Source organism: Ornithodoros turicata, chromosome 7 (assembly GCF_037126465.1).
Source record: "Ornithodoros turicata isolate Travis chromosome 7, ASM3712646v1, whole genome shotgun sequence".
Taxonomy (NCBI): Eukaryota; Metazoa; Arthropoda; class Arachnida; order Ixodida; family Argasidae; genus Ornithodoros; species Ornithodoros turicata.
In genome coordinates this window covers 17,469,025-17,534,375 of record NC_088207.1, presented here as the reverse complement: position 1 = coordinate 17,534,375, position 65,351 = coordinate 17,469,025, and the positions used below count along the sequence as shown (strand labels likewise).

Genomic DNA, 65,351 nt, shown 5'->3' with positions numbered 1-65,351 from the left:
GAGAGGATTCTTTTGAGGGGGCGCATCCTTCAGAGATCGGATTGTCCGCCAGATCTTCGTGGCCGGATCAAACGGTGAAAGGTGGTGGCAAAACTTACGCCAACGCTTCCTGTCCTCGTTCTTAAGTTCTCGTGTTACTTTAGCTTTCATCCGGCGGTATTCCACAATGTCCGTAAGTTGCCCTGTCCGACGAGCCGTTCTTTCTGCTCGGCGACGTAATGCTCTAAGGTGATTAATTGCTGGGGAATGGCCGACATGGCCTGTTACCCGTTTAGACATGACCACCGCGTCCTGAATACCGCGGGTAATTGCTTGAGAGAGAGCCTCTGGGGACATACCGGTGTGCACAGATGTTCTGAGGCCCGCACGAAAACGTCTCCAGTTTGTGAAAGAAATCAGTCCAGCAGTGGCTGAGAGGGGCAGTCTGTCGTGCGAAATATATAGAGGAAAATGATCGCTACCTCTAGTGTCGACGTCCGTAGCGCACGACAAGTGGCGAATTATGCCGGTTGAGCACCACGAGAGGTCCAATACATCAAGTGACGTTGGGGATCGCATGTAAGTGGGCTCGCGGTTGTTCAGCAGGCACATGTTATTATTCTCCATTGCCTCCAACAACCTCCTTCCCCTACTGTCCGTCCTTCGGCTTCCCCAGGCCGAGTGATGTGCATTGAAGTCCCCCAGCACAAGCGCCGGGGCTTCCAGAGAACCAAGTAAGCGTTCGAGGTCACTCCACGGGACCTGTACCGCGGGACGGATATAGATACTGACGACCGTTAACACCATGGGGCCAAGGCGGATCCTGCAGGTGACGTAATCATAAGAGCGATGACAAACTGACCCGATGGGTGCAGCAACGAGGTTATTGCGAACGTATAGCGCTGTTCTGCTCTCAGGGGAATGATGAGAGCGATAGATTGTGTATCCATTAACACGATGTGTACAATCCATGCCGTGTTCGCATATAGCTATGAAAGGGAACTTGTACTGTTGTAGATTTAAAACGTACGTTGCTTTCCTTTCCGATCGCTCTTTCCCTCTGACAAAAGAAACGTCCACCCAGTTTCGAACAATCCTTCCCTTGCAGCCTTCCTTTCGCAGACAGGAAAGGGCCACCATTGGAAAGGTTGCTGATAGGCTACATTTCATTGCAGCTCTCGCCTTTCGTGGACACGCTATCGGCTGTCTTGTTTTCTAGCTCTAGCTCTTGTTTTCTTATTGGCTCAAGCAGGAGCCCTGCTCTGACGTATGATGTTCATGTTGCAATATTTGGCAACATATACCGCGTGGGTATCGTTACTACGTCAACGTTAGCACGTGTGGTCATTGGAAACGAAATACAATAGGCGATTCTCTGATTCCCATTCAAATAAGCGCTCATGGTGCAACGCGTGCCCCATGCAGCACTGGGATTTCTTGAAATCGTCTGTTGTGAAAACTACGTGGTACAACTTTGAAACATTTTTGGCTGAAACTAAGGGACGATAGCTTGTCTTTAAGACGCGGTTTGCAGAGTGATGCTCTGTATTCTCTCCGTCAGACGAGCTGCTAGAAGCAATAAAGGTTCATTTCGTTAGGAGAGCATAAGTCAAATTCAAAACTATCACTAGATAAAGAAGGCGAACTTCTGACGAAGGTATCTTTTTTGCTTCATAAGGAAAGGAACAAAAGCAACAGAGGGAAAGTCTCATTGAAAAATTTGGGCCTTAGGCCCGTAGAGCGCGCTGTGATTACCTTTGGGCTTCATCAGTGCCTCGAGCAGACCATGTGGACATCAAGCTCTAATATCGCAATTGCAATGTGCCCCCTAAAGTCAATAATTAAAAAGTTGGTTAAAATATCTCTGTTAATTTGTCTCTAACAAGGAAAAATACGGTTTCGTAGTAACAGCCCGATCGAGAAATCCCATGACAACAGTAAAATGCAAATTTGTTGCAGATAATGAAGAACTTCACCACGTATATCGAGCATGTAGTCAGCGTGAACTCTGATCTGTACCATGATCTGACAGAGCGGCTAGAGGCCATGTGAAAACACTATTGGGGTATTGTTCGCGTTGACACCCGCACTACCTCCCTGACCTAACATCACGGCGCAACGGCAAGCATTGTTTTCATTCCTGGGCTTTGCAAGGAGCACTGGTCTCCTCTGCACGCTTTAGCTGAACTCATAAGTGTGACTTTAACGCCTTGTGCAGAGACATTACCTGGTCGTGACGGGGTCATGGGTTGACTGCTGGGCTCGTGCTGCAGATGATACGCGGCATATGAAACTTCGCGTTACAATGAACTTGGATGATTAGGACACTTATCCCTGTGTTTATCGTACTGACGAATGACACATGGGGCAGTGAGCCACAAGTTCACTGTTGAAGTTCCTCTCGCCGTCACGCTCTCCTGTCCGCCGTCCTCTCCGTAAAAAAGCTATCCTAATCAATACCATTAGCCTGCGGTTTTCTATGTATGCATAGGTCAACCGTCTAAGGCAAAGACCAGGACAACACGGAACGAACACGAACTCTAATTTCGTCCTGAATTCATTTATTGAGCAACCTCCGTCGGTGGACCCGAGAAAGTGTGAAGCAGAAGACGAAGAAGAAGATGTACATCTTGCTTCTTGCATGCCTGCCGTCGAACAGTACCCTTACGTGCGTGCAATACGTTGGAGCACTATAGCACTAATTTCGGCAATTTACGTCTTCCTCTGTGCGGAATACCACTTGAGTACGGAGTCATAGAAGTGGATCTTGCCCGCGCCGCTACCATCATTCCTCTTGGTGTTGCAGTAGGCCTAGGTCATGGAAGATGCCGAAGGCAAACGTAAGCGGCAGCAGGATCCGCCCAAGTCATCTGCTAAGAAAACGTCAGGAAAGAAAGGCAAAGCTGCGACACTCTCTAAGAAGTCCGAGTCGCACGCGAAACACGCCGGCTTCTCACCATCTACGCCAGACGAGCCCCCAAAACATGACCAACAGCAACAGGGTATGTTTGCTCCCGACCTTGCGCACCGACGTAGTACCAGGGTTGACCTCGGTGACTTGAATTGGAATGCTGCCCCTAAAGACAGACGGCCAACAATGCACGCTGTGAACAAAGAACACCTGCTTCCGAAGGGAAATAATATTGAACCCCCGTTAATGGAACTTATGTCAGATGTCGAAGATGTTACGTCTCAGCCAGCGGGTGCTACTTCTGATCAAGATGAAAAGCGTGAAAGCGAGGGTGAAAAATGCCAAGATCCACCTCGGAGGAAAAGCATCTTCAGAATGTTCAGCTGGAAACGCAAGCCTGATTCTGCGAATAAAGCCATTTTTAATCTGGATCCCCATCCCGCGCCGGACGTCGACGACCCATCGAAAGAGAAACGTGCGGAAGTCGAAAAACTTATAACGGAAACACCACTTGAAGTCTCGCCTCATGCCTCTGGAGCTGTTTCTCCACATGAACCATCAACGGCAGTGGGTTCCAAAGTGACACAGCAGAAAGCTGATGCTCAGGCTCCGAGCAAGCAGAAACGACATCCGCATAAAAAGCATCCTGCATTCATTGCCGGTTTTGCGAAGATATGGGCCATCATTACAGGAAAGAGCAAAGGTGAGTTGTTGCCAGTTATTGTTCCTTGCCGCTTATTGGCTTTGCCCTGAAGAATCTGATGTAAGGGAGTCTCGATATCACAACTTGTACCCATTGCCTATTCTGGCGGTACGTGCTCGATCTGAGAGGTCTGTGCTTTTCAGATGACGTCAACGCCCCAGAGCGAGAACCACTTACCACAACAGAACTCATCTGCGTTGCAGTCACGATTCTTCTTCTTCTTGTCCTTGTGCCGGCGATAGCATACCTCCTCGTCATCTTTTTCTTGGGGCATTCAGGAACAGGCATCATATTCGACTGTACCTCGTCCGAATGCAGGGAAGTAAAGAACAGCCTGACTTCAATGCTCAACGATGCCTTCGATCCGTGCACTGACTACTTTGGCTATGTATGCGACAAATGGCTAAAAACCCAAAGCGTCCACAGTTTCATCGAGTACACAATTGGGGAATTCCATCGTCACTTCAACACCAATCTATTTCGTTCCGAGCAAATCCCTGTAGACAAGTATGGCATGCACGTCTTGACCAGACTTTACAGGACATGCTATAGGTTTATGGAATCCAGCAACTATACTCTTCACACCATTGCTGCCTACACTAGTGACGAGCTTAACATACCACAGCTACTCAACGTGGGAAGTTTGGGCGAACAGTTAACTTATTTAGTTAACGCGTCACTAAGCAGAGGTTTTTCTACGATCTTCAGCCTGCATTTTGAGAACAAGGAAAAGAAAGCTTACCTCTACCTGAAATCTACAGCCTCGGTACAAGAACGCATGGAAAGCGCTGTACACGAAGCTTCCTTTAGATATCGGGACTACGACTTCAGTCCCCACATGGAAGGTTACGTGAGAGACGTTGTCAAGGTAATATACCAGAAGGACGATGCTGAGTCATATGTGCTTCAAGTGTTGAAGTGGGATCGGCAATTCGACAGCCTTCTGAAAAAGCCTTGTAACGAAGAATACAAGAGAATTAAGAAGACGGCACCACTATTCTATCCCGTTAGCGTCAGTGAAGTCATCGACTTGATAAACAGCTTAGCACCACCAAGACTAGCGTTGACTCCAACCCATGACACTATGGTGGTGTGCGGATTCGACACCATTGACGACGTACTGCTAACCATGAGCAATAGCACGCTTATCGCCAGAGGTATCTACTTCGCCGTGCATTTGATGACGAACGTTCTGCGCCTCTTCAACCTACGGCAACACCTTATTGGAGCTTCGTCGGACATCATAATCACGACCTGCTTTAGAATCACCCAACAGGCTCTGTTTCACACGTGGCCCTACTTGGTGACACGGAAGATGGATTACAGCCGCAGGGCAGAAGAAGCGAAGGGTCTCGCAAATTCGCTTAGCCGTATTACAAGGAAAGGCGAGGGAATTGAGTGGATGACAGAAATCAGCCGCCATGAAGTCGACACTGCCTTAAATCATCTGGATATTATTGCATATGAGGATACCGCGCTCGATAACATGCAGAGCACCTACGATCAGCTTCTACTTGAGGACGAGGACTTTCTGTTTACTTTTTTTGACATCAAGAGGTTCGAAACGAAATTGCTCCTGGATTGGCTTCCGACAACCGTAGGGAGCGCGTTAGCCACGCACCAGGTTGCATCGAACCTGTCACTCCAGAGTTTCCGCCGCGAGATGAAGAGTTGGATCTTCATCCCAACGGCGTATCAGAGTTCTCCATTGTTCCGGTACAACGAGAAAGCAGGTGTCCTTCCATTTTTCATGAATCACCCAACTTTGGGTGTCCTTGTGGCCAGAGAGATGGTACGAGCCATTGGACCTTCGAAACGGTGGGACATGGAAACGAGGAAATCGGTTAAAAGCTACATGGACTGCCTGGCGTCGATACGGGATTGGCTGGGCATCAGAGCTTTCGAAGGAAATGTGTCCTCTTGGCGTGCGGAAGCGTTCTCCTGGTCTCTGGGGTCGTATGTCTCTTACAACGCAATGCGTGCAATATTTGAACAGCATTCGAAAAAAAATTCGGCACACTTTGTAGCTGCGCAAGAACTGTACTTTATTCTGTCATGTCTCATGACCTGCTCCTCCGTTAACTCCGGACCTCTCTTTCTTCCAAGAGAACAGTGCCAGATTTCTCTTTTGAGCAACGTAGACTTTTGGAGGTACTACAATTGTACAGAGGTTGCTCAGTTGACATGCATATCGTCACTGTATCAGCCTGGGTAGTTCATACATGACGGCTGCTATCACGTTCTCCGCTGTAGTACATGCGATATGGTTTTTATTTTGTTGTACAGATTATCAATAGACAGTTACATTCGTCGCTTATCGCAACGCTATTCATACGCTACCTGTGATTGTGGCGACTCGAATGGAATAAATGGTACAGTATCATGCGACATGTCTTTGGTCTGATCACTAGGCTGTGGTGAGGAGTCATATTTCCGGACGCTCCAGCACCCTGATTGACAAGATAGTGTCCATCAACGTGTCCATCCAGTCAGGTAATAACGGTAAATAGGTTGACCAAAACTCTCATTTTAATCGGTATACCATGACATTTAATCCGTTTGCCATCCGAATTAATCCTCATTTCATTATTTTAATCCTCATTTCACATAATTTAATCAATTTTTCATGCAATTTAATCCAAGTGACTGTGTGGGCTACGCGACTTTCTTTTTGTATTTTGGGACAATTCCCATGTGTATGGGTATTGCACATGCTTTCCATTAATAATGTGGGTTTCTGCACAATAATGGGATACTGTGGGACTGTCAACCTGGATTATGCTATTGTGGGACTATTCCCATGTCTACGGGTTTTACCCATGGTTTTCATAAAAACCTGGGTTTCTGCACTGTAATGGGATACTGTGGGACTGCCAATGTGGATTGCGATATTGTGGGACTATTTCCATGTCTACACTCTTAGAAATGAACTTCACCACATAGCACGCTGCTAGCCAACCATCATCCCGAATGACAACGTTCTCGCCCCTGATTTGCTGAAAACGGGAGGAGCAGCCTATTTGTGCCTATTATGCACGGCACAAAATAGGCTCCTCCACCCATCACGAAGCCCGAGAACGCATGGCGTCTCCGAAGCGGTAGCAGACGCTCCGGCCTGGGCGACGTTGCTCACCTCGATCATGTGATCCGAAGTCCAATGAGGAGCGTTCTCACCACTTGCGTCACATAGTGACGTGTGTGGTGGCGCTCATCACGTGCCTATCGTGAAGGCGAAGGAGGGTGTTTCGCGCGCGGGAGGTTCGGGGAGCTATTGCAGGCGTCCCCGTTTAGCTACGGTTGCACTAATTGTGGGAAAACTGCTTTCGGCCGCCTAACATTCCATACTGACCAGAAATAGAAACAAAGTTGTGGGCCTCTAGACTGCTCCTTTAAAGTGAACAAATTACAGTGAAATGGGGGTTCATCTCACGGAGACAGGAATTTCTACCCGCAGCGTTAAGCCCCCCAGATACCTGCATTTCTGCTCGAATAACAAAACAGCTATGACTTCAAAAATTAACACATGCTAACAAACTACCATCAACTGAGAAAAACACCAATTTCCGCTGACATAAAATGACTGACCCGCACAAAGTAATGAGCTCCTGGAAACGACAAAATAAGTACAAAACTGCCTAGCCTTTGTTGTTGTTGCTGTCGTTAGTGTTTAACACGTCGAGAGTCAGACTTTTTAGCGTTTCTTATAAAAAAATAGGACGCGCAGCAGTTGCTTATCCCTGCGTGAAGTCAGTGATGTTTGTGAAGTCAGTGAAGTTTGCAGTCAATGATGATGGAATGATATTTTATTTTATTTGAGCCATTAGTGGCTCACCTGTTTAGTGAATGGTAGTATGCTTATGAACATATGCAAACTGGTTTGATTTAAAAATGAAAGGAGCTATAGTGTGTAGCGAATGCTGTTCTTCTTTTACCCGTTCCACTCCTTAGTATTTCGTGCAAAATATGTGGATGCAAGAAAATAAAAGTACAAAGGAATGAATCCCCTTCTGTATTTTAATTGCTGCACAAAAGCATGACACCGTTTTTTTTCTTGGATGTATAGACAACATTCATTCCTCAGTTGCTCTATTTCTTCTTTTTTTGTCATGGTCGACTGGCGATATTGTATTACATGCGGAGAGAAGAGCTATTGTTTCGCATTCGCATATGTGTGTTCCGAGTTTTGACGACGGTTGGATAACTATTGACCTGAGGAATAATATGGATTTATATGGTTGTGAATATACTTTGGTTTTTTGCTCGTTGTGGCCACAAAAAATGTGAGAGTGTGCGTGCGCGTTTGTGAAGCTGTGACCCCACTTGACAATTAAGTTCTTTGTGTTTGGCTTTTAGTGATATTGTCAATATTTCCGTATATTATGTCGACTGCGTGAAATTTTTGTTTTGAAAAATAAGGTTTATCGCGTTTTCAATAGAGTAGGGTGAGCTGCACATGATATATATGCTTTCTCCAAGCAGCGTGCTTTATTCTTATCGAATGGCTCACGCCTGTAGCGCGAATTCAGAAAGCAGAAGTGAATGGGTGTGTTCCTCAGTGTTTATGTTTGCCACGCAAGCTTAATTTCAGACAATATCGTATTGTTCTGCTCAATCATTTTCTGATAGTAGAAAATGTGTTTTGTCATGCTGGACACTTTGCTATTCGAGCAGAAGTGCACGTGTAATTTCTTATTTTTCACTGCTGCCCGTTGTCTCTGTGTTGTGTATGTGTGTTTGTGCAGCTGTGACCCCACTTAACCAGTAAGTTCATTGTGTATGCCTTTTCGTGTGACTCGAGTGATAAATTTATGTAGCACTGCGTGAAATGTTGACCGAAAAAATAAGGGTTGTTGCACTTGTTTAGCAGTGCCTTTCTTATTGCAATTTTTACCCGTAAAAATTCAGCATACATTGCATTACTCTGCCCAGGTAGAAGTGATTTTCCCTGTTCGCTTAAGAGAATTTTTGTGCCGTTGTTCTGTGCTTTTTTTTACACAGGGACAACGCAATTGTTGTGCTTGCGCGTGTCACGCAAGCTTAGTTTTCCTGGAGAAATTTCAGGGAATATCATTACGCTGTTCAATACTTTTGCGATGAGTAGAGAATGTGTTTTGTCATGCTTGACACTTTGCTATTCGAGCAAAAGTCCCTGTAATTTTTCACTGCTCTTTATTTCTTTCACTGCTTTTACACAGGAGAAATCCGCTTGATACAGCTGACTTGGACAGCTTGTGGACTTTCTTATCGCTTCAGACTTGCTGGACACTCTGTGAAAACTTCGGTGACACTGTGTTCGCACTATATCTGACATTGTGCAGTGAGTGATTCTCGGCGTCGAACGTCTCCCCCTTTCCTTTCCCCCGTCTTCCTTTATGCTTTATCCTGCTTGGTTGTTTGTTTGTTTGTCCTATTTTTCGTAGCTGACCTTTTTCTTTCTTTTTGTTTACCAACAAACGCGTTTTGGAGTAGCCAGTTCTGACTGGGTCGGGACTAACCTCTCCATATTTTTCTTTCCTTTCCAATCCAATCCAATCCAATACGCTAAGGAAATAACCAAGCGTTCTGCGCATATACCTCTCTCCCTGTTACTCCACTCGGAAAGCCCCATTGGCTACGGCGGCGCCCTCCCTCTTCCTTCTAGCTGCCTCCTCTCATGCGTAGAGACGCACTTGTACAGCCTATAGTCACTATAGTGTTCTATCAGAAGAAGTGTGTTTGTTTGTTTGGTTGATGTCGTTGCTTGACAGTATTCACTTTGCTCGATGTTGATGAAGTAAGCTGTTCATGATTATAGGTATTTGAGCGGAAATGCTGGTGTCTGGACGCGGAGTAGAAATTCCTATTACCTGGGTGGTAAATTAATTTTCTGCGCTTGAGTCTGCTTCACTGCAAGACTAGACGCTGTGGGTAGAAATGGGAATTGAGAAGAACTTGGAGCGCTTGACTGCTAGTAAGCCACGTTTTAATAGCAAAATCAGAAAAGAAAACACTTTTTTTTGTTTTAGTCGTGGGACCTTCCATTCGGTTATTGCGGCGATGGGTGCATTGAGCTACACATTTCTTCAAGCAGAGTTCATATTGAACAACTCGCGAATTCCGCGAATTCGCATGTTTGTTAGTTGACCTCAAGCTATTGTTGTTGTTGTTTGTGCATTTGTCGTGCTTGTAGCTGTGTTCAAGCTCCGTTTCCCATGTAAAAATTCAGAGTATGTATTATTTATGCTGTTCAATAATTTTGTGCCAGCGGAAATGGGTGTTTTTCTCAGTTGATGGTAGTTTGTTAGCATGTGTTACTTTTTGAAGTCATAGCTATTTTGCTATTCGAGCAGAAATGCGGGTATCGGGGGGCTTAACGCTGGGGGTAGAAATTCCTGTCTCCGTGAGATTAATCTGCATTTCGCTGCAATTTGTTCACTTTAAGTAATATTACTGAAAAATCCACAGCCACTGTGAATAAAAAAAGGGACGGTTTGTGTGCCTGCTCATGGAAGCAACTTGCAAATTGGAATGACATGTGATGGGAGCGAACTTTGAGCCCCGGTGCAACACTGGCATAGGCGGAGGGAGCATTACATAAAGCCAAAGGGTGAGCAGCGACCTTGAACATGCAGAGCAAGTTATTTTTAGGCTATGACGACTGCCAGGCCCGTGCATGTTGGGGCATGCATTGGGGTCGCCGCTATATAAGCACAAGGGGGCCACTGCGAGAGTTTCGCGGCCGCGCCAAGTGTGTCGCCACGGTAGTATCGATTGGGGCGCCATCACTTCGCAAGACTTCTTCATCATGAAAACAAAACCCGACTTAATAGGTGTACTTCTTCTACAACAACTGGACAAAGTGCGAGCCTAAGTTTCTTTGAGTTAACTTCTTCTCTTCCATTTAGAATGTGTGTGTCACGTGGTCACATTCCTTCAACCGCCAGCAAGCAATCCGAAACTTTGGGCGCGAGCTTTGAACGGTTGATCGTTGGAGTGGCAGCAACGGAAGGTGGAAGCTGGTGCGTTAGTGTGCGCTTTGTATCAACCTGTATTTTTCAAAGTAAGCAACCGTAGAAATATGAGTTATGGTGAATGTGCGTGGGTGGGTGCGTGAACTGTTGTGCGATTTTGTATTGCACAGATGTGATAGACACCAGTTCCGGATACACGGATATACGCCAAGCAAAAGCGTACTGGTAAGAATAAGAATACTCGTATCTCTGTGAAGGTAGTTAGTACGTGCAGAACCCGGAATTGCAGGATTCACATTTGATCGATTATTTTCAGGTCCTTCGAGGTATAGAGCACCGAAACTGCTTTCCCGGAAGCGTTGTGTACGTACGGAAATCCACATTGACATATCAAAGAACCCGGCAAACTTTTTGCAACGCCTGCGCAGCGATTTCGAGAAAACTAGTGACATCATATTTGCATATCTATGAATAAGCTTGATGAATACAGTGTTTCCGTTCCAATATCTGTGTTTGTCAATTTCTGACGTCCGCCTCGTAAACCAGTAGAATAATTAATGAAAGGCACAGAACCGCAGCACAGGAGAGGCCGCAGAGCTCTCCGCCATGTTGGATAAGCATGAAAAACAGTGTCCTCGGACGAATGCGGTACCCGCCGCCTTCTTCAAAAACATAGCGAATGCGCATGCGTAGAATTGGTCTTGCAACCACTGGGGTCGTATTTGGCGCTGCTGCTACCCGAAAAACGTCCCCATTGCGATCAATGGGAGTGTCCCAGCCCTGATATAAGTGGTGAGGATGTATAGAGAGGCAGCAGTCTTCGCGTCGCTTCGAGAGTGTGCAGGGCTCGCTTCAAAAGTATTTTTCTTCCAGGCTCCATGGCGCACGTTTTCTTAGTGTTTCTTCTTTTTTCAGTGCCTAGATGCGTGTTCTGCTTGTTTGATCCTCATGATATCGAGGATGATGAGCCATTGGAAGAGAATTCACCGTCTCCTCGAGACATTGCACCTGGTACATTGTGTGCTCAAGTCGAGCGATCACGTCCCTACGTGGACATTTCCTTCCTACCATTCTTTCAAACTGATATCGCATTTCGAGGTACTGTCAAAGTGTTCCTGCTATTGGCATCCGTTCACGAACAGGGAGTACAGGATCTGCGACAATATTTAATGAATCACTTCCACAATATGATTGCTATTTTGCTAGCGCAAAGGATGATGTAGGTTTTGCATTTGTTCTGATGTTCTAATGATGAAAGAAACTCGAGGGGATATAACGGCACACATGGCTCGTTTTATGGCTTTTGCTCGTGAAGTCCACAGCGACGGAGCTGTCGCAAATACTTTGATGGACAAGAGGCGCGTTGAAAAGTACCAGCGCGAGGGTAGTGGGTTTGTATCCACAGACGTCCAAAAAGTTAAAATGTGTATTTCCGCTGTGAAAACTAAAAAAATCGGGTACAATGGGGTACTTCCCACTAATTTGGCTAAATGCAGGAACGTGTTAACGAATTTCCATTTACGCAAAGAGGGTGAATGTTTTAAATACAATATGCTCGTTCTTCTGCATCCACAGGAAAGGAATTCATGGAAACAATGTGAAAATTATGCAGCAGATTACTGGTGGCCAAGCCGCTTCCCTGTCTCATTTTCTGATCTGGACGAATTCGAGGACAAAAACAAGATATTCGTTTACGTGTACGAGTACGTCGATCAGGGAGTGCACGTGTCGGTACCCACAAAACTCGAATGTGAAAAGAAAACTTACTGATTGGCTATAGATGAAAATGTTTTAGGAATCAAGTCCCTCGAACGATTACTGATGAGAGACAATAGGTGTTTCTATGCGAACGTTGCATGCGCTCTTTTAACGAATAAAAGAGCATGGCGAAACTTTGTAGCCTGTGCGCGTACGTGAATGAAACGTTATTGGAATTTTGCGAACTGGGCAAAAATTTGGTAGAATTTAATAAAATACAGTACAAGCAGCAGTACAACTATGTCGTCGCGTTGGACACGGAGAGCGTACTCGCGCCTAGTGGTGTTGGCAAGCAGTGTCACGTCACCTTAAGCTTCTGTGCCGTGCTCGTGCGCACCCACCCCACGACTCGAAGGTGATGCGCATCAGGACGCACCAAGGTGAAGATTGCGCGAGGCAGTCCGTGAAAGGTTTGATGGAAATGCGGGACGAGATGGTTGTTCTGAACGCCTGCCCCGCCACAATGGTGCTGAATGATGAGCAACGGGCCAAGCACTGAGCTGCCACCCATTGCGCTACTGTAAACGGGAGTTCGCGCAAGATCTACCCCGTGTCCAGCATCACGACCATTCCAAGCGTTGTACTGCCGGCGAGACAAATTACATCGTGACGCTGTGCAGCCCCTGTAATGTGGTGTGCACGACGAGAGAAAAATTACCGATCATGGTGCACAATCTGGCCTACGATTTCGCTGGACTGCTGCGGGAATTTCACGTTCTCGGGTGGAAGCGAGCTCCCTTGATCGTGGCCAGTTCCATCGAAAAATTCGATCGTTCGAAATTGGCATCTTCCTATTCAGAGATACCATGCAGTACCTAAATTCGTCGATGGGAGAGCTCGTGGAAACCGTCCAATACATGGGCGGCGCAGAGGCGTTCCAATGCCTGAAGCAGGTATTTGGAGACGACTACAAAATTTTACTTCGTAAAGGTGTACTTCGGTACAGCGACGGTAATTCTTTCGCGGTGACCGATTAATTGGCTCTGCCGACAAAATCGGCCTTCCAAAACGATCTCACAGGGAAGGACATAAGCAACAAAGACTACCATTATGCGCTACAAGTATCAGAACGTTTTGGATGCCCGAATCTGAGGGATTATAATGCATTGTGCCTGAAGACGGATGCCCTATTACATCTTGATATAATGCAGCACTTCCGACGCCTGTGCTACGACGCGCACAGATTGGAATTGCTTCATTGTGTTTCTTTGGTATCCCATTCGTGGCAATGCACTCTAAAATACACGCAGGCAAAATTGGAGTTAATAATCGACGAGGACATGTACAGAACCATCGTATCGGGTGTTAGAGGCGGGTCCTGTCAGTCGACCAGGCATCATTTGCGGGCTAACAACCCTCTGTGTAGTGGCTATGATCCCAGTAAAGAGGAGGTGCACATAACATACATAGATTGCAACAATCTTTATGGATCCAGTATGATAAAGCATCTTCCCGTCGGCGATTTCGAATGGGTCGACAGTTTTATCTCAGTGGATTTTATGCGTCACCCCACGGATTCGGACGTGCGGTACGTGTATGTATGCGACTTGGAGTATCCAAAATCTCTCCACGCGCAGACGCGGTACTTCCCCCTGGCTCTTAAGAAGGCGGTCGTCCGGAAGGAATCGCTCTCGCCATTCCAGCGAGAGCTCCTCGAAGAGTTAAACCATCATCTGGCGAACAGCAAAAAGCTGGTACTAATGTGCATGGACAAGGTTGAGTGCGTCGTTCATTACGCGCTGCTCGCACTCTATTGTAGATTGGGCATCAGGGTGATGAAAATTCACCGAATTCTAAAATTTCGTCAGGCACCATTCCTGCGTCTCTACATCGAAGACAATGTTGCCAGACGCGTTGCCTCCGGCACGACGTTCGAGAAAAATTTCTATAAAATCTCAAATAATGCGGTCTTCGGAAGAATGTTTTTAAATAAATTTAACTTGAGGGATATTCGAGTAGCCTTCAATGAGGAGACGGCGAGTCGCCTCGACAGGCGGGCGGAATGCGTAAGAATGGAAATTTTGTTTCCTGATTGTGTCATGTACGAAATGCGCAAGAGAAAAATGCGATGCGATTTCCCATTATAAATTGGATTTACGATTTTAGAACTGAGTAAATCACCCATGTGCTTGTTTTACTATGAAACACTGCTGAGTAAGCTCACTTGTCCGGTGATTACCTGCTACTTTGACACGGATTTCCTCGGCCTATTCTGCAAGGACTATGAAGATCAGTTACGTGCGATGGCCGACGACCATTTAGAGTTGTCTTCATTCGATCGGATCATCTGCTGTACAGTAAGAGGAATCGTGGTAGGCTTGGCACGTTCAAAGGTGAAACCGGTAGCACACCCATAGAGGAAGTAACATGCTTGAAAGCCAAAATGTACTCCATCAAATTAGCCGGAGGAAAACAAACTGCAAGAGCTAAGGGGTCAAAAAGAACATTGTACGCGGACACCTCCTCCATGATACGTACCACGATATCCTATTCAAGCACACTAGTGTATCGCAAGAACAGGTGTCAATAGTGGGAAAGAAACTGTGCATGTACACCATCAGAAATGTGAAAAGAAGTCTGATGGCGTACGATGACAAACGATACCTCTACAACGACATCCACTCTTACCCGTACGGAAGCTGTGAATATGGTAAGCTTTAGTGGATGATGTAGATAGCGAGATGTCATCGGGCATTCTTTCTCCCCTCAGATAATGGAGAGGATAAGAAGGAGTAAGCGCCATTTGGACTGCGTCACTTGAAGGACGTGGTACCTCGTTCCCTTCTCATGTACTCTTGTGCTGGACACCTGCAACTGTACTGCAAGCATGAAGCTGAAGAAGGATAAGCACATCTACGTGCACGAATGCCCTGGCGATATCGTGGCTATCAGAGAGTGACATATGTACACTGCGGTCCTGCATTAAGCGCGGACCCCATAACAAGCTACAAGCGACAGCGACACGCTACAAGCGACAAAATCGACGGCGCCGCCGCCATGCGAGCGACAAAAAAGCTCTGTCGCGGCTACAAAATTTTGCATCTACTCCCCGCAGATATCTGTCGCTTGTCGCCAGAGACCGTTGCCCGGCGCGTGCCCAAATCCGCTAGATTTGGCGGTATGTAACTGAAGTGAATGATAAAGGACAGAAATGTGGGGGCCACGGCGTTGTGTGGGTGGCAGGTCAACTTTCTTAAAACGAAATTTCGAGCTTGTAGGTGGGAAGCAATCGAACTTTGAAAGCAAAAGTGCCAGAATGAGGGAAAAGAAACAAACAAACGAACAAGAAGACGAAAACGCGGGAACCGCAGCGCCAATAGCCGGCCCCGTGAAGTACATGTACACATAATTTGACGCTATTAATTGGTGACTCTACATTTGGTTGTGTGGTGTATATAAACTAAAATGACTTCACGTCGTGAGGCGTTATGTTGGGAAACGCCGATTTCTTTCCTGAAGTGTTGTTTCGCAGCTCGCTTTTGTCGCCGCTCAAATGAGTCGGAAAACAGCAGCACGTACACCCGCGACAGCGACAAAATCTGTAGCATGTCGCTTGTCGCTTGTTATGGGGTCCGTGCTTTAATTAAGCTCGACGAGAACGCTACTGGATTGCTGCGCACGTGCCTTCAATCGCTGGACGTGAGCGACAGCTACGAAGATATTCAGTGCACGTAGAAGTGTCAAATCACGGAGGATGAAATTTTTCTTAGCTGCTGTCCCGGAGACATCTACATGATCTGCCACTTCCGAGGAACCACGCCCAGCATCAAAGGAATCAATGTCTCCAAGACTGCCATAATTTTTCTCAAACATATGTACTCAATAAACGTTGAAACGTATTCCTCTTCTCTGTCTAAGATAGAGCCACAGCGGGGCCGCTGGGGTGGCTAATCAGCTGGCTCAGAAGGAGCCAATTAGCGCGAAGTGGATGGCCATATCAGCGATCTGTAGGTTTGGAACAGAACAATCAGCGTGAAGCGGGCAGAGCCAAAAAGGGGGCCTGTGAATCAAAGTGGGGCAAGCGATGAAAGGGCTTAGAAGTGGCTTGACCTGAATTAGAATTGGCTGGTGGTGGATTAGAAATTCCTAGAACTGGGTTAGAAAAAGGATGCTCTTATAGGTGTCCCCGTTATACTACTGGCATATTCATGATCTGGACTCACTCTGAAGATGATCTATTGCCCAAGCAACAAACAAAGGTTGGGCCAAGCTAGGCTACGGTTAGGCTGGCCTACCTGGCCTTGCTTGGTACATCATCGGCCAACAAGCTTGTTTCTTGATACGGATCTGTACCTTGGCCAACGATTTGCCAAGCATTGGCCAGCCTACGTTGTGCCAAGCTTGTGCCAAGATACAGACCAAAGCATTCCTGCAGCGTCCCTCACTTTCAGACTCAATTGTCTCGCGGCGTAAGGTAACGATATACCATTATTTGCTTGTTGCTCGTATTTCCCACAACGTTTCCTGAGGAAAAACAGATACTATACATAACTCGCGAGCTTCCGCAAATTCGAGAGACCTGTTCGCGTGTGTGTCAGTCTGAAGGGTGAGGCGTGTCTAAGTTTAATTTGGCGCGTACACAAACGACACTGAAATGATGAATTTCTTGTCGTATTAACTCGCCATGAAGGTAATGCTTCTGTTTCTTACTGATTTAGTTTTGAGAAATTCCCTTGGTCCATCGAAAGTCGAACTTATGCAGCGCTAGACCATTCTACGTTTCCCTCTCGCCCATGCGAGATCAATCAAAGCTTTGGTAAGTGCTTGGCCAACGAGCTCGTTTCTTGATACGGATCTGTACCCTGGCCGACGGCTTTCCAATCTTCGCTCTGCCTATCACTATGCAACGCTGCGCCAACGTTGGATGGCCGAAAGAGTCGCTGGCCAACTGTCATCGGACCTTTTGCCAACCGTCGGCCATCGGCCATTGCTTGCTTGGGTGGCGTTCATTGCAACTCTGTACACGAAACCATAACGCTCACATCCACTTAGTCGAAGATTCGAAGAAATCAAACATTTCTAGACGTACAAATCATAACTGAGGGGTACATGAGGACGGTACACAGGCGAAAAAATGAGCTGAGAAGTCAACTGGTACCGGTTTGCTTCCAGTTTGCACCAAGTCGTGGTGGGACCACTGGAACTGGGACCAACTGGTACCAAACTGATGGCAACTGGAAAGTAAACTGATAACACTTAAAGCTGGGCTGGCGGGAACTGGAAAGTGAACTGGTACCACTTTAAGCTGGACTGGTGGCAAGTGGGCACTGTATGGAACCAGTTCGAACTGGTATGATGCCATGTGGAAACTAAACTGGTACTTGTTCAAACAGGATTAGTGGGAACTGAAAGTGTAGTGGTGCCAGTTTGAACTGGACCAGTTTACATGTTTGGGGGATGTTTCGGTTTCTGTACCGGGACAGGTTTCTATGAAGATTGCAAGATGAAGTTATAGCAATGGTCAGAAAGTAACTTTATAGTATATTCCAATTTGAGTAAGGCTCGTTAGTTTTAACGAAAGCTATTTTGGAATTGTTACATATTTGTATTTTGCGCGTTCTTGCTCGATGAACGATGCGTTTACTATGGTGAGCTAGAATGAATGGTGTGCTGAACGGCGACTGAAACCGTGTCATGACGACGGGCCTCCCGATAGGTGGCTACCAAGGGCAAGGAAAAATACGGTTTCGTAGAAACAACCCTATCCAGAAATCCCATGGCAAAGGAAAAAGCGTCCTAAAACAATTCCCCTTTTCATGAAAATTTGTTGCAGATAAAGAAGAAACACCACGTATATCGAGTATGTAATCAGCGTGAACTGTGATCTGTACCATGATGGGCTGCTGGAGAACTGCTGGAGAATGCTGCATGAGAACTGGGCTGCTACGAGGCCAGGTGAAAACACTGCTGGGGCATTGTTCGCGTTGACAGCCGCACTTGCTCCCTGACGTAATATCAATGAGCAACGGCAAGCACCGTTTTCATTCCTTGGCTTTATAAGAGACAATGGTCTCCTCTGCACGCTTTAGCTGAACTCATAGTGTAACTACCACACACTCTCTCTCCCATCATCTTTCCCATAATCATCCCCGACACACTCACCATGGTTTTGGCGCTCTTTCGCCTTTGTGCTATTAAACACATAATCAATCAATCAATCATAGTGTAACTTTAATGCCTTGTGCAGAGACATTACCTGGCCGCAAGGGGGCAATGCGTTGACTGCTGGGTTAGTGCTACGGGTGATACACACGTCGTATGAGACTTAGCGATACCAAGGACTTGGATGATTATGCACTTATCTCTGTGCTTATCGCACTCAAGAATGAGACATGCGGCAGTGAGCCGCAAGATAGCTGTTGAAGTTCCTCTTTCGCCGTCACCCTCTCCTCTCTGCCGTCCTCTCTGTAAAAAAAAGGTAGTGTAATAAATGCCACCAGCCTGCGGTTTTCTATGTATGCATAGGTCAACCATCTAAAGCAAAGATGAGGCCAACACGGAACGAACACGAACTCTAATTTCGTCCTGAATTCATTTATTGAGCAATCTCCGTCGGTGGACCCGAGAAAGTGTGAAGCAGAAGACGACGAAGAAAATGTACATCGTGCTTCTTGCATGCCTGCCGTCGAACAGTACTCTTACGTGCGTGAAATACGTTGGAGCACTATAGCACAAATTTCTGCAATTTACCTCTTCCTCTGTGCGGAATACCACTACGGGGTCATAGAAGTGGGTCTTGCCCGCGGCACTACCATCATTCCTCTAGGCGTTCCAGTGGGCCAAGGTCATGGAACATGCGGAAGGCAAACGTAAGCGGCAGCGTGATCCGTCCAAGTCATATGCTAAGAAAACATCAGGAAGAAAAGGCAAAGCTGCGACACTCTCTAAGAAGTCCGAATCGCACACGAGACACGCTGCCTTCTCACCATCTACGCCAGACGAGCCTCATAGACATGACCAACGGGGTATATTTACTAGCGAACTTGCGCACCGACGTGGTACCGCGGTTGACCTTGGTGACTTGAACTGGAATGCTGTCCCTAAAGACAGACGGCCAACAATGCAGGCCGTGGACAAAGAACATCTGCTTCCGAAGGGAAAGAATATTGACCCCGCATTTATTGAACTTATGTCAGATGTCGAAGATGTTACGTCTCAGCCAGCGGGTGCTACTTCTGATCCGGATGAAAAGCTTGAAAGCGAGGGTGAAAAATGCCAAGATCCACCTAGGAGAAAAAGCATCTTCAGAATGTTCAGCTGGAAACGCAAGCCTGATTCTGCGAATAAAGCCATTTTGAATGTGGGTCGACACCCCGGGGAGAACATCGACGACCTATCGAAAGAGAAACGTGCGGAAGTCGAAAAACTTATAACGGAAACACCACTTGAAGTCTCGCATCATGCCTCTGGAGCTGTTTCTCCACATGAACCATCTACGGCAGTGGGTAACAAAGTGACGCAGCAGAAAGCTGATGCTCAGACTACGAGTAAGCAGAAACGACATCCGCATAAAAAGCATCCTGCATTCATTGGCGGTTTTGCGAAGATATGGGCCATCATTACAGGAAAGACCAAAGGTGAGTTGTTGCGAGTTATTGTTCCTTGCCGCTTATTGGCTTTGCCCCGAAGAATTTCGATGTAAGGGAGTCTCGATATCACAACTTGTACCCATTGTCTATTCTGGCGGTACATGCTCGATGTGAGAGGTCTGTGCTTTTCAGATGACGTCAACGCCCCAGAGCGAGAACCACTTACCACAACAGAACTCATCTGCGTTGCAGTCACGATTCTTCTTCTTCTTGTCCTTGTGTCGGCGATAGCATACCTCCTCGTCATCTCTTTCTTGGGGCATTCAAGAACAGACATCATATTCGACTGTACCTCGTCCGAATGCAGTGAAGTAAAGAACAGCCTGACTTCAATGCTCAACGATGCCTTCGATCCGTGCACTGACTACTTTGGCTATGTATGCGACAAATGGCTAAGAAGCCACAGCTTCCACAGTTTCATCGAGTACACAATTGGGGAGTTCCATCGTCACTTCAACACCACTCTATTTCGTTCCGAGCAAATCCCTGTAGACAAGTATGGCATGCACGTCTTGACCAGACTTTACAGGACATGCTATAGGTTTATGGAATCCAGCAACTTTACTCTTCGCACCATTGCCGCCTACACTAGTGACGAGCTTAACATACCACAGCTACTCAACGTGGGAAGTTTGGGCGAACAGTTAACTTATTTAGTTAACGCGTCACTAAGCAGAGGTTTTTCGACTGTCTTCAGCCTGCATTTTGAGAACAAGGAAAAGAAAGCCTACCTCTACCTGAAATCTACAGCCTCGGTACAAGAACGCATGGAGAGCACTGTACACGAGGCTTCTTCTAGATATCACGACTACGATTTCGGTCCCCACATGGAAGGTTACGTGAGAGACGTTGTCAAGGTAATATACAAGAAGGACGATGCTGAGTCATATGTGCTTCAAGTGATGAAGTGGGATCGGCAGTTCGACAGCCTTCTGAAAAAGCCTTGTAACGAAGAATACAAGAGAATTCAGAAGACTGCACCACTATTCTATCCCGTCAGCGTCACTCAGGTCATTGACTTGATAAACAGCCTAGCACCACCAAGACTAGCGTTGACTCCAAGCGATGACACTATGGTGGTGTGCGGATTCGACACCATTGACGACGTACTGCTAACCATGAGCAATGGCACGCTTATCGCCAGAGGTATCTACTTCGCCGTGCATTTGATGACGAACGTTCTGCGCCTCTTCAACCTACGACAACACCTTATTGGAGCTTCGTCGGACATCATAATCACCACCTGCTTTAGAATCACCCAACAGGCTCTGTTTCACACGTGGCCCTACTTGGTGACACGGAAGATGGATTATAGCCGCAGGGCAGAAGAAGCGAAGGGTCTCGCAAATTCGCTTAGCCGTATTACAAGGAAAGGCGAGGGAATTGAGTGGATGACAGAAATCAGCCACCATGAAGTCGACACTGCCTTAGATCATCTGGACATTATAGCATATGAGGATACCGCGCTCCATAACATGCAGAGCACCTACGATCACCTACTACTTGAGGACGAGGACTTTCTGTTTACTTTGTTTGAAATCAAGAGGTTCGAAACTAAATTACTCCTGGATTGGCTTCCGACAAGCGTAGGAAGCGCTTTAGCCAGGCACCAGGTAGCATCAAACCTCTCACTCCAGAGTTTGCACCGCGAGATGAAGAGTTGGATCTTCATCCCAACGGCGTATCAGAGTCCTCCATTGTTCAGGTACAACGAGAAGCCAGGTATCCTTCCATTTTACATGAATCACCCAACTCTGGGTACCCTTGTGGCCAGGGAGATGGTACGAGCGATTGGACCTTCACAACGGTGGGACATGGAAACGAGGAAACTGGTTAAAAGCTACATGGATTGCCTGGCGTCTATACGGGATTGGCTGGGCATCAAAGCTCTCGAAGGAAATGTGTCTTCTTGGCGTGCGGAAGCCTTCTCCTGGTCTCTAGGATCCCATATGTCTTATAACGCAATGCGTGCAATATTTGAGCAGCATGCGAAAAAAAATTCGGCACACTTTGTAGCCGCGCAAGAACTGTACTTCATTCTGTCATGTCTCATGACCTGTTCCTCCGTCAAATCCGGGCCTCTCTTTCTTCCAAGAGAACGGTGCGAGATTTCTCTTTTGAGCAACGTAGACTTTTGGAGGTACTACAATTGTACAGAGGTTGCTCAGTTGACATGCATATCGTCACTGTATCAGCCTGGGTAGTTCATACATGACGGCTGCTATCACGTTCTCCGCTGTAGTACATGCGATATGGTTTTCATTTTGTTGTACAGATTATCAATAGACAGTTACATTCGTCGCTTATCGCAACGCTATTCATACGCTACCTGTGATTGTGGCGACTCGAGTGGAATAAATGGTATAGTATCATGCGACATGCCTTTCGTCTGATCACTGGGCTGTGGTGAGCAGTCATATTTCCGGACGCTCCAGCACCCCGATTGATAAGGTACCGTGTTCATCAACGTGTCCATCCAGTCAGGTAATAACGGCAAACAGGTTGACCAGAACTCTCCTGCATCCCCCTCCAGGGCGTTGTTGTATCCCTTATATAATTTTACAAGCTATGAGAGCTACCTATACACGCCGTCGGGCATCCCGTGGGAACTACAGGGCTGCAAATTACCTAAAATGTAGTTAATTAAACGAACTAAATAAAAACTTATCAATGCGGAAATGCGAGATAGCGGAAATGGTAGCCATTCCATTGTTTAAACCCGTCCTCTTTTTCGAATATCCTGTCTGAATCGAGTAGAGCCAAATTTTGCTATGCAAATGCGCTGAATGAAATGAAACAACGCACTGCGCATAAACTGCGTCCGTCAGGTTCGCAAATGGAGTGTTAAGACCTGGAGGTCCTGTGTTGGTGAACCCTATACCTCCGTCAGTAAGGTTCAAAGACAATCTTCCGATGCTGCTGTACAGTGAAAGATCTCACGGCTCTCACTTGTGTCGAATTCCAATGGCAGATTCAGAGCGCCTCCGGAGCAAGTCTGTTCGATTGGCAGATTGGGAACAGTTCTGGAGTCTTCCAGTGGGAGCTTCGGAGCGGCATTCGAGCCAAGGCCGCTACAGGGGGCAACCCAGACTGCTCCGCCAAAATAGGCAGATTCAGCCGGAACTCTATGTGACGTGTCACTTGTTGCTTGTGCTTCCTATTTCCTGTCTCTGCTTCGCCAACATGGCCGCCTCGCAAGGCGTCTTCGCCGTGACTACGCAGTCTTTCGCGTCGTACGTTTGCGATTTTGTTTCATGAAGTGTAGGAACTGTTGTAAAGGAAGACGACGAGGAGAGAAAATGGGAGGAGAACGAAGTTTGATTTTTTTTTTGGGGGGGGGGGGGGCTTTGGAGTTGGTGGAGGTCGGTCACGCGGTGGATCCGTTCCGAAATAAATAGGTATTACTTTGGCCAGAGGTCTCTCTATTAAGGTCCGGGGCAAGAATTTTCTAGAGATAAAGGTGGTGCCGAAACCCGGGAAGCGGACCTGCGAGAGAAGAGCCGAAAGATTTCGTGTGGCATCGCAAGAAGCGTTAGGCCTACCAGCAGAACGAACAACCAGATGGTGGAAGAACTGAAGCGGCGTCGAGGAGGATTGAGGAGTGCTCTGTCTCGCTCGATCAATGGAGAATTTGAGAAGCTCACCGAAGCAGATCTTCAGGAGGAAGAAATCGAGGTCCTGACTGCACAGCTAAAGAAGAAACTGGAGAAGTTGGAGGCAGTGGACGCAGAAGTGGAGGTCCACTGGACAGAGCAAGAACTCGAGCCCGAATAACAAGAAAGCTTTGAATATAGTGACCGAGCGACAGCGCTATTGGCGAGGCTGCAGTTTCGTGTGCAAAGACTGAATTCAGTAGCCAGTTTGCGTGGGAGTCATCGTTCAGGCCTGTTCGCGACTCAACCGCATTCGGCCTGCAGATCAGCTAGGTTGCCGAAGTTGAACCTAGTCAAATTCACCGGGCAACGAAAGGACTGGATGGCATTTTGGGAACAGTTTCGGCAAGTCATTCATGACAATGGGAGGCTTTCCGTTTGCGAGAAGTTCAGCTACTTGAGGTCAGCTCTCACTGGGGAAGCTGCTGCAGCAGCAATATATGGACTGCCAACTACAGAAAGGTGCTACAATGACGCACTTGAAATTTTGAAAGGTCGTTACGGGAATGAAGCCCCACAAACAGAGGACCACATGACGAGGCTCATGGGATTACAACCAGTCAGGTCCCACCAGGATGCAAAGGGTCTCAGGAAGCTCCATGACGAGCTGTCATCGCATATAAGAGCTCTGAAGGCATTAGGAGTCTCGGAGGAGTCGTTTTCGTCAAAGTTGTACTGCCTAATGCTTCGCCTGATACCACAAGGCACCGTTGTGGAATTCAACAGAAGGATGCTGGAGGCAGAAGATGGATCTCCAGAGGAAGAGGGATCTCGAGAGGAGACGCCCAACGGACAAGGTGACAGAGAAAATCCAACACCTTCCAGAGGGGAGCACGTCGCTAAGCTACGTAAATTCATCAAGTTCCTACGAGTGGAGGTAGAATGCTTGGAAAGAACGCTTACTGCTCAAGGAACAAGAAGAGATACAGGAGATGGATTTCCAAAAATGAAAGGCGCTCGAAAGCAGCGTACAAAGGGATCAGCGAGACTGTCGTCAGCAGCAGCACTAGTCAACACTACATATCAGCTGTCGGATTGTTTCTTTTGCAAGTCACGGGATCACTGGACCACGGAGTGCGACGCACGAATGTCACAGGATGACAAGCTTCGAAGGCTGCAGGAGGCAGGGCGATGTTTCCGATGCACCTGGCCAAACCACGTATCTAGGAAATGTTGGAGGAAGGTGAAATGCGGTAAGTGCCAAGGAAGGCACGCGGCTTCGGTGTGCAATCATCGTAGAGGAGATGAAGAGGTGAGTCAAGACCGCGCAGCGGATGGAACAACTCAACTGAGTTTAGAGCTGTTGAACGAAGATTATGCTCCTACGACTGTTTTGCAGACCACAGTTGCTTGGTGCAAAAGGGAAAAGGAGCAACGGAAATGTAAGGTGATGTTCGACACCGGCAATCAACGATCGTTCGTGACCAAGCAGATCGTCCAGACGCTCCACTGCAGAACGGTGGGAGAAGAGACTGTAAAAGTAGGCGTGTTTGGAGGGCAAGAGGAAGAGCGGCTATATAGACGAGTTCGACTGAAACTGCAAAGTCTATACAACGAGAACGAGTACGACCTGGAAGTCCTGGTAACGGATACCATATGTGCACAGAGGACACCAAGGCCGGGATCCGGAATACTGGACCAGATGAAAGAGAGGCATCTAGCAGTTCAACATTTGACGTGCGCAGAAAGCCAAGGACAAGTGCAAGTTCTCATCGGCACAGACGTGTACTGGGATCTGGTGACAGGAGAAGTTATCAGGTTAGGACGAGCACTGAGAGCAGTAGAGACGCGGCTGGGATGGACAGTGCACGGGGCTACTTCAGAAGCGGGAAGGAGTCACGAGTCCAATCAAGCACTGGTACTACGAGTTTCTGCTAATCAGGACCAGCAGGATAACTACGTGCAGAAGTTTTGGCAACTGGAAGCAATTGGAGTCGCACCAGAAACCGAAAACAGTGAAAGCGGTAGAGTACTGCGGCGGTTCGGCGAAGCGGTGACTTTGAACGAGGGACGCTATGAGGTATCGCTTCCATACAAAGCCGTAGGGAACTTGGACAGCAACGAAGAGATTGCGCTGAGGAGGCTGGGCCAATTAACCAGAAAACTGTCAAAACACGAAAAACTCATGAACAGATATGATGAAGCCATACGCATGTATAGTCAAAATAACATGGCTGAGAGAGTACCAGCGAAGAGCGGGGAGGTCGTCTACTATATGCCTCACCAGGCGGTACCGAGAGAGACGAGTAGCACTACCAAATTGAGAGTGGTGTTCGACTGCTTGTCAAGTAATGGAAGCACGAAGTCCCTCAACGACTGTTTGGAAGTCGGGCCTAATTTAAACCCGGATGTAGTGGAGCTAATGATCAACTTCCGAATCCATAAGGTGGCTTTAGTAGCGGATGTGGAGAAAGCCTTTCTACAAATGCAAGTGAAAGAGCACGATAGGGATGCTCTCCGCTATCTCTGGTATGAAGGAAAGCCACAAAAACGAAGCCCGCTACCGAAAATAGAACATTGGAGAATGACAAGGGTGCCGTTCGGCACAACGGCGAGTCCCTTCCTGCTGGCGGCGACGTTACGACATCGTTTTAAGGTCATGGAACAAGAATACCCTGATACCGCAAAAATGCTGGGAAAGCACATGCACGTGGATGATCTGGTGACTGGGGCGAATGATGCAAAAGAGGCAATCAAGATTGCGAAAGACTCAACAGAGATCCTACAACGTAATGATGATGTAGGATCCTACATGATCCTACACCGAACATGAAGTTTCACAAGTGGGCATCAAGCGATAAAAGCGTGCTGGAGTTCCTGAGAGGTGAGACTGAGGAAAGGAAAATAAGCGACAGCGACGAGATCCAGAAAGTGTTGGGATTGTCGTGTGTGCCAGAAACAGACATGTTGACGTTTTCTGTCGATGGAGTTTGGAACATGTACCAGGCGACTGGGGCCACCAAATGACTTGTGCTACGAATTACAGCACGGATATTTGATCCACTGGGGATGTTGGCACCGTTTACTATCCGTGGAAAGGCAATATTTCAAGAACTGTGGAAGCTAAAGGTCGGATGGGACGACGCTTTACCTGCGCAGTCGCAAGTATCCTGGAGCCACTGGGGTTCTGAACTGTCTCATCTTCAAGAGGTTCAATTACCAAGGTATTATGAAGCGAATGGGGTCGCCGGCGTCAGACACGTCGAAATACACATCTTTTGCGACGACAGCCCGACCGCATATGGGGCAGTGGCATACACAGGCATGGAAGACAAGTCTCTGACGAGAAGCAGTGCGTTTCTCATCGCAAAGTCAAGACTCGCTCCTCTAAAGGCGCAGACGATACCTCGACTTGAGCTGATGGCTTGTCTCGTCGGAGGAAGATTGTTCGCGTACCTGAAAGCAAAGTTCGAAGCATGTCCCACGCAAATTCATTTCTGGACGGACTCAAAGATTGCGCTCTGTTGGATACAAGGGGACGCCAACCGCTGGAAGCAGTTCGTTCAAAACAGAGTGAGGGAAATTCAAGAAATCACAAACTCCACGGAACGGAGATACTGCAACACAAAGGAGAACCCGGCGGATATGGTGACCAGAGGCATCACTGCAGACAAATTGATTGATAGCCAGCGGTGGTGGACGGGACCAAACTGGATTTCGTGCGACCAACGCCAATCCCTACGTCGAGCATGGACAGGGAAAATTTCAGGAAGGTAGAGCCGGAAGAAAAGGTCTCACGAGACGTGATTCAGACGCTAACCGCAACAGTTGGGGAAATCGTCGACATGAAGAGGTACAGCTCAGCAAAGAAGCTACATCATGTGGTAGCCTGGGTCTTGCGATTCGTAGCCAAGCTGAAAAAACGGAGTGAGGAAGGTGGACCTCTTGGCTCAGAAGAGGTACGAGAAGCCGAAAATTATTGTCTGAAGATCGTGCAGCAGAACGCGTTTCATGTAGAAATAGCAGCGGTTCAGAGCCAAAGACCGTCGCCTGCGAAATCGCCCCTACAAGGGTACAGTCTGTTTTTGGACGGCGAAGGGATCCTCAGGATGACTGGCAGACTACAAGAAAGCGATCTACCCTACGCTCAAAAGCATCCTATTGCGCTACCAAAGCAGGAATCTTACTCTGAAACTATCATCAGAAAGTGCCATTTGGATGTGTTACACGGCGGTTTGCGAGATACCCTAGTACAAGTGCGAGAGAAGTACTGGATAGTACGTGCTAGGCAAGCTGTCAAGAATAAGAAGTTGGGTCGTATGTCAACGATACAATGCGCAGGCTTCAAGACAAACCCCAGCGCCGCAGCCAGCGTCAAGGGTACCGCAGTCGGAGCTGTTTACAGTTACTGGACTCGACTTCGCAGGACCACTGATGGTGAGGACGAGCCGATCAACGAGGCAGATATACTTCGTTATATTCGTATGCGCAACAACGAGGGCGGTACACCTGGAAGTAGTGCAGGATATGGCCACGGCAACATATTTTTGCTGGCTTTCCAAAGGTTCGTTGCACGACGTGGAATACCGAGCAAGGTGTACAGCGACAATGCGAAGACTTTTCAAAAGAGCAACGAAGAGTTGAAGAAATTGTGGAAAATTGTAACTGGAGAAGGTGTCAAGGAGAAGATCGCTGACTGGGCAATTGATTGGCGATACAATGTTCCGTACGCTCCCTGGTGGGGCGGATTTTATGAGCGACTCATCAGATCCGTCAAGGTGGCATTGAAAAAGACCATCGGCGCAAGGTGCCTGAACGAGACAGAGCTCACCACTATCGTTACCGAGATAGAAGCTGTTATAAACTCGCGGCCCCTCACTTTTGTTTATGACGATCAAGAGATCCGCCCATTGTATCCTGCAGCGTTCCTTACGGGAAAAAGACTAACGATGCTACCAGCTTCTAACACAGGCGACATGCCGGAAAGCTCAGCCGACACCATCCAACGTTGCTGGAGGCAACGAGCGGAAAGCTTACGTGCTTTCTGGGAGAAATGGTCACGGGAGTACCTTACAGAAGTAAGGAATCTTTGGAGCAAACGTCGTGGTAGAGCATTACAAGAGGGCGACTTGGTCATCGTACGCGAAGACTGCAGGCCAAGGCAAAGGTGGACAACAGGACGGATTTCGCGATGCGCCTGCCAGGAAGGGACCAGAAGTCACGGGCATTCGAAGTTAAGCTGGCCAACGGGTCAGCTATCGTCCGATGTGGTGAACTTTTGTATAAACTTGAAGTGTGAAGAAATGACATTTCTACGGGGGCCAGTGTGTAGGAGCTGTTGTAAAGGAAGACGACGAGGAGAGACAATGAGAGGAGAACGAAGTTTGATTTTTGTTTTTTTTGGGGGGCTTTGGAGTTGGTGGGGGTCGGTCACGTGGTGGATCCGTTCCGAAATAAATAGGTGTTACTTTGGCCAGAAGTCTCTCTATTAAGGTCCGGGGCAAGAATTTTCTACATGAAGGAAGCGATAAGTCAGACATTACAATGGCAACGTTAGGGGATTAGAAGGACCTTGATGTTGCAAAACATAGCGTTATAGTGGAACATGAGTACCTTCTTCTTCCTCCGTCTGTGGCCGTCGTCCACCCAGGGAGATTGGCCAGGGCCAAACTCCCAAGTTGGGCGCATGTTTTCCAGTCGCAGATTCGCATCACTTGTTGGCCTGATCAAGCCGCTGCATTGCCGAGTCTGCCAGTTGCTCCGACTCTGCCATTGGAATTCAACATTTATTTCCCTTGCTTGCATTATTTCACTTGACTTGCTCTATGTCTGTCAATGTATTTCTACTGTAGAGGTAATAAGGTAATATATATAGATCATAATGCTTCCGAAATATATATCCAAGTATGGCTTTATGTATTGTATATATGCACCATGATTTTGTGAACAGTGCATTAAAGGCGTACTGTTAAAGGCGTCGACGGACATTATACTCGGCAGTGATGGCCACTAACTACTTCTATAGTAGTTTAACTATAACTACTAACTACTTCGCGATGGAGTAGTTTAACTAGTAGTTCAACTACTTTTCAGGGGAGTAGTTAAAACTACTTCTTTAACTACTGCAATGTAGTTCAACTACATCCATCAACACCACTCCCTTGTAGTGTTCTTGGACACCTAAATATGAATCAAAAGCAGTGATAATGATATACTCTTGTGCCTACGTCGCTTAATTCACATACTGTAAAAAAATCAACTGCCTGTCTCTTGTATATTATGCGCTGACAAAAGAGCTTGCTGCGGAAATATTTTCTATGGAGTGACAGCCTCCGCTATAAAAGTATGTACAACATACGGCAGACCATGTATGAGATTTTCACTCATGCTCCTTCGTCACAGATCAATGCGCCATGCACAAATATTGCGGTGGGTGCCAATTGCGCCACTGTCGACCGTAAAATATTTTCGCTCAGCCACGATGGTCGATGACATAGCCATCCTATATCGTTATGTGCACACCAGGACGGTAACCAAGGTACTACGCAGGCCGCTACGATCGTCAAATAGAAAGCTTGCGGCGGGATTCTTTCTGTGCCTACGCGATAAACTGAGTTGCAGAATAATTTCACAGCAAATGAGGCTTCACTAGACAAGCATTAAAAGCGAAGATTTAGTACACATGCACGGCACAATTGCTCTGCACCTCCGTTCTCATCAAACAAGTAGGTGAAAGTAAAACTCGGAAGCACAATCGTGCCGTAAAGCTTGCGGCAAAATCGGAAGTAGTTGGAGCTTGCGGTAACCTAACTACTGTAGTTAACTACTCGAAATGGTAGTTTAACTCAGGTCCCCCAAACTCACCTCGGAAAAGCGTGCAACGAAGAAGGCCGCCACTAGATACCCCACTGTTGCCGTTCCGGACCACTTCAGCGCGCTAAGTTTAGCGGCAAAACGTTTTTGTTGTTTCTGCGAATGAATCTAGTCTTTATATGTCCAAATAAAACGCGTAGAACAACTTTCTGTGTCCTGTTTCACTTTTTGGTCCCGTTTTTAAACGTGTTGAGCGATCGGAAGGATCTAGTGCACGGCTGCGTGCATCACATAGCGTACCTGTCGTACCAGGCGCCGCAGGCGCAGTCGTCCATTTCTCCTTCGGTGACTTGGCCTGGCTTGGATTGTGCTTCAACTGGATCTTTAGCGCGCTACAATCAAACGCAAGCCAACGTCTGGTGACAATGGGGTATCTAAGGGCGGCCTCCGGCATTGCACGCATCGGGATAGGAACAAATACATGGGAAAATGGCGACCTTGGGGGACCTGGTTTAACTAGTAGTTGCCACTACATTTCTGCAAGTAGTTGATTACTACTTTTTAACTACAATCAGGTAGTTTAACTACATGTAGTTAACTACTGGCCATCACCGATACTCGGTGTATATTTTTTGGCATTACAGATCTAACAGCGGCAGCTGTATAGTGAAGACTTTCTCGGGGACGCGTCAGCGTCGGCATTCGCATGTCCGCACACAAACGACGACAAGGGGAAGTACATACTTGAGTGGAACTGCAGCAAGGGACGCGGACAAGCGGGTTAAAACATGACAGGAGACCTGCAGGTCTCCTTCTTGGTCTCTCCCCCCCCCCCGTTCCTGGTACTTCAACCAAATATCCCGCTTCAACCCACTTGTTGACAAGGGGAAGATGCTAGCACAGGAGCGGCATGAACGAAAACAACGAAGACCGCGGGAAAAGACATAAGAACGCGGCACATGTTATTTGTAAAATTTTACAGGGTCAGATGTACAGTGGAGGTTTTACCGAGATCGCCCCCCGTCGGTGTAGTCCGGTATTCGCATGTCCGCACAAAACTATTATGACATGTGCGCTTAGCGCTTGGGAGACAGGAGAAGAATGCTATCGCTACAATCGCTATCGATGGAAAGCGAGATAAGCTGAGTGAGATGGCAATGACATCATCACGGAAAGGCGAATATCGACAGAACTTTGGCGGACAAATTTCGTGGACTCCAAAAGCACCGCCTACGCACCATCGCACTCTTGTTGCTATCATCGCATTATCGCATGTCTTATTGCACAAGACAAGCCCCACCCGATTTCCACTCGCAGGCCTAAATGTATGCTCCGTACAGCTCCACGCAGAAGACGTTGCGCACGACTATGTCCTGTGTATGACATTACTTCTGTGCCCTTCCGAGACGTGAATGAAGACGGAGATTCTGGTACAACTCGACAGCTTCAAGTGCTGATGCGGGGCGCGTCACAGTGGCAAGTGCAACCGAGCGGCCAGTGTTGCCATTTACCTGCGCGCCGGAGTACTGGCTACACCACTTGAAGTCGCCCTTCCTGGAGACGACGTCGCAGAAATTCGTACTGTGCAGCTTCGCACAGGTCTCGTGGTGGCAGTGTGCTACTTCTCGCCTCGCGCCACGCCGGAACTTGACCCGGACATTGGCCCTTCTTGGAAGTCCCCGTTTAGAGATCTTGCCCCGTGTGTACTAATCCTTGGCGAGTGAGGGTTCTATTCTGTGTGCCTTGACGCGGTTACGCCGAATTCTGACCTCACTGTGCAGGGACTTGCTAGAAGTTTATTTTGTTCTGGGTCACATGTACTTAGTGGAGTTATGTGGTATCTCTTTGTCATCTTTATGGGACTTGTGTTTAGATGACTCCTATCAGTCAGCGGCGGCTAGCGTAGTGCACGAGGTTTATGTGATTCATGTCACATAGCGGCGACTTGCCCCATTGACCAGTGACCGGTGACTTTTTGCGTTCAATGATAAATAGTATCCCCCAAGAACACGCTGACATCCCTCACTTATCCTGAGGATGTCATTGCGGGACAGCGGTGACATCCTGGGATTATCCCCAGATGACCCTCAATTTGTTAAAAAAGTGTTAGAATGAGACTCCAGAGATAGTCCCAGGGACAACATCTGGGGACAAGACTTGTATACTCTCAGGAGCACTATAGGATCTTGTAAAATTCTACAGTAAATCTGCTTTCATTTCTCACTTTTAGAAGTGTGTAGCCGTTTACAGTGGAAACGGACTCTCTCTGTTGCAGTTTTCAACCTCGGCCACCAGCTTGTCATTTTCCGTCTCTCATTTTTGATTGTTTTTCTATAACGAACAATGGGTGCCGTGGTATAAAAAGCAAAAAAATATAAAAGCTCATGTAACACTAAGTGTAAGACTAAGACAGCCGACTTTGAAAGGAATATCCAACAGTAGCATTTCCTTTCGCAGATACAACATATACTATGTATTGCTTATCTTGCGAACTCTCCCATGTGCGAGAGTCCTCCTAGCATCGCAGTCAAAACCAAGGGTGAGGTACCTAAGTTCAATTCAGTTTCATGTATAAGTAACACACCAGTGACGAATTCTTTGGAGTATAAGGATACAACCAAGGTAGCGTCCGTGTTTCCTACTTAATTGATTTAAAACATCCAGCGAAAGTCAAGCACGCGCTGCAATATACCATCACTTTTCTGTATCTTCCACGGAAATGCTCCGTGCAGCATCCTGTCAGGGACCTTGCACGGATGTTCATGCCAACAAGATCACAATGAAAGGTCTAGCAAGCTATATTTTATCGCACATTGAACTCAGTGCATGGAGTATCCGTTGAAAACATTCAGTTCGTATCCCTGTATTTTCTCTTTCTATTCTTCTGTTCTCTCTTTGTAGTATTTTGTGGTTTATACACGATCACTACTGATTTGGTTGCGTTTGGTTATGAGAAACAAACCGAAACACTAATTAATGGGCGCAAGCACAGGAATGCACATCGCATTATTAAACTAATTTACTTCTCCTATATATGTCCTCCGGCTGTCGGCCGCAGGATGTACGCAAATGTCTATCACTGGAAAATCCCATGATGACGCTGTCCGGATATCCTCTTGACATCCCATCACGGACGAGGACGCGATGACACTTCGAGGACGTCCTGAGGATCCCGAGTGTTCTTGGGGTCATAATTGTATTTCAAATACTTTTTGAAGTATTTTGTACTCTATCTTAATTACTTTAATTTTCATGTATTTATACTCTATCTTAATTACATTCTAACGTTAGTATTTATTATCTTATCTTAAATACATGTTTGAGTATCTTCCACATGTCTGGTAGGAAGTGAAGCGCGTATACTGAACGTGGCCGCACAAATGAAACGAATAGACTTCATCTGCCGTGCCTAAGCATATCTTTCATGAGCAAGGTAATGTTTCGTGAAATTTGGTGAAGCCGACGGGTTGACTTCTGATGTCCCTCACATGAAGCTCCACATGAGAGCGGTTCATAACCACCAAGAAATCGAAGGCGCGATAAATGCTGCTATCGCAAAATCCTCGCAACGCGTATGTCAAACTATGCGAGAGAAGGGTCTGGTTTCACCACCAATGACGTTAAATGTGCCGACTTAAAACTAATGCGTTTGAAACCGAAGCAGATTGGGTGCACGATCGAGCTTCCCGGAATGTTGAAATGAAAAACAAAGACTCGCACAAACGTCAAACTTCCACCGAATCACGAAAACGAGTGTTTCAAGTATAGTGTGCCGGCGCTCTTGCATCCGTTGAGGAACAAACCGAACGATTATGTCACATACTGCAAACACATGGATTTCGACTCCAGAGACGCGCGTAACGTACTGGTCACCCTGCTTCCCAGTCACTTACGAAGACATTACCCTGAGGGAGAGTAAAAACAAAATCTCCGTGTACATCTATACGTCTTTGACGAGCAGACGAGTTAGAAGATATCTACCGGACAGGATCCCTGCACGCTCTATGAGGATAAAGTCCATCTGCTCAGGGTTAGCTGTCATTTCTATGGTATTAAAAAATTAGCACTTTCATGGGACGAAGTGACTTTTTTTACTGCGAGGAATGCACGAGCGACTATGGGACGAGGGCGTTCCCAAGCAGCACAATGCACTGAAAGTCGAGTGCAATATAGGGGTGGACGGTATGTGTCTTATCAATGTTCTTTAGTTTCACGAGTCTGTTCAAGGCCTTCCACCTACCCGTCCACCCCTATTGCACTCGACTTTGAGTACATTGTGCAGCTTGTGTTGGAGCAACACGCACGTCTGTGTCGAGACGTAAATGAAGTGCCCCTATTTCACGGTATTGGACACGGAGAGCGTTTTGGAAACGTATGCACTCCTTAGGGACGCCGTGATTGTGCACAGGATGAGCTCGTACAGCATGGTTGTAGTGAAAAGTTGCGACGGAAAAATAGTGGGGCTCGATGGCTTTTTGGGACGCAACGCGCCAGAAAAATGCTTGCCCGCGGTAAAGCATCATTTGTTTAGCGATCAAATCGCTGTCCCTCGCCGTTAGTCAGGAGTATGGAAGACCACTTTCGACACGAGTGCGCGACGCACTGCGAATTTTGTGGAATCGAATTTAACCAGCACACGCGGAAGGTGTCGCATCACGACCGCACCCGTTTCGTAGAGCGCGGTTCCACGAATTTCGTCGCGAAGCTGTGTGATGCATGCGGTGGCATAGCCACGGGGGGGCTAGGGGGGGCTCGAGCCCCCCCTACCTGCCACTGACCGACCCACACAAATTGTGCAAATCCGAGAACATAATACTATATGTGGGGGGAGGGGGGCGGTGTGACGATCGCGAAAGTTCTTGCAGTTCATGGCGTCTATCTAAGAAGCACTCGTGAATGGTTTTCAAAGTATGAGCTTTTCAAAATACTTCCAATCTCGTGACACCACCTCATTGGTCATGACAGCCTATACATGTAATCGTACTGTGAACGTCTAAATAAACTATTTTCGTTCCTTTTTTAATCCTCAGTTTGCAGTGTGCACAAGTATGTGTGTGTTGTCGACACAGGATCAGCGGGGGGGGGGGGGGCGAGTTTTCGTATCGAGCCCCCCCCCCCCTACCTTGGAGGTCTGGCTACGCCACTGGATGCATGTAACCTTACGTGCCGTAATACCAAAGAACTCGTCGTGTGCGTGCACAACCTGCACTACGATTTGAGTCCCCTTCTCTGCCACATGCACGTTCTAAATATGGGTGAACCGTGGATCTTAGCTTCAAGTTCGGAAAATATAAGTGTTCAACATTGGCGATCTCCATTTCCGCGACACCACGCAGTTTTCCAACCTCTCCTTGTCGAAACTGACAGGAACGCTGCTCGCCAGTGGTGGTGAGAGCACGTTTCATTGTAGCCGTCAGATGATTGGTGACCGTTTCCGCCGCCTCCTCAGGAAGGGCATTTATCCGTAAACTTTCGGCGACAGTTGAGAAGCGTACAATTTGCCAGCGTTACCGCCATAGGACGCTTTCAAAAATGACCTGAACGAGCAAGAGCTAACGGACGAGGACTACCAGTGCGCCCATGACATTTTCGATTTGTTCGAATGTAAGGACCTCCGCGGTTACACGCGTCTCTACGTCACGGTCGAAGCCTGTCAGCTCTGCGAGATCGTGCTCTATTTAGACGGATAGGATGGATATCCTACGTCCCGTGTCCCTCGCCGGTTACGCGTGGAGGATCGTACTGAATTCACTCACCAAAGTCCAACTCGAGCCTATGAGCGATCACGAGATGTGTGAAACGATCGAGAAGGGAATCAGGGGAGCGCATATGTAACAGCTTCCACAGATACTGTCGTGCTAATCACGAGGGGTGCGATGATTACGACCTCAGCAAGAAAATACTTTTATCCAGTACCTCGACGTGAACAGTTTGTACCCGTAGGCGATGACTTGCCATCTCCCGACAGGTGGTTTTGAGTGGGTCAGTCATTTCAGGTGGAGCGTGATCGATTTTCTCAACATTCCTCACGATTCGGAAGTGGGTCACGTGGGTCTACGTGGTAGACATGTTGTGTTGAAGAACTGCACGCGCTCATCATGGATTCTCCCCTGGCACCCGAACACAGGCGCGTGAACGAGAACGACCTTCCCCCATACCAGCGACACTTGAAACACGTCTTTACACTGAACGCCCCACCCACAAAGAAAGCCCCCTGAGGGGCTGCATTTGCGCGCAACCCCACAACCACACTGCAAGAGAAAAGGATGTGAAAAGGTGTTAACTTCTGTAGTTACGACCTAGGTCAACATAGCTTCTGATAAAGGGTGTAAAAGTGTGCTAAAATATATCATCATATATCCAAATTAATACAGAAAGGCGTACGCCCCCTCGCTCACCGAATCAGAAGCGGTAACCCCACCATTCGTAGGTGTCGCATTGGCAAGTGTAGGGTGGGACAAGCGAAAGCTTGCCCACATGATATTTCACAAATAGTACTGCTCTCGCCCTAAAAACAAGGAGTTTGGCACAGTTCGCCCTAGAAACGAAGAGCAGCAGGTAGAACTTTGCAACCTTTTTGGCACAACGTATGCGATAACTATGACCTCCTAAAAGGTGGAACTGCTCCACCTTTCTTTCTAGGAGTGCAGACATTTGGTGGTGTCGAGGCGAACCGGATGAATCACTGTTCTCCATGCGCCTTCAACCACTGAAGTTACTGAAGTAGCGCGGCTTTCGTGTACTAGATGAGCAGAAATAATGACCTTGAAGTACCCATCTCCCTCAGTGCATGTGCACTTCGCTACTATAATGGACACACCTCATGATAATGATGATGAAGATGGTGGTGAATATTGTCACGGGTAATAGGCGAGCGTGAGAGGACGAAGACGTTCTCTGGCACGGGTGGCGGTCTCTTCCTCTCGTGCTGGCCCGATAATAAACAGACTGAGTCACCTCCGTTTCTCTTAACATTTGGTGGAGGTGCTGGCTCGCCCCGACCGTCCTGCTGCTGCCATGGCCATCGACACCCCAGCCCCGACCTGCCGACAGAACTATGAGACACAAGACGACTTGATCTGACCAGAAGCCCCCAGCCGCGTTGAGAACCGACGCCCGTGACAGCAGCACCCAGTGATGGCTCAGCTCCCGCCCTCGGACCACCGACCTTCCAGCGAGCGGCACAGCGTCACCATCAGCGTCACCATCAGCGTCACCTCAACCGCATTTTTCACCGTTCAACAACTGCCGTTCGTCCACATCGACTCGCGAGCTGTGGTGCCCGCGGGGGTCACCACTTCAAGGAGGGGGAGTAATGTAACGGCCGGTAGATGAAGATGAAGTGCATGTCACGCGCAACCATTCTCATACATTAAATCATTACCATCCTGACGCTGTGCCTCTCGCAACAATATGAGGGGAAAGCAGTAACTCCTGTCACGCAAAGTCAAAAACGAAAAAAAAAAAAAAGAAATGAAGAGGAAAGGAAGGAGAAAGAGAAATATAATGTATTCACGTTTGTGGTTGCTTCAGCACCACTCTTAAATAAGTGGCTAAAAACGCGCTTGTGTGAGAATAGCTGAGCTAAAACATGCATGGCTCCCCGAAGCACTCCTTAGCCTCGAAATTCTCTCGCGAAGACTGTCACAGAGGGCACCAAAAGGTTTATATACGCCAGCAGGCTCTCCTACTCTTCTTCGATGCCGCCCACAGGGGTGGCATCCAATGTATTGCTCCGTAGACGAAAGCGTGCTGGGCGAACGCAATGCATCCTGGACAGGTCCTGGTCGCACGTCACAGCAAACGTCAAGGCACACGTGACCTTAAAGAGGGCGGCGCTCGTGATCGGCGGCCAAACCGTTTGTAAACAATGCGGTTGTTGTTTCTGGACGACGTTTTGAATGTTTTTCGATCACGGTAATTATTTTTATCCGATAATCCCGTAGTAAAACGCGCAGTTTTACACATAAAGCCTCGTGTTGTTGACAGCTTCCAAAGATGTGATGACGACCGCGCGTTAAGACTCACCGAGCCGATGCAATGTACTTAAACTACACTCTTAAAAATGAACTTCACCGCATAGCACGCTCCTATCCAACCATCATCTCGAATAATTACGTTATCTGCCATGATTTGTTGAAAAGGGAGGCGTACGCCTTTTTTGTGACACTTATGCTGTTCATAATTGTCACAAAAATGGCGTACGCCTCCCGTTTTCAACAAATCAGGGCAGATAACGATATCATTCGACATGATGGTTGGCTAAGAGCGTGCTATGCGGTGAAGTTCAGGTTTAAGAGTGTAAGGTGAAATGGGCTACCATGTTGCGGAAGAAGCACCGCATAGTTTCCGCGGCAAAATATGGTCATCTCTTGGTGTTATGACGGTGAAAATATGTCGGTAAGCGGCAAAACGACATGTCAACAAAGCCACATGACCTCAAAATTACGTTTTCTATGACGTGCGACCAGGACAAGATGGCAGTTTTGCCAAAAGCACCCGCTTGAGAGTAGTTACAACAATGGCGGGTTTGTGTCACCCCTGTGATGGCGCCCTATAGCTAGTCATCCCTGACGAGGCTCTAGCCGTGCCGCCGCGCGAGCCGTGGTTTTGTAATGCCTCACACGTACCCTGCAGCTGCATCACTCTTCCCTCCTCAAGGATTCTTCAGAATGCTCTAGCACTGTGAACACGAGCCCCGTATAGCAACAGGACGCCCAACGAAGTGTCAGAACATCCATTAACCGTCGCCCTGTCCTCTATCCTGTGGACGAGCCCTGGCCCGTCTTAGTTGACTGCACGCAGGCCTCCAGGCGCTCGCACTCATGTCCTTGACGTTTTGTTGATTTCGAGACTATAATTCGGATCCGAGATTTGCTGCCGCTGTCACTATCGTCAGCGTGTATGGCAGTCGATACACGGAAGGTCCGGAAGACAATATACCGGGTGTTTCAGTTAAATCCCCGGGCTAAATAATTCGCGAACGGGTGCACCAATCCACGAACTATCTTTTTTACAAGTATCTGTCCGATACCACCTACAAGCTGCACACCGTGTGGATTAGTGGGAGGCGCTCATTATTAAGATAAAAATGCAAATGAGTTTCGTCAAAAAGCGTATCTTCTAAAGCAGGGCGCTGTAGGCATTAAAATGGGTACTACCCCTTTTGGGACCTTCAGTGGACACCTTTTAGAGAAAAATCTGCCACCGAAGCGGGTCATTTGTTGCAGTAATTAATTGGTTTCGGTTTACGTATTTTTGTCGCGGCTGGTCGCGGCGAAGCGCAAAAGGGCGTATTTCATTGGTGTAATTCATTGGTGTAATTCATTAATGTAAGGACGTAATTTATTGATGGATAAGGGAGTGAAAGAGCGTCCTTTTGCGCTGCGCCGCGACCAGCCGCGAGAAAAATACGTAAACCGAAACCAATTAATTACTGCAACAAATGACCCGCTTCGGTGGCAGATTTTTCTCTAAAAGGTGTCCATTGAAGGTCTCAAAAGGGGTAGTACCCATTTTAATGCCGACAGCGCACTGCTTCAGAAGTTACGCTTTTTGACGAAACTCATTTGCATTTTTATTTTAATAATGAGCGCCTCCCACTCATTCACACGGTGTGCAGCTTGTAGGTGGTATCGGACAGATACTTGTAAAAACGAAAGTTCGTGGATTTGTGCACCCGTTCGCGAATTATTTAGCCCGGGGCTTTAACTGAAACACCCGGTATAGAAAACTACAAGAAAGGAGGTGGCATCAATGGTTCCCCAGTCCCGCTCTTTGGTTCCTAAATAGAGAAGATACAAAAAAGCCGTCAAGTCCACGAAGGAGGTATTCAGAATAAAATTCAAAACGGTTAGGAGCATATAGTAGTCCTTTTGGTTCCCTTCTTTTTTAGTACGCATTTGTGCTCTCGATGACATTGGCTTATTAATAGCTCGGGCCTATCTCGTTTTGACGACCACGCCCAGTACCTATGCGGACGAAGAAGAAGGAGAACACGTTCTGTTGCTGTTCCGTCTGCCGTTAGTATATATCGAATAAGCGGCATCCCGCAAGAGGAGCAACAACAACAACAAATCTGCAGCAAGGCACAGGCATTCAATACGCTATCTTTGAAAATGGTACCTTTTACGACCTTTCTGCTTTTACTCATTCTTGTTGGAGCACAGAGTGGTGAAAATGCTACTGCGCATGGAAGCAACGCTGGTCCAGCAAACTCATCCCTGCAAGTCTCTGCATCCATTACATCGGGGACTCCGTCTACCACAGAAAAGGTAAGACATCATCTTAGCACAATAACGTGCGATAAATCACAGAGTAACCGATATGAGTAGGCCGTAGAGATTCCAAATTATCAGAATCTTGAATCTCGATTGTCACTGATGTCTCAAGGCCATATCTCAAGGAGAAACAAAAAGACGAGGTGAATGAAGATAGAATGAACGTTGAATATTGGGCGTGTAATGAGACAAATTTTGTCACCTTCCTTCAAGACGGTCAGTAGGCACTTCGACAACGGGACTCTGGTGGCACAGTCCGATGGCGGCACTGCCTAGACTTTAGATCGAGCGCCAGATTTGCGTAATAGAATGTCAAAAATTACGTTTTAAACGCAGGTCCAAAATGGCACCCCAGCGACCAGCGACCATGTGTTGGCGTCGTCCAGCACAGACAATACCTCGAACCCTATGAGTTTCGGCGACGACAAGAAGACGAGGAACAGGAGTGCCACATTGAACCCACCTGACTACATGCGGCCCGGGCGTGCGAATGTTCTACGACGATCTCCATTTTTTCCCGTCATTGCTTCCATCGTGGTGGCGGTGATCTCTGGTACGAGCCTGCTCGTGTTTGCTATCTTCTGGACTGTTTCTTTCCTGAGTGCTTTCAAGGGCCGCTTCAAGGCCACCAGTGGCCGACTACTGAAGCGAGTGAGTTCTTTTAACCTCAATGTAATATCTTCGGTTTGAACCGTCGATATCAGTTTTGATGAAGAGATTCGTTTACGAATATATACACCTTCTATTCTCGTTTTTCGCCACATCGACGCCGCACAACGGTGAAACTCGGGACTAGCCGATCAAGGCAGGTCCCCCAAACTCACCTCGGAAAAGCGTGCAACGAAGAAGGCCGCCACTAGATATACCCCGCTGTTGCCGTTCCGGATCACTTCAGCCCGCTAAGTTTAGCGGCAAAATGTTTTTGTTGTTTCTGCGAATGAATCTAGTCTTGATATGTCCAAATAAGACGCGATTAACAACTTTCTCTGTCGTGTTTCACTTTTTGGTGCCGTTTTTAAACGTGTTGAGCGATCGGAAGGATCTAGTGCACGGCTGCGTGCATCACATAGCGTACCTGTCGTACCAGGCGCCGCAGGCGCTGCAGTCGTCCATTTCTCCTTCGGTGACTTGGCCTGGCTTGGATTGTGCTTGAACTGGATCTTTAGCGCGCTACAATCCACGCAAGCCAACGTCTGGTAATAATGGGGTATCTAAGGGCGGCCTCCGGCATTGCACGCATCGGGATAGGAACAAATACATGGGAAAATGGCGACCTTGGGGAACCTGGATCAAGGTTCACACGGCCGACCCCGCGTTCGTTTGCGGAGAAGTTGCTTGCGTGGGTGAGCTGCGCCTGTATTTTGCTGTTCAAGTCATGGAAACAGTGAAGGGAACAGTGCAGATAACGACCAGCAATCTAAATCAAACGATTTTTGTTCTGAGGACATAAAGGACATATCTCAAGGAGAAACAAAAAGAGGAGGTGAATGAAAGGTTTGTTCTCTGTCACAATGCGACACTTGCGCGCCGAAGGCACTGCCAGTTTGTCTTTCCGCGTTTTCTTCTTTCCACGCATAGAATGCCAGCTTCTTTCACACATCGTCGGAAGACATGGAATGAGCGACTCAGAATCGACAAACCTGATACAACGAGCAAAGCTTGTGTGCGTGTGGCAGAACTCTTGGAGCGGTACTGCCTACATATATGGACTTTTTTTTTCTCAAGACTCAAGGTCTGTGAAGCTCACGTTAGGAAGGGAAGCAAAACCTTGTCTAGGCAAAAGAGAACGATTTAAACTTGAGTAAGAGAGCGCAAGGGTTAGCGCGAAAACGTATACCAAGCAGTTGTTTCAACTATGCATTTGAATCAGTGCGTAAAATCACTTGGGGAAAAAATGCAGGAAGAATGCGACGTTTCGCTAAAGCTTGTCAAAAACATGCGCCCAGTGATATACGGGTATCGAAAAATTAAATTAAATTTTAACAGTAAATTCTAAACTACATCCGTGCACGTGTGCACACGTGGCCACGAATCATCATCGCGAAACTTCCAGGGGGCTTAATCGCTTCATCGTCGTCACGGTCGTTACAAGCTAACGAGTGGTGGGAAATTCGAAAAGGCGGGCGGGAAATTTAAAAAGGTGGCCACGTCATAAAACACGTGCACGATACCCTTCGCGCGATACGTGAACGCCGTGGTGCACGTCACGCGCAATGTGTCACGTGCCCACCTTTTTGAATTTCCCGCCACTCGTTAGCTTGTAACGACCGTAACGACGATGAAGCGATTAAGCCCCCAGGCACGAAACGGTACATCTCATCCCGGCGCATGCTGAAGAAGAAGCAAGAAGCTTCCAGACACATCGCCTGCTCTCTGGCAAACGCACGTGCTGTTTCTAGACTTTTCGGCGCGACGCTTAAATGCTTGTGCGCTCCAAGCTGGAGCATTCATTCTTTGGACTCAGTTGTGTTCAGAGAGCTATCACTCTTGTGTTTTGCTACCAAGTAGTCTAATAAACCGTTCGCTGTTTATTCGACGACTCGCCGACCCATTTCGCTTCGTGACATTTCTGAACTGGAAAAACCGGGAAGGCCAAGTCGTCGGTAGGGACATCGGCGATAGACGTGGTTGGCCTCGCCGCAATGGTAGCAGAGCGGTCTGAAGTCGAGAGTCCGCCAAAAGACCGTTTTGCGAAACGGCTGAGAGTGTGGCGGGACGCTCGGAGTAGGTTGGACAGGCCGAGGAGCCTCGTCCTTGATGATAGCACCGATCGAAGACAAAGGGTCTTGAGCCTTCTCAGGACAGAGGAGAGCTCGTACTTCTTCGCGTACCACCTCTCGAATCAGCTGTCTGAGCGATCCGACGTCGAGGCCAGCGGTCGTGGAGAAAGCCTCGTAGCCCTGGTGTCGTTCGTTGACGGTAGCGTGAGAGAGCAGGGTCCTCTCAATGCGGACGGCTTCGTCCAGAAAAGCGTCGGTCGTGGCGGGTGGATCCCGGGACAGGGCGCGAAAAATTTCTTCTTTTACGCCCCTCATGAGTCGCTGAACCTTCTTCTCCTCGGATGCTTTGGGGTCAGCTCGCCGGAAGAGCCGCAACACATCTTCGACGAAGCCAGTAACGCTTTCGTTTGGCAGCTGGATCCGTCTCTGGAGCAGATGTTCAGCGCGTTCAGCTCGTTGTTGAAAAGCGAACGCCTCGCGGAGTTTGCTTTTGAAGACGTCCCAGGACGTGAGCGAAGTCTCCCGGTTCTCGAACCATGTCTTCGCGGTGCCTTCCAGGGAGAAATAGACGTTGACGAGCTATTGGTCGTCACTCCAGTTGTTGAACTTGCCGATCCGCTCATAGTGGTCGACCCAATCGTCCACGTCGTTGTAATACTCCCCGCTGAATGTCTTCGGCGACCGTGCAGGTGCTATGGGCGTGGCAACAGGTTGCGCCACTTGGGTACTGGTCTCCGCAGTCATCATCTTCTTGCGTTTAGGGGGTTCTAATGGACCGAATTCTGCAGGCAGACCAAGCTGTCTTCTGCTTTGTCGCAGTTGGTCTTCCAGGCCGTTGGACAAGGAATACCCTGCATCTCCACCAGAAATGTCACGAAGCGAAATGGGTCGGCGAGTCGTCGAATAAACAGCGAACGGTTTATTAGACTACTTGGTAGCAAAACACAAGAGTGATAGCTCTCTGAACACAACTGAGTCCAAAAAATGAATGCTCCAGCTTGGAGCGCACAAGCATTTAAGCGTCGCGCCGAAAAGTCTAGAAACAGCACGTGCGTTTGCCAGAGAGCAGGCGATGTGTCTGGAAGCTTCTTGCTTCTTCTTCAGCATGCGCCGGGATGAGATGTACCGTTTCGTGCCTGCCCTGGAAGTTTCGCGATGATGATTCGTGGCAATATCTTACCTGTAAGAGAGCGGCAGCACAGCTGTCGTATGCTTGCCTCTAACATTTCTGCAGTGCAGGGCTCTCGCTTCTTGCTATTTCCGTCTCGCAGCCGGTACACGTGAAATTGACGTTCACGAGGTGTGGTTGATCGAACACGCCGGAACTTCGCAAATGATACGCTACAACTACACCTTTCTCTTTGGAGAACACGGTTACGCCTGCCAAAAGTATACAAGCGGCGTTTAATACTCGTAACGCATCGAGAATCAACATCGCCGTTCAGAAATCTCAAAATCAAAACCAAGCGACAAGCTGGACGCGTCCGCCATGTTGGAGTTTAGACGCGCCCCCTACAGTAGAGGTGTGCGTCGAGGGAAATTTTGTCGTCGGCGGCGTATCTTCTGTTTTTGTGCCGGCGGCGGCGGCGGCGGCGCCACGCCGATCTGCTTTTATCGGCGTGACCCTTCTCCGCCCTCGTCCCGCTTCTGTAAGTGTTATGTAAAAGGGCGGCGTGAACACGATGCCGTCGTTTTATAGTCGTTCAAGCACTACATTTCGAAGCTTTTAAGTACAAATTATTGACAGCATGCTCTGAATGGACGACTGTCGGAAAAAGCAGAGTTATATTTCGGATTTAACCAATACAAAGAACGTGTACGGGCTCTTGTACAGGCTCTTGCCACGGCCAGCTCTTGCGGTATCGGCGGCGGCGCATCGGCACGGCGGCGCACACCTCTACCCTACAGGTCATGCAAAACGGGAGTATCATAAACTGTCAAGCAGTGCACAGATTGTTCAGATGCAGATATGTATTTGACGAGTGTCTTTACAGTCGATCTTTCTAAGAACAACGTTATGTAACAGTTTCAGCCTGAACTCTTTCAGACCAGAGCTATGTGAGCAAACAAACAAGAAAACACCTGTCGGCCAATGAGGCTTTACGCGGAATCCAGAGGCGCCAATTTGAAAAACAAACAAGTAAATGTAGATGGGTAGAAATCCAGCGAACCGGTACAATGTAGGAAGGGAGTTGCCTCAGGACAGAAGCCGCCGATATTTCGAACAGAGACTGTTGCCCAGAAGAAGAACAGTCTCTGTTCGAAATATCGGCGGCTTCTGTCCTGAGGCAACTCCCTTCAAACAAGTAAATGTGGTTGGTAGATTCGAAAGATTCGATTCGCGGTTTTGAGCACTGGGATTCGGATTCACGAATCTCAAATCCCTGCCTAGGGTTCGAGGATTCGCGGATTTGATTGGCACATCTCCCGGTAGTATCACCATTAAATACTGTTGTTTTTTTCCCGAACAGGTCACACGAAGACTGACGACGAGAGGGGACGACACAACTGACCTTCTGCAGAGTATAAATCGCTCAGCGTCGGATCCCATGTTGCGAGCCGGATGCAGCGGCGAGGGTCACAAGCGGATAGTGCCTTACTCACGAAGTCGTTCCGTTGCGTTTGGAAGCACAAATCAACATACGAGAATAGTTTAAAAGTGTGAGACGTATGTATGTCACAGAAAATGCATGTCACACTCAAGAAAAGAATACACATTTTATTGAACGTAAAAATGGCTCACATTACATCGAATACCTATGCACAGGACAAGTGTGTTATGCTAAGACGCCCTTGGAATATACCAGGCGAAGTCTGAAAGTTTTTGTATGCTCCTAGAGCTTATTCTTCAAACGTACCACATCGTTTGTTACTGAAAGTTGTTTGCAACACTGGTAACACTTCCGACTGACTTGCCGACATGACACTGCTCAGAATACCCGGCTGGGATTCTGGTAAGGAAGTGTGTAATGTGGATGTAGGCGCGCTCATAATGTTTAATAAACTTCGCCATGAGGAAAACTTAAACACACTGGCCTAACACAACAATGAATTCGACAAATCGATGCCGGTTAGGGCTCATCCTGCATTCGGATGACGATTCATCAGCATTTGGATGAGGATGCCCGAACAGGCATCGAAACGTCATATTGCATTGTTTCATTGTTGCTTTAAGTCTGTGTGTGTAAGTTTTCCTCATGATGTCCGCTGGCTTCTGGTCAATGTTCAAACTTCGCCATGACAGGAAGCTAGTGGTAGCCAATACGTTGCAGGAATATGCAGAAGTCGAAAGCAGAGCTCGCCCGGATCATGTAATTCTTACTGACATTTTATTCACGAATACTATTGATAGACACCAGTGAAAATTTACCTCTCCCTCCCTTTCGTATGCTTTTCGTCGACACGAAATGGGTAAGTTTAGCTTGTGACGGCCCGTGGACGACGATGAAGACGTGCCCGTGCTTTCGCGCGCCACTGCGCCTGCCAGTCAGTTCTACCGGCACCGTCCTTGCTTGAGGCCACGACCATCTCCCCGCTGGGACATTCCATCATCGCCGATCAGGACTCGTGTATACATTTGGTGACCCGAACAAAGAACACATGTTTTGCGCAATTCGGCCCAGTACCACCCCAAATTTCCGCAAGACCGCATTCGAAACCATCACTGAAGGTCCAGTGCATCGTTCTCCCGAGGAACCTCTAGGCGACAACGTCAGTTCACCGCGGCTCACTCAACGTGCTTGATCGCAACGCCCGGACGCTCAACACCATGGTTCCTATCCAGCTCACGTCACCATGGTCTCGCACTCTGCGTCACATCGCCACACGCCTCGCGATGCCGCTCCTCGGGTTTCAACCAGCGGCACCTTCACAAGCATCACGCTCCCGTACCGGTCACGGTACGCCGCTGGCGCCTGCACTGCCCCATCCACATCGTGATGACAGTCCCACGACCCTGCCCGCCTCCCCTTCCCACTAGGCCTCGATACAGGATGCTGGCAGCCCATCCAATCGCAATGAAGAGGCACCGGGCCAACGTTCCACCGGGGACCCGCACGGAGGCCACTGAGTTCTAGCTACTTCCGGTCTGCCTGTGCTTTGCGATGGTCCTCCCCGGCGCTCTCCTTGGCGACAACATTAGCTCACTGCTCACGAACCGGTCGCGGTTCTGTCGCCGCCTTCTCTGCATCACTCGGCCTATTTGCCTGCTCTCCTCTTCGGCCCGCCCCTGGAACGCTTCCGGCCAGCTCTTGTCCGCACCATTCATACTGCCACTTCCGCCCACTCAGCACAAGACGCAAGTCCAGCCGTCCCTGTTCCACGTGTCGCCCCTCTTTCTCCCCTTCGCGTATAGACGTGGACTTCGACCGCTAGCTCAACACCGCTCCGCGTCTGAGGGGGGAGTGATGTGGCGGCCCGTGGACGACGATGAAGACGTGCCTGTGCTGGCGTGCACCACTGCGCCTGCCAGTCAGTTCTACAGGCGTCCTAGCGTGAGGCCACGACCATCTGCCCGCTGGGACATTCCATCATCGCCGGTCGAGACCCGTGCAGAGGGGCACCACCTTCTCTGCAAGCTCTTTCACGTACTGTGAAAGGGGAACCACGGGGTACCCCAATAACCTTACTAGGCAAGCTGTATGAAAACATTACTCTTGTTAACAGGAGTACGTGGAGAAACACAACAGAAAATGGACAACGCAGTAAGGCATTCCTGACCTCGCAGCTCTCTATCATTCTGGAGACTCGGGGAGTCTCCAGAATGATGAGGTCAGGTCTTCACTGCTTTGTCTATTTTCTGTGGTGATTATCCACTTACCCTTTTAACGAGCGTAATGTTTTACAAGTGTTTCCTTAAAACTGGCAGTTCTAAGGAAGCATTTGTAATATCCCACCCTAATTTTTGCCCTCGCTTTTTTAATGGAAAACATGAACAGCTATCATTCTATGAAACCTTCCACATAGCATCACACCTCAAGGGAGTATCTCGACAGTACCAAACATTAGTACCAAACCAAACCAAAGAGAGTACCAAGCATTAACAGCATTCCTACTCGCCACCATAGTATCCTCCTCCAGTGCGAACGCACCAAAGAATTTTTTTTAGAGCCACCACATGTCGCTTACAGACTAACACGTAACCTGCAGGATAACTTAGTCCGCACAAAAGTAAACAGTACGATAAACCCTTCGATTGGTTGTCTGTAATGGCCGGCGTTGTCAGATTTGCAAACTAATGCTGACCACGCAGGAAGTCAAACCCCCCAAGATCATTGCAGACCTAGACTGGAATTCCTCAAGCGTCATCTATGCAATCCAATGTAACGTATGTCAAGAACAATATGTGGGCCAGACAAAAACTTCTCAACCACCGACAACCACCGATCGGATGTCACCAAAAACCTTCCAGTTTCCCGCCATTTCAAGGAGCCAAGTCATTCTATTAACGACGCATCAAACTTTATTCTCCAGTCAAACTTCAACTCTGACCGCTCCTGAGAGGAACACGAATCCTACCAACTCTACACATTCCCATCGACCGTTAACGAAGACCCGGGCATGCTATCAGCAATAAGAGGTCTAACCTGGTAGATAGGGCACTTTTTCCCATTCCTTTTCAGCTGGACGGGTGGCACAACCTGGACAAAGCCACTCCCCCAAGGACGATGACATCCCACTTGAACCTGACAAGTCAACATTCTCGAACGTAACCCATTGACAACCAGGTGGCAGGCTTTTCCCTTTCCCGATGACATCACTAGCGAGCCTTTCTAAGCTCTGTGTGTCACTGCCATATTTTTGTCCCGACGAAGGCGGAGCTTCCGCCGTAACGTAGACAACCCTTTCATCGTTCCAAGTATCTTAACTGTAAATAATTTATCCCTCTTTTTTCTTTCGTAGTCTGTTTCATTTTTCATTTCAGCTATATATATATGTATGTGTGTGTGTGTGTGGAGACCACTGCACTGTTTATGACCTTCCTGATGACATACAAGAGGAATTCTTGGAACTCATCAACACCGCAGCCAAGAGGAGTTCCAGGAATAACAGTTCGTCAACTCAAATTGCTGGGCCAAACCGCTTTCGGCTTGCATCAAGACCAGCAAATTGGTCCTGAAAATTATCCTTCCTTTCTCATCAACTTACGTCCGTGAAAGTTGGTTCTCGACTCTCCTAGTAATCAAATCAAACTCTCGAAACAGATTGGATGCTGAAGCAGACTTGTGGTGTGCCTCGAGCCACACAGACAGACATATTGATTTGCTTGTATGTCTGCAAGCAAATACATCCTCACCATTAAAATACATGATTAAATCAAGCCGTGTTAAAAAAAAAACATTAATAAGCATTTTTGGTAGCTCCCTCTGCTGTGGTTCATGTCTTTTAAATAAATTACAATGTAAATGTATCTGCGTCATTGAAATAAGTAAATTTCTAGAGGGATTATTAAAGTGGGAGTCATTGTAGCTTTGGTACTACTAAAACGGGTCACATACTGGAAAAGTTTGAGAAACACTGTCCTATGCAGTCTACTCCTCAAGTTTGGGCAGTGATAATCCAATATTACTCTGAACAAGAAATATTATTACATGCTAATGAGGTACTATTTATTCTGTGTGCCATACATGAAATCCATCTGAATTTAAAGCGCGTTTTATTTTGGGAAAAGTTACCTCTAATCTGATCAATCTTTTTTTTTTTTTTATTCAATGATTATGATCCAGCTGAAATTATGAAGCTCGTTCTGTAGTGATTTGAGCCTGTGGGTGTGTTCCTTGTGTACGCATACAACATTTTGCATTTCACGCAAATCTTAACTGCAAAAGGCATATGACGTCATGCTGCACTACCGAGTGTGCAAGTTGGAGCAGCTGTATGTGTCCTTCTTTGCTGTACTGTCTTCTGGTCCATGTTCTCAGGCTTATATGGCACCAAGCTGCAGTGATGCCCAGTAGATAACTACATGTAGTTAAACTACTAGTTAAACTACCTGATCGTAGTTAAAAAGTAGTTATCAACTACTTGCAGAAATGTAGTGACAACTACTAGTTAAACTACTACTTCGAGTAGTTAACTACAGTACTTAGGTTACTGCAGGCGCCAACTACTACCGATTTTGCCGCAAGCTTTACGGCACGATTGTGGTTCCGACTTTTACCTTCCGCTACTTGTTTGATGAGAACGGAGGTGCAGAGCAATTGTGCCGTGCATATGTACTAAATCTTCACGTTTATCACTGCTTTATATTTAGGTGTCCAAGAACACTATAGAATGGGATTGGTGTTGATGGACAACGTTAAGTAGTTGCAGATGTAGTTAAAATACATTGCAGTAGTCAAAGAACTAGTTTTAACTATCTCCCCTGAAAAGTAGTTGAACTACTAGTTAAACTACTCCATCGCGAAGTAGTTAGTACTTATAGTTAAACTACTGTAGAAGTAGTTAGTGGCCATCACTGCCAAGGTGCACAGGAACCAGTATACTGGCTCACTGTCCGATAAGGCATCGGATGTCCCAGGGGCAGTTAATCCAGCAGAAGTACTATGATGATAAACAAAAGTGATAGCGAACACATAGTATGAAAACAAGACGTGGTAATTGTAGCATGTCACCGATCTATTGTCACGAAGCGAAATGGGTCGTCGAGTCGTCGAATAAACAGCGAACGGTTTATTAGACTACTTGGTAGCAAAACACAAGAGTGATAGCTCTCTGAACACAACTGAGTCCAAAGAATGAATGCTCCAGCCTGGAGCGCACAAGCATTTAAAGGGACCGAAAAGTGAACATAAACCTATCGAAACTTTATGTTTAGCGAAAAGCTTGAACTTTCAGATGTTCAAATATCAAAGAACTCCGCTGAAATCGCTGTAGTTTTTCTGTAATCGAATTTTCCATAATTGCATGTCCAGGGACCTAGTAGGAAACCGAGCAGTCTGTCAACAATTGCATGACCACGCGCCATCTGTCGAGGACGCATGTAATACGCGCACTTCCGGGCGCTAATCCGGCGAAAACGAAAATGGCAGTGGGCATTTGTGACCACTTTCTACGTCGAGAATGTCGAGCCTATTGAACATGAGTGCGCTGGAATTCCGCAGGTGCATGTCTAGTTTAGCGGCGCCACTCGATTTCAAACTTCTAATCTACATACCTGGATGGGATTTTGCATGGTGCATCGTAATCCAGAATAATCAAGCGGCGGTCGGTTCCACAAATTCCTCCAGAGATCAGTTTCCCCTGGAAAGTTTCGGCAGCGGCGACCATGTCATCTCCATGCGCCCATTGTTTACCTATGACAGCTTACGCACACCTTGCACTCTTCCCAGCATGCCTTTCGCCTGTTCGTTGCTAAGACGCACAGCAACTCCGCTATCGGACGACAGTCGGCCTCCTCCTCACGCAATTGCTCCGCGCCAAAATTGGCACTGTCTTCTGTCAGCACAGTCTCGAACAACTGCGGGGGGGGCTACCGCCCCCCCGGACCCCCCCCGCGTTTAATATGTACTGACCTGGCCTAACCCAACCTCACTATACTTCGTTTAGTGAGGGAAGCCAAGCTATGGCTGATGCGTAGGAGTACCACAAATGATACCCGTCGAGATCTAGTGCTTTCATTGTGCATTCTTGGCAACGAGCGAGAGGGAACAGGCGAAATGCATGCTGGGAAGAGTGCGAGGTGTGCGTAAGCTGTCATACGTAAACAATGGGCGCATGGAGATGACATGGTCGCCGCTGTCGAAACTTTCCCGGGGAAACTGATCTCTGGAGGAATTCGTGGAACCGACCGCCGCTTGATTGTTTTGGATTACGATGCACCATGCAAAATTCTATGCAGGTATGTAGATTAGAAGTTTGAAATCGAGTGGCGCCGCTAAACTAGACATGCACCAGATAATTTTCATCAGTGTCATTCAGCTGAACTGTGTTCATAACCTTTTAGTACACTTCTTAGTGACCATGTTTCCAAATGTCAATTAATATTTGAACCAAGATCGGGATTTAACACTTAATTAACTCTGTTTTGCTAAACGGAGTACTTGTGACTGATTCATTATCACGTCACCAACTAACATTTGTAAAGGAGGACTTGAGGGCCGACTTCAATTATTATTAACCCTTGATCTGGGTTCAAAGTTAACCATGCACCATTGGTGTGCACAGTACTCCAAAATGGCTAAATAATTTATTGCATAAGTTCTCTGTTACTGTAATTGAGATGTACTTTTGTAAAGTACTTTTGACAGCCCTGCAAATTGAAACTAGCTTCAGTGTACACTACAAATGCATCGTAACATTTGATTGAAATATAATATAAGAGCAGAAGCAACGTTTTGTCACAACTCAAGCTATATCTTTCTTATTTATTGTCCAGGGATTTAGGAAACAGAGTAGGACCTCCTGCCCTCTGATGTTTTGACATACTTGATCAGTGGCGTAGCCAGACCTCCAAGGTAGGGGGGGCTCGATACGAAAACTCGCCCCCCCCCCGCTGATCCTGGGTCCGACAACACACACGTACTCGTGCACGCCGCAAAATGCGGTTAAAAAAAAACAGAACGAAAATAATTCAGCGATTGATTTGGACGTGCACAATACGATTACATGTATAGGCTGTCATGTCCAATGAGGTGGTGTCACGAGATTGGAAGGATTTTGAAAAGCTCATACTTTGAAAACCATTCAAGAGTGCTGCTTAGACGCCATGAACTGTAAGAACTTTCTCGATCGTCACACTGTCACTCCCCCCCCCCCCCCCCATATATATTATTTTCTCCTCGGATTTGCACGATTTCCGTGGGTCGGTCCGAGGCAGGTAGGGGGGGCTCGAGCCCCCCCTAGCCCCCCCGTGGCTACGCCACTGTACTTGATAGAGTTGTAAAACCTGCAACAAAATAAACAAGAGGCGTATAAACAGTTTTGTCTTTTGCTTTTGAATTTAACAAGCTGTTATATTTTACCATTTGTTCACTTTTGTATTCTCTGTTGGTGAAAAGATTACAGGAACTATAATCTTGATGAAGATGAGAACTTTTCTTCAGGCATGCTAAGTGAGACAAAAGAAATGTACAATGAAGGTTATACAAAAACAGCAAATCTCCGTCGACTAAAACTTTATATATGTGGATGTTACCACATCGTGTAGTTTCCATCCAAAAGTAGGACTAGGCAAGGTTGTTTGGTAGTTGTTGGTAGGTTGTTGGCATGTTGATGTGCTATACCGTTATAGCACATCAATATAGATGAGGGCCAAACACAGTAGACAGCGTGATGGCTGCAAACTCAAGTGAAGATTTATTCAACAGAACAAGAAACCGAAAGCATGAGTAGAGAAAGGCAGTGCCCATGCAGTGTATGATATGAGCCACACTAATCTCTGAGAAGGTAGGATCGGAAGAGCAATAAAGAGAAATGACAGTTGCGTCCGAGATAGGGGAACTCTGCAAATTTAGGACCAATATGATGTGATAACCTTGCATGGCTCACTACAGCTCTGACACACATTGAACAATTCCAGTAGTGGGGCTTCAAAGACAATGAACGTTCGCTGTTTCATAGGGCATTCAAGTGTAGAGGATGTTTCTCTAGAAAATTAATTAGCGTTCCTTAGTCATGAAGTCATAACTACACCTCAACAGGAAGTATTCTTGTACCCTTCAAACAGGCTCGTAGTACTCATCGGTTTCTTCTATTGTTGACGTCATACTAATGTTCTGCACCTGTCCAAAGACTCCAAAAAATGTCACAAAGTCTGCAACAAATCTAGTGCTTCCATCTGTGGACTTTGCATACCTGCTTTCAGCTATTTCTGTCATGTCAACTTGAGTGCCTGGATCACACACACACGAAGCAGTCTTGCGCCACTTCAACACTGGAAGGCCCCTAAAGTTAAATTTGTTGATGTTGACAATGTTGAGTACGGGACAAGTAGGATAGCATAAGTTAAATGGAATACGTCATCGCTATATTATAATTTATACATGTGTGACGCCTGTACGTACCTAAGACGTTGTGTTGAACTCTTCACCTCGGTGAACCAAAATCACTGGGTACTGAGCATCAGTGCAATCGTTACGTCTTCGCAATTCGCCATCTACGGCATATTCGTAGTCATCGGCAGCAAAATGAGCTCAGCACATACGAATCTTGTGGTAGAAAACGCCCGCCGCCGATGGTGAACGAACATGATTTTTGCATCCCCCAACACCAAAACTACACCAGGCATATGTAGGTCTCTCGAATAATTGACACAACAGCCACAAACATGTCGCGCGACCAACATGACCACCCACGACGTAAACAATAAACGCGATAACACAGATGGCCTTGCAGATGGCGCGGCGGATCGTAGCTCGTAGCGGCGAAGTAGCTGAATGCTTTATTAACGTAAAAGCTATGGAAGTGAGCGTCATTTTTAAAATGTCGTTTAGCTGTAAGATAATGTGCGTGAACTTTGTTCTCTACAAAATCAACTCTCACGTGGTAAGGGTTGACCAATCCCTGGGAGCCCTGACCCGAAACCCAAGTTGCTCTTTTTCGCCGTTCGCTGGCAGCACCGCCCATGTTCCGGCAATCTTCAAAATATCTATACGTAAAAAATATGCCGAATTGAGAAGTAATGCTTTCTGTGTCTTATCAAACAACGATGTTGTGCACGACAGTGGGCAAAAACATGGGGGTTATTTTTCACTTTTCGGTCCCTTTAAGCGTCGCGCCGAAAAGTCTAGTAACAGCACGTGCAGCAGGCGATGTGTCTGGAAGCTTCTTTCTTCTTCTTCAGCATGCGCCGGGATGAGATGTACCGTTTCGTGCCTGGCCTGGAAGTTTCTCGAAGATGATTCGTGGCACTATTATTAAATGGCCTCCAATAACCTATAGAACACAACAGCACAACGTTGGTGCCATACTGTGCTGATCAAGGCTAGTATAACTGTGTGTATTCAAATGCCTCAAAAGTGGCAAGCACGTTCCCTACTGCCAATGAAGGATGGCTCTGACACGGAAGGTAGAATTCACATATCGTCCTTTATTCCCTTTTTCTCGCTGCCTCTCACTTCTTCGCCTTTGCACCAACTGCCTCCAGGGTGTCGCTTTCCCAAACTCCTAAGACCCGCTGCCCTTGTTGATCACAGGTTCCACAAGGTCATTGCGATTGGTCAGCGTGATGTTCCCCGAGGGGCTGCATGAATCACTGTCCGCCACGTGCCTTTATCCACTGAAGTTACTCAAGTAGGCTGAAAGCCGGAATTGAGCAGCGCGGCTTTCGGGTACTAGATGAGTGGAAATAATCTGCAAATGCTCAGCTGCAAATGCAAGACCGCCCATCACAGTACACATCGATACTAACTCACTTAATTGATACGCCCAATAATTTTGTTATGTGTAAAAAGCCGTGCGGCAGTCTAACGTTTCTATTTGTGTGCTTCACCAGTCGTGCAAATGATGTTCGCACATTACCGTTGCTGCTTATGTTTGCCATATACATGTTGAAGGAAACACGATTTGTCTCTGCGAGTGCATTTGTTGCAGTTGCCGAGACCCACAGCACGTGCGTATAAGACAGCTGTGAGCACGCGCATGCTTCGCTTTTATTTATTTTGTATTTTCGGTAGATTCCGTCTATTTTTCTCATGCGCTGCACTCCGGAGCGCGCTCAGGTGCTGTTCACATACCCTATCACGTGAGGGAGAGGGCGCTGGAAACGACAGCGCAAGCAGCCCGTGATAGCCACCTGTCGGCAGGCCCGTCGTCCCGTCCCGACTTCATCCTTCGCTCAGCATACCATCCCATCTACCTCATCTATCTCAGTGCACGTGCACTTCGCCTCATGGACAGGCCTCATGATGATGATGATGAGGAAGATGGCGGTGAATGTGAAGGGCAAGCACTAACTCCTGTCGCGCTGAGACAAAAAAGAAAAATGAAGAGGAAAGAAAGGGGAAAGAGGAAGGGGAATATAATTTATTCACGTTTGTGATTGCTTCAGCACGATTCTTAAAATAAGTGACTGTAAACGCGTTTGTTAGAGAATAGCTGAGCTGAAACATGCATGGCCTCTCCCGAAGCACTCCTTGGCCCAGAAATTCTCTCGCGAAGGCTGTCACCAAAAAGGTTTATGTTCGCCTGCAGGCGCTCCTACTCTTCTCCGATGGCTTCCTACCAGGGTGTCGAACCGAAACGTTTTTCGTTCCGGTTTTCGTTCCGGTTCCATCATAAAAGATCCGGTGCCGCGGTTCTGCTCCGGAGCAAAAAAATAACGGTTCATACCGGTTTTTAACCGGTTCCGCTTCTGCTGGGAATATTCATCCCCAAAAAAAAAAAAAAAAAATCAATGTTACAAAATGTAAACCCGTTTATTCCGCATACATGGTATTTAATATTAATAGACAGCTGTGAAATTGGTAGCTCCTGGTTCCTGTAGGTTACTGTCTGTTCAAATGGGCTTTCTCCTTTCTTGAAGCACATGCTACAAACGGACTTGTTTGTCGTGATGTCATACGTAAAGTACTTTCTTGCTGGATTGGAGCCGGTTCGCACCAAAATAGCGGTTTTTTTTCGGTTTTCGGTTCCGGTTTTCGGTTCGCTCCGACACCCTGCTTCCTACAGCTGGTCAGTCTTGACGAGGCTCTAGACGGGCCTCCTGGCGAGCCATGATTTCGTAATGCCTCACACTTTTTTTCTATTATGTTGAGGTAGGGACGCGGGCTCGGTTACTGCAGCTCCATCGCTCCTCGCTCCTCAGGGATTCTTTGAAATGCTCTAGCAGTGTAGACAGGAGCGCAGTATGGCAACAGGACGCCCTCGACGGTGTCACGACATTCATTAACCGTCGCCCTGCCCTCTATCCTGTGGAGGAGCCCTATGGCCCGTCGTATCTAACTGCCTTTAACTGACTTTATGTCCTCGCCGTTTGTTTTATTTCTAGAATATCATTCCGATCTGTGATTTGCTGACGCTGTTACTATAGTCAGGGTGTATAGCAGTCGATATGTGGAAGGTCCGGAAGACAATATATAGAAAACTACAAAAAAGGAGGGGGCACCAATGGTTCCCCAGTCCCAAAAACGCCGCAAGCCCATGAAGGAGGTAGTCAGAATAAAATTCAAAAACGGTTAGGAGCATGTAGTAGCGCGTCAGTGGCGTTAGCGCTTGAGACAAGTTGACTCTCCCACCTGCTGCCACTGTGGTGCTCTTGAGGATCTGGAGCACATTCTTCTTCATTGCCTCCACTACCAACCTTCCCGAACCGCACTCTCCGAGTTCCTTAGTCAGCTGGACTCTCGCCCCTTCTCGCTATCGAAATTGCTTGGTCCCTGGCCCAATCCGGCCCAGCAGCGATCTGCGCTCAAAGCTCTTTTGACATTTCTGGACACCATTGGACTTCGATCGTTATTGTGAAGGGGCTCCTTATTTTATTCCCCACATCCCCACCAGCAATGGGGTATCGCCTCGGGCGATGAACCTCCCACTCTCCATCTCAAAATAAAGTTGTTGTTGTTCCTTTTGGTTTGGAGTCCCTTTGTGCTCTCGATGACATTGGTTTATTAATAGCTCTGGCCAATCTCCTTTTGGGGATCACGCGCAGTATTTATGACGACGAAGAAGAAGAATAACACGTTCTGTTGCTGTTCGGTCTGCCGTTAGTCCATATCTGCAGCAAGGCACAGGGGTTCAATACGTTATCTTTGAAAATGGTACCTTTTATGACCCTTCTGTTTTCACTCATTCTTGTTGGAGCACAGAGTGGTGAAAATGCTACTGCGCATGGAAGCATCGCTAGTCCAGCAAATGCTTCCCAGCAAGTCTCTGCATCCATTACATTGGGGACTCCGTATACCACAGAAAAGGTAAGACACCATCTTAGCCTAATAACGTGTGACAAATCACAGAGTAACCATTATGAGTAGGCCGTAGAGATGCAAAATTATCAGAAATTTGAATCTTGACTGTCACCGATATCTCGAGGAGAATGTCGATAAATATCGATTAAATGTTCATTCACACTTTATCGATACATGTAGCCGCATAAGCGAGGAAAATGTTTGTGGATGTAGGTCCATACCCGAACCCCCGTTTTTTTTTAACGTAACAAGATAAACAAAAAGAGAAGAGACGAATGAATAAAGAATGAACGCTGAATGATGTGTGTGGTGAGAAACGTTTTCTCACCTTCCGTCGGCACTTCGGCAACGGCACTCTGGAGGCGCACTCCGATACCGGCACCGCCTAGACCCTAGGTCGAGCGCCGGATCTGCGTAAAAGAATGTCAAAAATTTTATTTTAAACGCAGGTCCAACATGGCACTCCAGCAACCAGCGACCATGTGTTGGCGTCGTCCAGCACAGACAATGCCTTGAAGCCGATGAGTTTCCGCGATGACCAGAAGACGAGGAACAGGAGTGCCATATTGAGCCTACCTGACTACATGCGGCCGAGGCGTGCGAATGTCCTACGACAGTCTCCATTTTTTTCCGTCATTGCTTGCGTCGTGGTGGCTGTGATCGCCGGTACGATCCTGGTGGTGTTTATTATGCTGGTGACTGCTTCCTTCTTGGGTGCTTTCAAGGGCCCATTCAAGGCCACCAGTGCCCGACTACTGAAGCGAGTAAGACCTTTTAACCTTAATGTAACATTTTCAGTTTGAACCATCGACATCATTTTTTTATGACAAGATTCGTTTACGAATAGGAACAACATCTTGTATTATCGTTTTCCGCCAAATCGACGCCGCACAGCGGTGAAACTCTGGACAAGCCGATCCATGTCCGCACGGGTTCACCAGGCGGCACCCAGGTTCAGCATTTCGGCCTCGCAGCCGGTAAACGTAAAAGTCAGCTTCACGAGGTGTGGTTTTTCAAGCACGCCGGAACTTCACAAATAATACGCGACAGCTATAGCCTTCTCTTTGAACAACTACGTCAAAAGCCTACGGGCAGCGTTTAGTACTCGTTCGCCTTCAACGCATCGAGAATCAAGGTTGCAGTTCAGAAATCTCAAAATCGAAACCGAGCGGCAACCTGGACACGTCCGCCATGTTGGCGTTTAGATGCGACACCTACAGGTCATGCAAAACCCCAATAGCCATCGTATCATTTCATAGGAGACCGTGACATACTCGATAAAGTCAAAGCAATGCACAAATTGTTCAGATGCTTTGACAGATATCTTTCTAAGAACAAACGTTTTGTTATCCGACGACGCGAGGACAATCAGACGCGACGGAATGGGACACGAACTGACACGGTCCACTTCCGTTGAACATCTGTATTCGCACTATGAAACTTAATGTCTGGGTAAATAGTCAACGTCGGTTACTGCACCAAAAACATTGGCCATCTGAATTTTTTTAACGCTCTTAAGGGCAACCTCCATGGAGCGAATTTTTTGCAACGAAGTTCGCGCGGCAGATTGCCACGCGCGTTCCGCCGCCAGTTGTTCGCCGGCATCAGCTCCATGGGGCGAAAAACCAGCGGACGGCGTCGGGAAGTCATGCTGTGATGTCACTGTTGCCAGGGTATAAGGCGACAGCTTAGCGAAATCAGTTGCTCGAAAAAGTGCATTTAATGTCACAAGTTTTGCAACTAAATCCAACAACTGTCTGAAAAGATGCGCCCAGTAACGTACCGAAAGGCATATATTCACTACTGCGAAAGGAAAACATGTTTCTCGGCAAAGAATGCCTCACGTTCTAACGATGCAGTTGACGAAACAGCGAGCAGACGACAACATCCAGTTGCAAGAAGAGGATGATGACGATGATTCACGAGAGCAGACGACCACGTGCAGACGATCTGGCGTAGATTCATAGCGGAAGAACACTTTGATTGGTTCATCTGCAGTTGATGCTTCCGGAATCGCGGACGCTGGGCGAAAATATCTGGCATGGGCAGATCGGCGGCGGACGCTCGAATTTTTGGCGCCTCGCGCAGGGCGTCCGACGCTGAGCGAAGTTCGCAGCTTTTTCGCTGTACATTCGCTCCATGGAGGTTGCCCTTTACGCAGGTAGTTCCGCATAGAAGGGCGTCTGCCCCCTCGTAAAGTACTAAATGGCACGCGTTCCTCGCAATGGGATAGCATCACCATTAAAATAATATTGTATGTAGTATGACCATTAAATACCGTTGTTCTTTCCCGCACAGCTCACACGAAGACTGACGAGGAGCGGAGACGACACAACTGACCTCCTGCAGAGTATGAGCCGCTCGGCGTCCGCTCCCATGGTGCGAGCCGGTTGCAGCGGCGAGGGTCACAAGCGGATAGTGCCTTATTCGCGAAATCGTTTCGTTCCCTTTGGAAGCACAAATCTACACACGAGAATAGTTTAAATGTCACACTGAAGAAAATACAAATTTTATTGGAAGCAAAAATGGCTCGTATTACATCAAATACCTATGTACAGGACAAATATGTATTATGCTAAGATGTCCTTGGAATCTACCAGGCCAAGTCCCAAGTTTTTCGTGTTCTCCTAGTTTTTTAAACATACCACATCGTTTGAAACTTCCCACTGAATTGCAGACATGAGACTGCACAGAATACCCGGCTGGAAATGTGTTACGGAAGTGTGCAATGTGTGTGCAGGTGGGCTCGTAATGTTATGTAATATTATAAATAATGTTATATAATAAATTTCGCCATGACTGACTGAAAGCTAGTGGTAGCCAATACGTTGCAGGAATATGCAGAAATCGAAAGCCTAGACTAAAGTGCACCATTGTCTCGCACTGATCGCGTGACTCGAAAACATCACTGACATTTTATTCAAGAATACCATTGATAGACACCAGTGATTCCCACTCATTACAGTTCATGAATCCGAATTGGGTGAATATGATGATGATAGCAAAGCAACCGTGGATCAGTGGCCAGTCTATTGTCAGTCTATGGAAAGTCAATGGACAGGCAATGGCAGTTGGCAATTTCCTTTCTATAGCAGGTTGTCTATGGACAGTTGCTGTCAATCTCCCATTGACTGTCTATTTGAAGGAAAAAGGGGACGTCCAAAGGTGGTCTATGGGAAGGTAATGGACCGTGTATGGCTTCAATGGAAGTTTTGTTCATGGCTTGTCTATTAGATGACCAAACAATTTTTCACAAGGGATATCACGCTGGCAGAAAGTCATGCGTTACCGCTCATTCAATTGCACAGTGAGAAGACGTCGTTCACACAAATATCTTGCATGGTCGTTTCTGGTAGATTGCTTGAAGAATGAGGCAAGGTTTAGGAGGAGGTCTTTCAGTGCAGGACTTAAGGGGAAGCACGTAAGTATGGGCACTATAAGTTACCATGAGCCCTTGCGTGCCATAGATGGCGCTATATTTTTGAAGCGTGATGCGGGCAAGCTTACGTTTGTCCCATTATACAGTTGGCAATACAAGGGAAGGGGGCAGAGGGTGCGTATGCCCCGAGGCCCACACAAAAAGAGGGCCCCCACCACTGCAAATGTCACTTGTCATGAGCACGCAAAAAGTAAAAAAGCAAAAATTTTCGTGCACCTGGACAATACTACCCCAATTGAAAGGTTCGTAGGGTTCATGCCTGACCAGGAGCATAAGGCTGAGGACATGTTAAAATTTTCGAACGTGTACGCAATCATTTGCATTGCTTTCGGCAGAATTCTCCGATTCGTTACAGGAGCTCCATCTCGCCAAGCCTTCTCCGTGTCAGTGATTTCTCCCACAGAGCTACATAATGAAGTGAAACAGCATGGACTTAAACAACAACATACCATAACCGAAAGCCGAAGACAGCCAGAAGCCCAAACACAGGCTGGATGCCTCCTCGACTGTAGCATAACGAAAATATACCAACACCGATAAACAAAACTATGAGGATTCGAAAATATAACAACAACGACAAACAAAGCTACGGGAATTCTTGCACCTGTTTCTGCAAACCACATGCCTGACATCTTATATAGACCCAAAGTTTGTATCACTTTTGTTCTACATTGTCCACTGCCCAGCTGTTCATTCATTGTGTATAGTGGTTACAGTGCCATAGGTCATTACATTAAAAATTGCGACCAAATTGTTTCGTAGACGTACCTAGTGACGAACACGTGACATCCGAGTAGGCCCCGTCTACCTCAGAAATTGTGGCTAAAGATTTGCCGCTAGGTAACATGTTTTGCATTATATTTCATGCTATGTGCTATAGTCCCCTGTTTTACTGATCACTCAGATACTCAATTGGCCATTGTGGGAAACAACACTTTGGATCAAGCCACGAACAGTTCGGTGAGCTTCAGATAGATGGATACATTAGGGGGAAAAAAACGTGGAAATATAGATCTCAGTTGTGCGACCAGCCGTTCTTTGTGTTGGTGAGCTTCGATTTACTGTATTTTGCAGTTCTTGAGTGTAGCACAAGGAGCTGATTGCTACTTTGTGGCAAGCAAGAACACATCTTACAAATATGGTTTCCTGGTGATTTGAGGAGATATTACACTCAGACCAAACATGAAACATGCCTTCCCATTTCGTAGCAGTGTACTGTGCAGCAAGTCGTATGCCCCCGAACCGTGCCACTGACCCGCCATCTGCTTCTGTGGCGGCTGTCCAGGGTTGCTTTTTTGTTCACCTCTGCCCCACATAATTTGTGACACGCCACAATGTGCATATAGCTGTCTTCACCACAAAAATGTTGTGCATGACATCACTAACGTGAGTCAGTGCAAGCAGTAATTGTTATGGTTGCCGTTTAGGTCCCTCGTGTGCCGTGCACAGTATTGAAGTGTATTTTTTTCTTGTAGGTGGCGCACAACTTTGAGAGCCTCAAAAGCTACTGCATCATCCTGTGTCTTCGGTTGTGAATGATGTGACGTGATGCTGAGTGATGTGGATTCAGGCACTACCTCTACAGTATTTCACTGATGAACACAGACTCACACAGAACAATGCTCACTACTATATAGCTGTAGTAGTGAGCATTGTTCTGCATGACTCTGTGTTCATCGGTTTTTCTATCACATCACATCACATCACTACATAGCTGGCCGTCTTGTTCACTGTTCACTTCATCATGTACATCCCTGCACAAGCACCAGTTTTCCGAAGACCACAGCTTTGTTTCGCACAACCGGTTTCTTGCCTTGTTTGTTGCTGATGATGTACCTGGGGAACTATTTACAGGTGTCACGTTACCTTCATCAAAAAGTCTTAAGTGTGCTTCAAGACTGGAGGTACTCTTCCTGCAATCTGTGAAGGAAGTGCTACGTGAAAAGTGTGTTCTCGGGCCAGTGGCGTATCTAGAGCTACCTGCGCCCATGGCAACATGGTTAACATGATGTCCTTGGGGATGCGTTTTCGTGTGGTCCGCACTAGGTTTCACGGTACGACCTCTCTAATGGGGGTGTTTTAGATCATTTATGAATGTGCAAGGTTGAGTGCCCGACCTGGCACATTCACACCCGACCACATCATGGCGCCCCTGTTCACCTGGCGCCCATGGCACCTGTCCACACCTGCCACACCCTAGATACGCCACTGTCTCGGGCTGATTTCTGCACGTTTGTGTGGTCAGATCTTCACTACTCCATTTTGCAGTGACACATGAAAAGACCAGTCTGTGCTGATGTTCTGCTATCTTCGTTCACTGTGGCATCTACAGCTCCAAGACTGAGAACCTGTAGAGGTGCACAAGCGTGCAAGTGAACAGTTGCTGCAAGAAAGACTCAGAAACTTTAGATACACCACATACAGCAGTGACACAAAATGTGTGCTCCTTGTATACATGTTGTGCTGCTTAGGCCCTTGTTGTGCTTCTCTGTTTTCTACCACAGTCAACATTATGACATGCTGCTTCCACAGCTCTTATGATAGGCAGAATGGTAATCAAATGCAAGGGAATAATGCGAAGGTTCAAACTTCATACGAGGTCCTCAAACTGTCATATGTGACATCACGATACCACAAAATAAATTTGGAAGTGTTACGCATTACGTGTAGTGCAACCAGTATTTGCACATACGTATTGCTTTTAGCTTATAAATATGTAAACTGGTTGCTCGGCGCACTTTATACTTTCCAGTCTTGCCAGTGATACAGAGAATTGCTGCTGCTTGCCACTTTTATATTTTCGATGAATTTCATTGTTCCATTCATAGCACACTCTCGTACCATGATAGTTTTTGATTCACAATTTACATATGTGATATTCTTTGCTATGTGTTCGCGTACGTGAGAAAGTAAGTAAATCCTTTCGTGTAAGCAATTCTGATTGTGCTTTTGTTGTTGTATCCAACATGTCCCTTGGCAACAAAAAATGTTTGTCAATCTACAAATGCATCTCGCATTTCTTATATTTCAGCGCGCAGCGCACGCAAAATCATGAAATCGCGGCACGCGCCATGGCAGGAACTGGGAGAGGGGAAGTATAGTGAGCTAGGGGAAGGGCACGGAGGAAACGGATTGGATTGGATATTGTGTTATATACTCGACCTTGGGGCGAGCGGTATCTTGCGGCACTTAACCTGCAAAAATACTCCCAAAGCCGGGAGACGACATAACTGGGCAAAATGTTTTTTGTCCACCTAACCTGTGCTATCGCATGTTTTTAAGAGCCATCTGTTGAGAGGAGCGGGCGAACCAATTGGTACAATTTCTTTCCAGTTGTACAGTCCACGATGTCACTGAACGCGTTACCACTGTGTCTACGGAAGCTGTGGAGGCCTGCATAATGCTGTCCACTTAACGTCGAGACTGGGAGGTACCCGGGTTCAAATCGCGGTGCCGGCAATGCTATCTGGGGTTTTTCCTGAGTTTTCCTCCGACGCTTTCAGACATACATGGTGGGTGCTATAAAAGGTCAGTCACATTTCCGCGCGTTGTGAGATACCTACTTGATGGACAGACTTCCGCTACCATAGAGCGCATAGTTTGTGCCAGAAAAGCCTCCAAAAAAATCGTGGTTAATTGCCAGGCACTGCATAACAACAACTACTTTATTTTGACTTTGGAGGGGGGAGGTTCATCGCCAAAGGCGATACTCTACCCCATTGCAGGTGGGGATATGGGGAATAAACTAACGAGCCCCTTCACAATAAAGATCG

At 47.3% G+C, this 65,351-nt stretch overlaps 6 protein-coding genes across 6 annotated transcripts; all 6 read left to right on the top strand.

The window, feature by feature from the left end:
* Positions 1-2,614: 2,614 nt before the first annotated feature.
* Positions 2,615-5,887, top strand: LOC135399610 (uncharacterized). The gene is made up of 2 exons (XM_064631337.1): positions 2,615-3,593; positions 3,737-5,887. Exons 1-2 carry the CDS (start codon positions 2,798-2,800, stop codon positions 5,806-5,808), a joined length of 2,868 nt encoding a protein of 955 aa, XP_064487407.1. The 5' UTR covers positions 2,615-2,797; the 3' UTR covers positions 5,809-5,887.
* A 13,010-nt stretch (positions 5,888-18,897) lies between these two features.
* On the top strand, positions 18,898-22,264 carry LOC135399609 (uncharacterized). The gene is made up of 2 exons (XM_064631336.1): positions 18,898-19,878; positions 20,023-22,264. The coding sequence occupies exons 1-2, from the start codon at positions 19,089-19,091 to the stop codon at positions 22,092-22,094; spliced, it is 2,862 nt and encodes a 953-aa protein (XP_064487406.1). The 5' UTR covers positions 18,898-19,088; the 3' UTR covers positions 22,095-22,264.
* Positions 22,265-23,865: 1,601 nt separating this feature from the next.
* Positions 23,866-26,316, top strand: LOC135400502 (uncharacterized). Its single transcript, XM_064632334.1, has one exon. It carries the CDS (start codon positions 23,866-23,868, stop codon positions 26,314-26,316), a length of 2,451 nt encoding a protein of 816 aa, XP_064488404.1.
* On the top strand, positions 26,313-35,986 carry LOC135400501 (uncharacterized). Its single transcript, XM_064632333.1, has 4 exons — positions 26,313-26,367; positions 26,530-27,056; positions 27,170-28,561; positions 35,816-35,986. The coding sequence occupies exons 1-4, from the start codon at positions 26,313-26,315 to the stop codon at positions 35,984-35,986; spliced, it is 2,145 nt and encodes a 714-aa protein (XP_064488403.1).
* A 4,350-nt stretch (positions 35,987-40,336) lies between these two features.
* Positions 40,337-46,025, top strand: LOC135399608 (uncharacterized). The gene is made up of 3 exons (XM_064631335.1): positions 40,337-40,570; positions 40,913-41,227; positions 45,768-46,025. Exons 1-3 carry the CDS (start codon positions 40,415-40,417, stop codon positions 45,951-45,953), a joined length of 657 nt encoding a protein of 218 aa, XP_064487405.1. The 5' UTR covers positions 40,337-40,414; the 3' UTR covers positions 45,954-46,025.
* An 11,890-nt stretch (positions 46,026-57,915) lies between these two features.
* On the top strand, positions 57,916-60,835 carry LOC135399607 (uncharacterized). The gene is made up of 3 exons (XM_064631334.1): positions 57,916-58,145; positions 58,589-58,903; positions 60,438-60,835. Exons 1-3 carry the CDS (start codon positions 57,990-57,992, stop codon positions 60,621-60,623), a joined length of 657 nt encoding a protein of 218 aa, XP_064487404.1. The 5' UTR covers positions 57,916-57,989; the 3' UTR covers positions 60,624-60,835.
* The last annotated feature ends 4,516 nt before the right edge of the window (positions 60,836-65,351 follow it).

What these genes read in the sequence shown, in the direction of transcription:
- LOC135399610 (XM_064631337.1), top strand. Translation starts at nt 2,798, where the DNA reads ATGGAAGATGCCGAAGGCAAACGTAAGCGGCAGCAGGATCCGCCCAAG. An exon ending in CATTACAGGAAAGAGCAAAG is followed by an intron (nt 3,594 to 3,736) that starts GTGAGTTGTTGC and finishes TGTGCTTTTCAG; the next exon opens with ATGACGTCAACGCCCCAGAG.
- LOC135399609 (XM_064631336.1), top strand. Translation starts at nt 19,089, where the DNA reads ATGGAACATGCGGAAGGCAAACGTAAGCGGCAGCGTGATCCGTCCAAG. An exon ending in CATTACAGGAAAGACCAAAG is followed by an intron (nt 19,879 to 20,022) that starts GTGAGTTGTTGC and finishes TGTGCTTTTCAG; the next exon opens with ATGACGTCAACGCCCCAGAG.
- LOC135400502 (XM_064632334.1), top strand. Translation starts at nt 23,866, where the DNA reads ATGGCATTTTGGGAACAGTTTCGGCAAGTCATTCATGACAATGGGAGG.
- LOC135400501 (XM_064632333.1), top strand. Translation starts at nt 26,313, where the DNA reads ATGAAGTTTCACAAGTGGGCATCAAGCGATAAAAGCGTGCTGGAGTTC. An exon ending in CGTGCTGGAGTTCCTGAGAG is followed by an intron (nt 26,368 to 26,529) that starts GTGAGACTGAGG and finishes TACGAATTACAG; the next exon opens with CACGGATATTTGATCCACTG. An exon ending in AGCAGTTCGTTCAAAACAGA is followed by an intron (nt 27,057 to 27,169) that starts GTGAGGGAAATT and finishes ATTGATTGATAG; the next exon opens with CCAGCGGTGGTGGACGGGAC.
- LOC135399608 (XM_064631335.1), top strand. Translation starts at nt 40,415, where the DNA reads ATGGTACCTTTTACGACCTTTCTGCTTTTACTCATTCTTGTTGGAGCA. An exon ending in CTCCGTCTACCACAGAAAAG is followed by an intron (nt 40,571 to 40,912) that starts GTAAGACATCAT and finishes TTTTAAACGCAG; the next exon opens with GTCCAAAATGGCACCCCAGC. An exon ending in GTGGCCGACTACTGAAGCGA is followed by an intron (nt 41,228 to 45,767) that starts GTGAGTTCTTTT and finishes TTTCCCGAACAG; the next exon opens with GTCACACGAAGACTGACGAC.
- LOC135399607 (XM_064631334.1), top strand. Translation starts at nt 57,990, where the DNA reads ATGGTACCTTTTATGACCCTTCTGTTTTCACTCATTCTTGTTGGAGCA. An exon ending in CTCCGTATACCACAGAAAAG is followed by an intron (nt 58,146 to 58,588) that starts GTAAGACACCAT and finishes TTTTAAACGCAG; the next exon opens with GTCCAACATGGCACTCCAGC. An exon ending in GTGCCCGACTACTGAAGCGA is followed by an intron (nt 58,904 to 60,437) that starts GTAAGACCTTTT and finishes TTTCCCGCACAG; the next exon opens with CTCACACGAAGACTGACGAG.